The following is a 70,950-nucleotide window of genomic DNA, read 5'->3' on the forward strand; positions in this document are numbered from 1 at the left end:
CACATGCTAGATCTACTTAAAAAAATTCGTTTGGATCCAGAATTTTTTTTTTTTTTTAATATCCAGGTATCCCAACTTCCACTAGACTAAATCCTGGACCCCCAAGACCCTTGCCCCTAGAACCTTGAAGGGGGTAAATCGCGGGTTATACCTCAACTGGATCACAGGTTCCCCCACCGCCTGTACACTTCTGCGCACAAGAGATCCTTCTCCAAAGTAATTGCTCCATACCAAATAAATCTGGCCGCAGGTTCTCACCAAGATTCGAACCTCCACCCTGCCACTGAAAGCAAGACAAATGTTTATTAATCCACCAGTTGAGCTGTGCCCCGGAGGACATTTTTGGATCCAGTTATTTGCTAATGGGAAAGATGAACTACATACTAGGATTGGCAAATTTTCATATTAATTGTGCCAACCTATCACAACTCTCCTCTACCAAGACGAGTCCTCGAAAGGTGAGATTAAATGAGTCCATTGAAAAAGGAGTGTTTCTTAGTGCATTCATATCCATTCTGATAGGGAAAAAAAATAATGTTCGATTTTAATAACGTTCAAGGCATTTTTTTCTACCCTTTCTTACCCTTAAAAAGTTGGGCCTTAGCTCAATGATCTCCGTTTGCACTAGGATCTACTTAAACCATAACAAGATTTGAAAAATTGATACTTTATATTTGTTGACCATTTGCACATTTCAAATGTCCCAAATTGGTAGGTGACAACTTGTAGTTTACACACTCAAATGAAGGTTTGGAAGAAATTTCTTTTACCAAACATATCTCCACCACACATTTTGTGAGACTCAGATTGTGAACTACAAAAATCTATAACAAGCATACAATATGTCCATTTGCATGGTAAAGTAAAAGACAGTATGACTTAATCCAATTATCGTTCAACAATAATAGTTATTACTAGCCAAGTACTGAAATCTTGAAATTTTTCAATATTCTTCAAAGAAAAAATATCTTAAAGGGGCTCAACATATCCAAAAAAAAAATCATGATAGTCAAGAAGAATAACAACTATTACCATCAAATCATGCTAATATAATCCTCAAATACTACTATTAATATTAAAACAATCAAATAAGCCCATGATTTATTTATTGGAAATGCTTACCAATAAGAAGAAATTTCCATCCAATGGACCTCCACTAACCAAGAAAATCACAATGATTATTGTATTGGATGAACAAAAGAGTGTTTCCAGCTCCAGATATGAAAGGAATCTGATTAACAGGGGCACTTATTTGATCCTATTGCAAGCACAAAAGTTCAGAATATGTAGAATGAGAATGGGGGCTCAAGTGGATGAAATGGGCCTTTTAAAAACCTAAAAAAAATGTCCTCAAGATTAGAAAACAAGCCCCTAAAACTTGAAAAAAAATAATAATATATATATATATATGAAATGGGCCTTTTAAAAACCTAAAAAAAATGTCCTCAAGATTAGAAAACAAGCCCCTAAAACTTGAAAAAAAAAAATAATAATAATATATATATATATATATATGCAAAACGGCCCCCATCCTAAATGGGGGGTCGTCGCGCCGAAAAGGGCACTTCGGCTCCCAAAATATGTAATTGGGCAGCAAGTGGGCACCTCGACGCTACCCCACTTTTTCAATAATTTGCAGCTCAGGTCCTCCACTATTTGCACACTAGGTCACTCAACTATGATTTTGTACAATTTGATCATCAGATTTTGATTCTCTATCGATCAAGCCTTTCATAAAATCGCAACCTTAAGTCCTTGAACTTTTGGAGCTTGTGCACTTTGTTCCCTAACTCTAAAATTTCGTACGTTTTTAGTCTCTTTTCTCTTCCTTTTTGCTTGTTCTATTCCAATATGTGATTTTTAACCTATAAAAATATAATTTAAACAATTGTGAGTAAAAAATCGCCCATTTCGTCAATTTAAAGTTTATAGAAATGTCTAATAAATATGCAAAATCACACTTATCGATTTACATACACGTGATATTGTAACATATGATTGTGCCAGAATTTCTTCAACTAAATAAAAAAAAATTTCCCATTCTCTTCTTAACACAACATTTGTATGTAAATTATTATGTAACTACTTATATAAAAACATCATTATTGTTTAAACAAGGGTTGTGCTACAAACAATCCAAATAAATGAAATGGTGGTTATATTGACACTATAATTTTTATTTATCAAACCAAATTTTGATTGCATTTAAACTCATCAATACTTCCATTTTACCAATTATTTCTTTAAGGTTTTTTTCGTTGAATTCTTATCTTCAATCTTCCATTAATTAACACTTTTAATCCTTGATGATGATGATGATTTATATTAAAAAAAAAAAATCATGCTTTGAAATGAGGGAAAAATATTTTTTTGCACTTTTATTTATTTATTTTTAAAAATATGATGGGAATATAAGTTGTTTTACGTTATTTCAAAGGACTTTTGGACATAAAATTGTTATCAAATGTAAATTGTGTTAACTAGTGAAGAGTTTGAGGATCATAATGACCCAAAAAATCATTAGGAATATAAGTGTTTTAATAAGAAAAGATTAAGAACCTTAAATGCAATTAAAATGTGGTGCAAAAAAATAAAAATTGCGGTGTGAACATAATTATTCTAACTAAAACATGTAAGGGTTAGGTGGGGCATGCACGATTAAGTTTTCAACGAGTGCTATAAGATTATTGTAACACATTCTTAATACAGACTGCTTTGGTTTTTAAAGAAATCCATCCAATAGTACAGAGGGAATGCAATTAGTCATTTAAAGTGACCATTTTTTTTATCAATTCAAACACGATTGTATTGCATATGATCTTGATTGTCTATTAATTAATTGTGTGATGACATTTTTCAGCACATCTCAAATGCATCAAATCGCTTCTTGAATTCTCTCTACAAAACTGATCTCTCTACTCACGTATTGAAATCTCTTAAGAGAATTCAGGCTCTATTTTAAAAGTATTATCAAAGACATCGATAGTCGACCAATATGCAGTTCTTCACAATGATGATTAATCTCAAAGTTATGTAACTTGCAACAAATTAGAAGTACAAGAGAATCGAATTTATAGCAGTTTTCGGTTAGATGCATAAAAGGGGGTCTCGATGCAGTTTATGCCCGACCCAGCCTGAAACTTGGCTAGACAGGCAGGCCATTTGGACTTGTATTTCATTAATAGGCCCACCATCTGAACAAGACTCAAATGTGGGCTAGTCTTCTTGGGCTGCTAAGTGGACCATAGGCTACAAATGGATGGGGATACTTGAGGAAATTAAACAAGGCACACCGTAAATCTCTTAGTTGGCCATTTGGTGAAAATTGACTCATTTTGATAATTTACAATAGAGGAAAGTAGATCATGAAATAGTGTCTGGAAGTAGTAAGCTAGCTTCGTCTACTGAGAATAATGAGCGAGAAATGAAGGCCGAATTCAAAATGATGATGAGCAACACGAAATTCAAAGACTATATTATAAATCAAGAAATTGAAAGTACATTTGAAAAAGCTAGATTGATGGTTCAACCTCGTAAATTTATCGAGAATTATATTAGATACCAACACAGTGAACTAAACTTGAGAACACAAGATATTAACAATTAAACTCCGTCTGTTTTCTTCTTTACGATGCTGATCAAAAAGTTAAAGAAGTGACTTTATTTCAACTAACTTGGTTAATAAAAGTACTGGAGTGACTAACTTTTACGTAAAAGAACATGGCAGTGATCGAACAAACCTCGAATTTTATATTTCATGGAAACTGGTTCATGAATTTAACGAAGAAGAAGCGTTAACAAAAGAGATATAGAGACATCGAAAAAACCCAACTACGAAGACTGTTATATACAGAAACCCTTTATGCCCACCACTTAAAAGCTCATCCCCTAGTGAAATCCCTATAATTCTAAAAACTGTGTAGTTTGGGAGTATTGATCAATATGAACTACGTACACTCGTATTATTAATAAATCAAAATTAGTTTAATCTCCATTTTACTGTATTTCTTTTCTATCTTCTCTCATCATATAGCCCCTATTTGATACCCATGACCTAAAAATGAAAATGGGGGGAATAATATTTTTTTAGAAAAATGAGTAGTTGAAAAAGAAGAAAATTTTTTTGATTTACGTGTAATATTATTTTATGAAAAATTGTGTGGTTGAAAATAGAAAAGTGAAAAATGGAATGTAATGTAATTTAATTTATTGGGAATCAAACAGGGGCATAATATTAAAACACTGTACAACTATATCATTTTCATGAGGTGGATCTAACCATAGTAGACGGTGTTTCGAAAGGAAAATAAGCTAAAATCTTTTGATCTAACCATATCCCAGTCGTGTGTAGCAAGTAAATGCATGACATATATATAGTAAATTCCATAGGCATGAAGAGAAGGCATCACTTCAACTTCCTCTTTGATGGTCTAGATTAGACCACGTAAGCAAGTGATGTGGAGTGCGGGCTTGAGGTGACTCTTTAGCTGGTTTTTCCACATAGCCAGTGATTAGAGCCTCGTTGGATGAAGTGTAACACCGCATATAATACAATAACCAGAAAACTTAGCTACATATAATCAAGGCCGGCCCTGGCCCAAGGCAAACTAGGCCATTGCCTTGGGCCTCACCAAAAATAAAAAAATAAAAAAAATCCTCCAAAGTTGTCTCTAATTTTAGATTTTTTGATGACCCCTCCAAATAATATAGATTTCTGGCATCATTAAAATAAATTTTTGATTTTTGATTTGATACTAATATCGAAACTTTTTAAAAAACAAATTTAACCTTACCATAAGGAAAGCAGATTTGGCATCATTAAATTATTTTACTTTTTCATTTTTGTTAATTATGAAATAAACCACTTTGACAAAAAAAAAACGAAATTAAGAACAATTTCCTTTCAGCCACAAAATTGCAGCTATTATAATACTTTACGGTACACAAAATAGGAAGAGATAAAGATTATTATATATTCTCCATGCTAGTAAGAAATATTTAATTTAATATATGAATTTTACATTTGCATTCTTATATTTAATTCCTCAATGAACATTTAATAACTCAAATGTGTGTACCACTTCCTTTTGCATCTCGAAATGTGAGAATGTTGAATATTCTACTAGTCTAATCTCTCGAGTTGCGAGAGTGGATTTATTTTGCTACTCTATCTCTCGAATTGCATGAAATCTTCATTTTAATATAGAAATATTATTTGGTTAAATATTTAAGTACTATTAGGATTATAAAAAATATTATGTTTGAGGCCTCAAAAAAATTAATCGCCTAGAGCCTCCAAATTCTCGAGGCCGGCCCTGCATATAATGCATATCTCTTAGTTTCAAAGGCATTCAAAGATGCATACATTATGTCGAATAAAGTTCCACGAAACAAAGGTTTGAAATACTGGATAATTATAAACCTCCTCCAGCTTGATCATTCAGGTTTTTAAGCTTACAATGAATGCAAAAATAATAAAAATCAAAAGTTAAAGGTTATGAGATGAAAGTTATTACGACACTTGCTATCATCTCCTACATTTTGGCGCTTTAGAATCCAGTATGCAAGCGCCCCAGTGGTTAGGAGAACGGAAATTATTGGTGTTGGAACTTTCATGGTTGAAAGATAAGTTGCTGATGTAGAGTGGGGTGTAGAAGAATTTGCTTGAGTATAGTCACAATTTAAATAAGGGGAAATTTTCACTTTTCGTCCCTAACTATAGTAAAATGTAACAAATATATCCTCAATCTTTTCATTAGCATGATTCATTCCTGAAATTTTAACTATATAGCAAAACTCATCATTCTGTCTATTTTAGCTATTAAATGACTGTTTTTTCTATTCTCTTTAGATAAACAAAAATGCTGATGTCCGAACTCGCAAAACCAGTTCAAACCCACCTTAATTTAAGGAGAGCTTATGAAAAATTCAATAGCTACTTCAAAGAGGATAGACTAAAAAATCACCAAGAAAGCTCGACCCATTGATAGGTTAGTTAGCTAGCCCATGATCATCATTATCTAGAAACATCATTATTGAAATCCTTAATACATGTCTCCTAAGTGATGTCATCATGACTCAAACAATCACTTCCAAAGTGAAAAGTATAACCCATGACGCTAGCACTTTATTTTTAACCAATCAACAACAATTACTTAGATAATAGGTAATCATGACCTAGACCGTAGCTACTACTATGCCCTATGATGACCTGTTTGGCCGATCTCAGCAACCAATCAGAAGCCTTAAATCTAGGCGATGACACATACTACTAAGTCGACACTGTAGTTGTTCTGACATTGGACTATCAAATTGTTTGATTTAGTGGCTATAACTATGGGGAAATGGTCCCCTCCAAAGGACCGAGCTCAAAGTATTACCCAATTAGCCTTTCATTTTCAAAATTTCAACAATTATTCTTGTTGCTGGTCAAATATGAAATGTCAAGCGAATGCACCACAATAATACACGTGAAATGCATAGATGAGCTATAAATCAGTAATTCAGTTTGAGGCTCTCAAAGGAGTCAGCTGAGGTGCCTCCAAAGCTCAGCCGAGATGCTTACAAAGCCCAAGTCGAGGCTTTCCAAAAGGTAAGCCGATGTGTCTTCAAAAATGGCCAAAGTGCTAGTCGACATGCCTTTAAGGATGTCCACCAAGACCCTAAGTGGTTCAGTCGAGGCTCTCAAGAGGCCAGTCGAGGTGCTTCAAAGATGCTGCAGAAGCCCTAAGAAGTCCTTCCGAAGTGCTTGGGGGAGGTACCCATCACAATGCTTATAAAATCACATCATGTCGGGCTTGGACTTAGGCTCGTTAAAACACTTGGCCCATTTCATTTGTCTATATATATACGAGAATTCACTCCATTTCTAGGGGGATGATGTTCTAAACCTTAATCAAATTCCCCCTCTCCCAACTATTGCAGACGAGGCGAGGCATTTGTTGGCGCTATTTTTGGAGGTCAACAACTCTAAAAAAATTCTATTACAAAAAATAATAGAAAGCTGTAAAGCAACCAAAAAACGGTAAAAAAAAAAAAAAATTAATAAATAATAAAAATAAAAATAATAATTCACAAATTTAAAAAAATTTCAAAACATAATTTAGAAATTTTTCATTTTTTCGGACCAACACCACTCACCCCTCAGATTTTTTAATTCCGTGTATTTTCAGCACAATGTGTTTTGTTGTACTTGTACTCCGGCGGCCAAATTTGGTACCCTAGACCGACATCATAACTGTCAAATCCCGAAGCTATTAATTAGTAAAATCTGATCACATCTATAGATTTTGATGGGATCGATCGCTTTTGCGATGAATGTCGGTTTTGGAATCTTATGTATCATTCAATCACTTTTTGCTGAAAAAACACAAGATTCTTATCTGGGTTGAAATTCTCCAATAAACTTTGACTCCTTTAATTACTCGACACATGATCGATGGATCTTTAATATTTAAAATCCAAATGGATCTTGTAATCAATCAATTATAATAGGAAAAGCAAAAAGAAATGAAATCTTTTCGGTGTACAGTAGTACACTCTTACACACCTCGCAGTGAGAGACTCAATAGTTTTTTAATTCATGTGGGTATCCTATGAGGGGGCTATACAAATGATTTTGCCCAAAAGAAATACACGTTCCTTTGCCCACACTATCCCATTATTGTAGCGATGACTTAGCTATTCCTCTAATGTGATAAACATAATACTTGACAGGCTTAGGATTTTGTTTACTCTTTTTATAATTTTATTTTATATTTTTTAAGGAAACTATTTGTAGACTGCTTCCTCGAAAAATTGATCGTCACTTTTAGTAATCTAAACATGTTTAAAAATGGTCTTTGACTTTTTAAAAATCTTGTCAAACTGACCCTTAAATCATCTTTCTTTAAAAACTATTCTAATCATACAAATTACTTCAAGCAAATTATCCAAGTCTTCTTAAATTCAAAAGCAATTTCGACACTCTCCGCACCATGTTCTTAAAAGGCATTTCATTTTCCTTGTAGGGAAAGTGGCGCATAAAAAGAAGAAATAGTCTTTTTTGACCTTTTTCACCTCTTACCATCTTTTTCAGGCAGCTTGCCATGTAATTTCAAAAACATCTTTTGTGAATTTTGCTTTGTGCCCATGTCCATTTACTTTTTATCACACTTAAATCTATACCCTATATTATAAAGTCCCATCATGGTCCTGATGTAATACACAAAACAAAATGAATTCCAAACTCGGTGGTATACCTACCTATAAATAAACTATCGGAGGCTATCATTTGGAATGTCTTTGCTTTTTGTAAAAGTAACAAAATTCAGTTCTCTAAAGAAAACGAATCTTCTTTTGTTCACATAAAAATAAAGTCGAATTGAATAAGAACTTAGTACAAGTGAGGACCCAACTGGCATAATTTTTTTGGTCCAAGATTTGTACTTGTTCCTCCACTGACAAAGAACATTCAAAAATATTAAAGGATTTGGAGGTTCTGTAAATTCCCAAGATTCATGGGTACATGTCCACTAAATGAGTTGCTACCAAGCTCCAACGTAATAAGGTTCGAAATATTTGAAACAGAGCTAGGAATTTCACCACTTAATTGGTTACCAGCCAGAGTAATAGACTTAAGATTGAGAAGTCCATCAGCTATTGATGGAAGATTGCCAGATATATAATTGTATACTAGACTAAATCGCTGTAACTTGGTGAGGTTGAAGATCGATTCAAGTATTTCACCTTCGAGCTTGTTATAGCAAAAATCTAGCAATATTAAATTTGATAGACGTCCCAATTCTGATGGAATGTGACCCTGAATGTTGTTACTAGCAACTCCGAAAAACTCCAAATTTGATAAGTTGCCTATTGAAATTGGGATAGTACCTGCGATGTTTGTTCAGAAATTAAAATGACATATATTATTTAATGGGGAAAACAGAGTACAAACTAAGAGATAGCAAGGGAGTGAGGGTACTAAAGTTTATCTATCTACATCTACAATATATAAAGAGGAATGGAAAAGAAACTTTTGATTATCAATTTTACCCGTATATATTTATTTATTGGCCCAATATACCCTTATTTGGTTTACCATTTTGTCCTTTATTATTATTATTATTATTAATTTTTTGTCATCTATGTTGTTATTAAATATTCCTAATTTTTCATGCATTAAGTTGATTTTTCAACTTATACTATTAAACATGGTTCTCATCTTTTAGCCAGTTGATTTTCAAATGAAATATTGCCAGCTGAACTCAACATCCAGTCTTTGTCAGTGGAGGAACAGTTACAAATCTTGGACCAAATTACAGTATAAAACAATGTGCAGCTGAAGAAAATTGAGTCAATTTGTGGGGTCAAATTATGTGTGACAAATGTTGATCTGGTAAATGTAAGTACGGTAAAAACGAAGAGAGCAAAAGGGTGAGGTCTTCGTACAAAATTGTAAATATAAGAAGACTTTCTAAACTGTACTAACTACACAACCGAATGATAAATCTACTCTGAAAAAGATAAAATTTACGGGCTTGAAGGAATAAAATTATTATTTAGACTGTGATGGGAGGTAACAAAACAATAAGGGCATGTTTGATACAAGCCAATTCCATTGAAAATGGAAATAGTTGATGGACAACATTTTCCATGGAATTTAATTTCCACCCTACCCCCCCCCCCCCCCCCCCAACCCTCACCTCCAATTAGTAAAGAATATTAGCCCCTTTTGCATTTACTGGAGTAGAAATTTACTTAACAAGATTAAGTTTCTATTCCTCATTAATGGAAATAAAGTCCTCCTACATTGTATATTAACCTGAATGGTAAATTGCATACAAAGTCAAAAGTGATTTTTTGGTTTTTAAGGAAATTGTTTTCCTTTGGTTTAGGTGGGAAAGTGTTTTCCATCTTTTACTTATTTTATTTATTTATTTTTTTATTTTGCAATGGAAACAAATTCTATCCACAATTGTAACAAATTAGATCCTTATAATTGATAATTTTCATAAAAAATATAGCCAAACGAACACCAAAAGACTTTCTAAACTGTACTAACTACACAACTGAATGATAAAGCCCGTAAAAAAGATGGTTCAATTCGAATGCAATGTACATTAAACATTTATATCCGACACGGTCCATTAATCAGTCTATAGATAGAGGAAATTTCATTACAAAGGACCAAAGTGGTGACATTTTTCCTATTTTGAGTAATTAAAAAGTGATCGAAATTGTCTCTATCAATTTTCGCAGGATTGATTTTGGGGAAAAATGTATATTTGAATAGTGTATTGATGAAAAATGTGGTTATAAAATAAAATAATAATTAAATTTGCGTGTAATATTATTTTATTAAAAAATATATGGTTGAAATGATGTCAAAATTATATTTAAGAATGTATTTTTTTCTTTCGAAAGATGAAGCTCAAACAAGGTCCTATTGTCTACATCGAGGCTAAATTCTGCCTTATACCTATCACTTGTAGATCTCTTTTATGCCAAATATGATGTCCGCAATTATCATAAACAGGTACCTCATTGATTGATGTGGGTTGAAAATTTACCTACCTATAACTACTCATAATCATAAAAAAAAAAAAATTTAGGACCCTTTTGATGAGTTTAACGTTTGATCAATGCTACACAAACACGTTTAAAAAACATGTTCAAAAATAGGGTGCACGCGTGTCAACACATAATTAGATTGTTTGAAAAATAAAAATAATAAACACCTAATCATTTGCTGTCAAATCAAAATTTTTTTTTTACCCGTCTTTGAGTGTGGACAAACATTCTTTTGCTTTTGACAAAAGAGATTTTTAAGAAAATTATCTTTACATAAATTTTCTCTAAAAACTGTTTCTTACAAGATAAAACACTTTCAATAAATTATTAAAATATGTTCAAAAGCAATATGTAACTGTTCAAAAGCTCTGCCAAATAGATTCTTAGGTCAATCTTCATTAAAAGCTTTTTTAGTTAAAAAATATTTTTTTAAAAATTATTTAAACATGTTCAAAAGCAGCTTATTAATGTCATAAGCAACTTTTAACTATCTACCAAACATGACATTTATGCATTTCATTTTTCTTCTTAGGGAAGATGCACATTAAAAGGGAACAAACCATCTCTTTTAGACCACTAACCATGTAAAACTATTTCGCTTTTTCCCATATATTTTTCTCGTCTTTTGAGAATTTTGACCGTGAAAATCTCTGTGGTTACCACTCAATAGGATTCGCTTGGACCCGCAAATGCACTCTTTTATCATCGGACGCCGGAGTTTGGATTGTATTTTGCTTTTTGTAAAAAATAACATTTATCAGTTCTCTAAAGAAAACGAATCTATAAATACCACTCAATAGGATTCGATTGTTGCTTTGCTGACGGTTGAATTCGAAGGCAAGGTGCACAGTCAATTAATCACGTGACTTTGGAGTGCAACGGGGCACTATTATAGACAATATTGATTGTCAACATAAATCATGAAAAGAAAGAATATAAACAAGTTTAAAGTAGATACATAATTGTAGATTTGAGATCCTAGTGTCTTTCGTTATTTAATTAAATTCTAGTACTTCGTTACTTTTTTCCAATTGCTTATTTTGGTAGATTTAGTTCAAGATCAAATCAAAGTCATTAATTATGTGTTCTAATTAGAGCTAGTTTAATTGAAGTTAATTGATATATATCGCCATTCATGCGTTCAATAATATCCTCATCATTATATTACAATATACGATATTGTTTACTTGGGAAAACTGAAACGTAATAACTTGTGCTATCTCCCCCAAATAGGAGCCTGTATGATCGGAATCTCCCAAACCATTGGTGGATTCTGTCGGAATATTCCACCTGAACTCACTAAGTATACAATATACTTCTCTCCTTTTCGCTTCCAGAGAAAAACTCATCTCCGCCACAACTCCACTCAGTCGTCAACATGGGAACCACTTTCTTCTTACCATCATCCATAGTAACCCTCGCAGCTATATATTTTGTTACGCCACTCACCACCAAACCACTTCGGCACATCACAACAACTCCTAACCGAGGTGCCACGTGTCCCTCCGAAGTGGTTCCGAAGCGATAGGCACTTCGACCAAGTTCGTCAGTTGACGCGCTGCAGGGCACAAGTAAATCTACCAAGTTTTTCCGAAGCGTATGATACTTTGAGGTGGTACTCAACAGATCCCTCTACCGCCATTTTCAAAGATCTTTGTCAAGATCCCTCCATCTCCAAAGATTAATTGACGTGACATCTCCCTAGGTTGATTGATATGACGTCTCAACTTTATGTCAATTTAACTTAGAGGAATTAATTACCCGCATGCTCTAGAAGCGACTGATTGACGCTTATGAGCGGACGCCTCAAACCATCAAATGCATACACGTGTCCCACATCGAACGGTGCTCCTCGTCCATACATATCTAAGGTTTGACAAGAGCCGAAGGTAATGAAACTCACACTAAACTTAGCTATCCACACACAAATATAGTTTTTCTCCTCCCCACTCTTGCACAATTTCGGCACCGTTCCGATCACCGCCCACTAACTTGATCGTCGGAGTGTATGCGGCCGCCACCACCCCTGCTGGTTCCGGTCATGTGCTTTTGACCATGTATTATTGTGTGCAAAGAGAAACACGTGGAGTGGCTCTCAGTTGGTTATGTGGAAGTCCAATTCGCGAGGTCAACATATATAAATACCAATACGTGCATGAAAATATAGGGACCTATCTGATACAACTTCTAAGCCCCAAAAAACTCAATTTTCCTACTGTTTTTCTGGAAATGGCGGTAAAAAATGATGGCTTTTGCTCCAGACAAGTCCAGAATCATGCATGAAAATAGGATTTTTCTTGTTTTACAGTCTGACTTAAGCCCCCTCACTGAGGTAGGGCCCGCGCCATTTTTTATTGGCGCGGCCCCCCATGTGAGGGGGCTGTGAGCTATTCTGTGTGTCGAGCTCTGCACACAGCACAGCTCATAAAAATATATAAACACAGTGGTTAAGGAAAGCATTGATGGAATCTTGTGAAAAAAAAAATGGTTTTGTGGAGCCAATTTATTTATCAATAATCCTTGATTCTGTTTCTCCATCAGTTCCTCAAAACCATCAGCAACCATTCAGTTTTGAATTCTTCTATCAAGCTAAAACCAGTTGGTGAAGTTTGTGAATGCAGATGAAAGTTTTCACATTTTATCCTTAGGCGTTGCAAAATTTAGCAAATTTATCCATCCCAACCTTTCAATTATATAAATAGAAGGGTATATTTATCATTTTACAGGTTTTAATTGAGAAAATAGATGAAAATAACGATTTTCGCAATGTAAGGGTGAAAATGCAAAAATAAAATAAAAATAAATAATAAATAATAAAATAAAATAAAAGATATGAACATTTTGCACAATAATATGGAAGTATACCGACCTCTTGTGTTAATTAACCTTTTAATAATTTATCCGGGACTCGTTTGCAGTTTTTGAAAAAGTTTGGGAGTGTAATTGTTTTATTTAAATAAGAGGATATATTTGATATTTTACATTATTTTATTGAAAAAATGAGGTAAAACTAGGGGTGAAAATGTCAAAAAATAAAAAATAAGAATGTTTTGCATAGTGACATTGAAACGCATTATACTAATTACACTTAAATAAAAGATAATAATTAAGAGCAGTAAAAAACATAAAAATAACAACTAGACCAAATTAACTGTAAATGGCTTTTATTTATTAGTGATTCTAGCATTTAAGTCAGAAAATGCCTAGCCTGTCATGCATTGCGAAGAGCTTTTCATTTGATTTTATATGATAAAAGTACATTTTGTGTTCTTTTTTAAGTAAAGAAAAGAACAGCAGAGTATTTGAAAACAAAAGGAGCAGCTTTTTATTTCAAACAGTGAAGGCTAAAATGTGACTCGAAGGTAATCCTATAATTGTTCATGATTTCTCATGAATAAGCGTGACATAGGGATGTCAATGAGTCGAGTCGAGTCTGCACAGCCCTTTAACCCACAAGCTTGGCTTGTTGCTCAGGGGTGAGCTCAGCTTGGCCCAATAGCTCGTGAACTCACGAGCCACGAGCTTGGGGGCCGGGCCGAACCGAGCCGAGCCCACGAACCATTCGCGAGCTCGTGATTTGTATAATTTTTTTTCCTTTTTGGTAAATTTGCACTTTTTTTAGTTTTTTTTGGTAAATTCGCCTATTTTTTGACTGGGCTCGTAAAAAATGGCTCGTGGACGTTCGTGGGATTGAGACCTAAATGAAGAGCCGACGAGCTGCTTGGCCCGTTTGACGTCCCTAGCGTGACATGAGCTAATTAAATTCACATACAACTACAAAACTGAAAAGGTGTGGACTAATTAAATTCACATACAATTACAACCAATTTAATGCATTCTGGTTATATGAATTCCGTCTAGGAATAGCTAAATAACGATTTCACATGTTACGACATATTTATCTTAATTGTTGCATGGCAGCCATGCTTCACACCTCCCAGTTGTTAAAACGGCACCCAAAATTTATCACAACACTCGCTATCAGAATCCAGCATGCAAGCGCCCCAGTGGCAATAATTGGCACTGCCAACACTTCAACGTAGAGGGGAACTTTCGTGGTTTTCAAAGAGAGGTAGGGTGGGGTGTGAAAGAATTGGGAGTAACGGCACAATTTAAAAGGAAATCTCCCTTTTTTAGCATTATTAAATCCCCAATTTTTTAATGGAGTCTCGCTATAATAATAATAAACTAAAACAACAAAAGGAAAATAATTGTAAATGGAGTCTCGCTATTTTTCAATGAAACAATGCTATTCGTAATCGCTCGTTACGGCAATCCTCCTGTCTAATATACATATGATAAGTGATTATTTGATATATTAATGTGATAGTTTTTAATTGACTCATTTATCAAATAGACACATGCCACGTGGTGGTAAAAACAAATTTCACTAAATATTATTATTAAAATATTAAATTCCCTTATGTGGAGGTTGACTCTGACTTTTCCAAGACTATATGATTTACATGAGTTGTGTCACCCATCAGAATTCTTAAAAAGGTACAAACAAATTCCACTGCAAATGGTAAACAAATATATCCCTTCTCTGGATGTTGACACACTTTTTCCAAGACTATGATTTGAAAATTAAAAGTTTTTGTCACCCAGATAAACACGTGTACGAGTTTTCTTCTTATCCGACAACAAAAGAAATCTAGAGAGTATCATCTAACGTTACCCACTAATCATAACTCTTTGGAAGAAGTCTCCCTCACAGATATCCATAATGGAGTCGGCCCCATATATATATTTTTCTTGTACAACCTGAATTGACAATGTACTCACAGGAGGGGATCCACGATTTTTATATTTTTTAGCGTGGGCCCCTCCCATGTGTCTAACTATCAACCTGGGTTGTCAACTCCAGTTGTACATGTAGCACAACAATTTTCTGTCACATTAGTTTAATTCGAACTTTTTCACCTTATAGGCTCCAATATATTTTCATGCCTTAATTTTGTGAATTTTTTATCGGTCTCTTAATCTATAAAAAAATAGATCCAATAAAGAGATAGAATCAGCAACAACAGTCAAATATTACAATAAAACTAAAGGGGAAGGCCAAATCCAGAGGGGCGTCGTCCAAACAGCACCTTTCCAAATATAAAGATGGATATTGCAGTATGAGAGCGTTCCCACACCCCCACTGCCACCCCCACTTTATTCTTGCTCTTGTTTTTGTCTGTTTTCAAGTTCTGGTAAAATAATTTTTTTAGTTATCAACGGTACCAATACCAACGCCCCCCTGGATTTGGACCTGTCCAAACAGCACCTTTCCAAATATAAAGATGGATATTGCAGTATGAAAGCGTTCCCACACCCCCACTCCCACCCCCACTTTATTCTTGCTCTTGTTTTTGTCTGTTTTCGAGTTCTGGTAAAATAAATTTTTTTAGTTATCAACGGTACCAATACCAAATTAACTGGTCTTTAAGAAAGGCACTTTCCGCAGCAAAATGGAAAATTTAGTCGATGATCCAGAGGCATTAACGAAGAAGATGCATTAACGAAAGAGATGCAGAGGCATCTATATTTATGAAGAAACCCTTTACACGGCAAGACGCTTACAAAGATGCGTAAAGTATGACGAATACATTTCCTTGATGCGTAAAGTATGACGAATACATTTCCTTGATGATCATAAGCTAAAATATAAATGTAAATACTTACGTTTAAGCATCCAACCGTAGCAAGAGTAAAAATCAAACGTTGATGCCTATGATCTGAACGTTATGACAACAGGGGGTGTCATTACCACCATCTCGACGACGCCTTAGAATCATCCAGTATCCAACTGCCCCAATAGCTACGAGACAGAAAGCTATTGGGACTGCAACTTCCAGGTACATTGTGATCTTCATGATTTTGAAAGAGGACTTGCCAAGGTGCTCTCAATGGATGAAGATTAAAGACCATTTATAGAGTAGATGAAAGAAAGTTTTGCCCTCGGTCTTTGTCCTCAGTTTTCGCTTTTTGTCCTCAGTCTTTGCAAAATATAACAAATTCACTCTCAATATTTTTTTAACCATCCCAACCTTTCATTCTCTTCATTTTTGGTCACTAAATGATAGTAAATTTGATACAAACAATCAATTCAAGTAATCAAAAGGAAAAACATATAATCAATAGTTAAGACTGATAATAAATCAATAAACACAATTCGTTAAATATAAGTTAAATTGGATAGAATTAGTTCATATACATTTTATACACACAAATAGAATAGGAGAAAACGTAAATTTAGATTCTAATTAATTGAAAATTTTGATTGGAATGTGAAAATTTGTAGTATATGTGACAATCTATAGAGAATTTATAGAAAAATTTTAAAAAACTATAAGGATTAAAGGTCTGATAAAAGACGCAAAGGAAAGAGTAAGATAAAATAAGAGAAAAGATGGAAAAATTCAAATTTATTGTGGTTTTTGGTGGGGATTAAAATCAAAATTTTAATAAATTTTCGTACAAGTTAAACAGTTAAGGATTCCATGAAATATGTCATTAAAATTAATTATTAACTTTGATTTGGATTAAAATTTAGATTTCAATCGATGACAAAAGGATTTTATAAAAGCAAAAAAAATAAAAAAAAAGTAAGTTGGAATCACCAGGACCACCGGGTCAATAAATAGCTTAATAAATAACATTGACGAACAAGGGGAAACGCAGACCATGCATTCATTTTGTGTAATTTGAAAATTAAAGGCCAATATTTTCACATTAATTTGTTGGCCCTGTATCTGATCGTCGGATTCAAATGAAAACTATACAGTCTATTAATCACTGGAGTTTGAAGCGCAACATGAAACTATTATATTCAAGAGTCATGCTTTATGTATAGAAGAAGTTTTCACAGAATTCTGTCAGAATACACACATAAGGGTGGGTAGGGTATTTTTTGGCAATTTTTTTTCATGGTGAGCCCCACATCATGAGACTATTCTAGCAATATTTTGTAAGAAGTTATTCTGTACATATGAATTTATTCTATATTCAATAGATTTACGAGATGTAATTAAACTCCAAGACTTTATTACTTATTTTTAGATAATCAGATTTTTAGTAGCTTTTAATAAAAATTTCACAAATTTTTCATAGCTGCACCAGTTTTGTACAAGGAAGGTTTTCACCTCATGCACTATCTAGGAAGCAAGTTTATCTGACGTATCAAAGTATGTCATCATTTAATTCGATTTGGGTTGAAAATTGGTCATACTTTATCTCCTTTGCCTTTATTTTACAAAGATGGCGTAACCAATACACTTTAATGCATGTGAATGTTCAAGTGACAATACATGTAATATTGGTGATTACTTGTTCTTTATTTGTTCTTCAATAATATCCTCATTTTTTTTATTTTTTTGGTTAAAATGCACTTTGAATGTGTTTTTATTTCAAAGTCAAGTTTATGCGTACATTAATCATGCTATGGCTCTATTTGAGTTTTCTTTTTTCCTCATCAAAATGAAAAATATAACTGCTATCCATCACATTAAGTGACCATATTTAATTTTTTATTTCTTGTGTGGGACTCATAACGACTACGTTTTTCATTCTCATTTTTATAATAATGTGACTCAAAATGTATTTATGTTCTTTTTTACACTCTACCAAATGGCTTAATATACACCATTATTTTGAATTTGAAAATTTCATCACGATACTGCCGCCTCCACATTGGGGGATTTAAAGTTGGATGTAAATCAAAGTGTATATTTAGCTTTATTTTGCATACATTATGGATAGCTGACAAGTTTACAATCGTTACAAAAAATAAAAAAAATCAAAATTTAATGCTAATGAGCATGTTCGAAACCAAATTTATTCAATTGATATCTAGAAAATGAGGAAAAAACAATGAGAAACTATTTAACAGTAATGAATAAAATGGATAAAGACGAATGTGTGATTAGTTTAATGCCAAATTTTTTTTTAAACTAGATAGTAACTTAAATAGTCACTGAACTTTGCAAAAGGTTTTCACGGGGTCATTGAATTTTAAAAATCACGCGAGTTATTACTAAACTTTACAAAAAAAATTTCCCGGGATCATTGAACTTTAAATATCACTCCATTCATCACTAAGCATTGCAAAAAAATTTTACGGGATCATTAAACTTTGCAAAAGTTTTCCCATGGATCACTAAAATTAGTGACCCCCTTGTTAACGGCGCGTAAAATGGCCAACAGTAGCAAATGTTACATCTCGTCACGTCAAAGTAGACCATTCCAAACTAGTATTTCGAGAATTTCGATAACATGCTAACTTTAGAAATTCTTTGATGATCGTATGCTAGCCGAATCCACAAATCGCTTATGTCCTCTCGAAGCTCATTTTGAGAACTACTTCGTAGGCATGTCGAATGATCTAAACAGATATTGAAAATAATTAAAAATTTAAACATGCATCTTAAAAAGATAATAATTTTATAATCAATATTTATTCCAGACAATCATTTTCCTCAGACATGACATTTCATAACAAACGACAAAACTGATCTACGGTGATCGACAAATGAAAACTCTCTGGACTGCAATTTCCTTTTTCAGTACACATTATCATATGCAAAAGATTCTATGCAAGAAACAAAGTTTCACATTTTTCTGTAGGAGAAAAAAAGGAAAAATTATTAAATACGAAGGGCTTTTTCTCATTTTCTTGTTCTTTAGCCCGCATGTGATGTGTCTATCTATCAGAGATTTTCTACTGATTCCCATTTCTCAAACACACTACTAGTCATCCCAGTCATTATCCCACCCATCTTTCTTAGAAGACCTTGAAGTGAGGCCATTTGCAGAGATACTCCTAATATTGTGCCCCCCCAGGTGATTTTACTGCACTGTCGTCGTCCCAATCATCATCATCCCAATCCTGATCCCAACCTTCTGATGTCTCACCGTTGACAGCTGAAGTGGATTCTGGCAAGCCCATTTCAAGTTCCTCATATGGAATTCCATCATGCCTGCTCCTCTTCTTTAACTTGCAGCAAGCCCATGTCCCTCCACAAAGCAAAGCCAATAGAAAGAAGAAGTACGCAACATAGATAGGGGTCACCTGTCTAGAACAGAAAGAGAACTGCTGGAGAAAGTTCTCTACAGAAACAGAACTATCCATGTCAAGCACACAATTCCCGTTTCCAGACCTTAATATTATTTTGCTGCTTTTGCCTCGGGTGGAAGAGATATCAATCTACGAGCAAACAGGCAAAGAGGAAGTGGTGAATTGAAAAGTAGGAAACACAGCGTAGAACTCATATTATGATCTAATGTCATCTGGCAACATCAAATAATACGAATATGAGTCATTTCAGGGCAAAGATTGTTAAAATAACAGTTCCAATGAACAGTTCAAGAAAATAATTCACTGATTGAAAAGATTTTATAGAATCAAATGGCAAAACTCACATGAGTGATGTTTTCCCCCCTCATTTCTTCATTTTCTAAATGTATGTATATTTATAAAAAGAGTAATGATGTTCATCACTAGTGTTGATGATCATGACCCAATGTGGCAGTGGGGCCACTGCAACATTGCCTATTTGAGGAAAATGTGAGGGTGACCCTAGCGTCATATTGAGTTATGATAATCAGCAATGCTAATAATTAGCATTATTATTATGAAAAATATGACTATTAATGATGGAAACAAGGAACCGATATGACTATTAAATTGCCTCGAATATGTGAAGAGAACAAAAAACAGCCGAGAAACTAAAATAGGTATAGAGTTGTGGTCTACCCCATGGAATGTCTATCAAAGTATTGACATTGTGTCTTCAGCCTTGGTTCAAAAATCAATACAGCAGACCCACTTTATCCTAAATGCAAGCAGTTGGTCAAGTGATGTTCATTAGAAACTAAGCACTCTTCTCAATCCAAATGAACCACATAATAGCCATAACAGCAAATTTCCATGAGTTTTTTTTTACCATCTTAACCTCTGAAACCACCAAAATTAATGGGGACCTAATTTGAAATTCTGGAAGTAGACAAATAATATGGTTCAATCATTTTCTAGATGTACGTATAAAACCTAGGTGTCAGAATCCTTGCAAGCAAGATCAATCAGCAATGACCAAAACTTCGGCTCTGATAGCTAGTTCGCCATGCAATTTTAGTGCTAGGTGATAATATTTAATGCATTCCTTACTGGCGTCATTGTTCCAGTAGCCAGGAAGGCATTTCTTTATTGCTTTAACAAACCAAATAGCTCAATAACATGTGAACTTCAATGGCCAGCAAAGCCAATATGACACCTCTTTATATCATGTAGACACATTGACCCAGAATTTCTTGAGTTTCTAATTTTTCTCCAACTTCGGTCCAATCCCCAAGATTATAAATGTTAGCATAAATATTCCAATTAATGCTTTTGCTTCAAGAAAATTTTTACTTTAGACAGTGGGTGTGCCAAGATCTAGCAACAGATTAACATAAAGAAAAAAAAAAAAAAGAAAGAAAAAGAAAGCAGTTTTGTCCTTCCAATAGTTCACCCTTGACCATGATATATTATTACAAGTTCTTTTCCACTCTAAATTTTCTCATTTTTTCCATTCAATTCATTTATAAGCTCTCATGCCATGTTAATTTTGGTCTGCATCTCACCTCTCTGTTCTCTCTTCTTTACCATAATGATTGCATAATCATGTGACCGAGAGTTTCTTTAGGTCAATGCAATTATCAATTTTAAAGTAGTCTTTCACTTAATTTATTCTTGATTTGTTGCCCTTCTCAAAATATACTCAATTCATAACCTCCCCGCCTATGTATATCCTCGTTTCGATTAATGTTCAATATATAGACATCTTGTTTTTTAAGGAACCATATTGAGACCATAAAGTGTAGCTAGTCTATAAATGCAAATATTTTTTGCAAGAAAATGGAATTTCTTAGAAGGAGCAATTTCAGTCTATAGTTCCACACTGGAAGAGAAATAATTAGAATTGCAGTTCCTTAATTACGGGTGAAGGCAACAAGTACACTTTTATGAATGTTCAAAATAAATTTCCCACGCCACGTGATATTGGGGGATGTATAATACATAAAAGAAGTTGCACAACAGCAAATATATTTATCCACACCTTTTCAGTTTGGTGTTTAGGAACTTCAAAAGCCGGCAATCCAATTTCCATAGAATTAGGAAAATTGATGTTAACTTTCAAATTCCTTTCCCCTTCATTTTGCACCGAATTGAACAGTTCTTTGGACCCTGCCAAAACAAATCAAGGATTTATTTCTTCTAATGACAACAAATGTGAGTTTGAGTAGAGTAATTAACCCCACATGTACACTGTTTTCCCTTAAATTCAACTCTTTACATTATACTTATAGAAGTGGAAGGAAAATAAAGTACATTTCCATTTTTTTTTCTTCACAGGGAACTGAGTGGAAGAACCTCCCCTTCCTTTGTTAGGTAATGTAGCAAGAAGGAAAGGAGAGGTTAAGAAGAGTACTCCTTGTTCTTAAACGTGAGATTTTGTGTCTAATAGCAGTAACCTGTGTAGTCAAAAAAGTAGGCTCAAATCAAACTCTGAAATTACACATACTTTGAGATACCAATAACTATAACCTTACTTCATTCAACCAATCCCGTCCTTTAAGTTGTCCCAAAAATTTAATCATATTACATGGAAAGGTGGCATTTCCTGATCGGAAAAGCAAAGGTGTAATATAAAACTTAATGATGAAATTAATGTAGCGTTATCTCCTAGCAAACATTTCTCAGAAGTTCTAAGCACAGTTTTTATAGTCAAGAAAGGTGGTAGAGCTTGCACATCACAAGCAACACATAATTTAATTGCATATTTCTCCAGCAACTAAAATATTTAAAGAGGCAATTGAACATATTTCAATAAGCAGCTGTGCAGTAATATCTTAACAGCTTCAGTTGACTTCTGATATATTTCAAGTAGATGTAAATAAGCCCTAACAGAAACAAATCCACGATTTATTACATCTTTGGTAGTACTAAGGTAAGAACTAAGGTAGTACTCTAGAACATAATATAATACCTCAGTATTAAAATAGAGACTGAAACCTCACATGGAAATTGACGAATATGACAGATGACAATAATATGCAAAATGTTTGATCCAAGTACACATCAATGAGGAGAGAAAGCATCAGTGGCTCGTGTTTGTATGTGCATAATGAAGAAAGTATTTGACTAGGCCAACTGAGCCTATGCTTGAGATTAGTTCTGAATTTTCCGTAATGGACCTATCCATAAATGTAGTCAGCACAAATTCTGACAGTCTCATGTCCTTGAAAGTGTACAGGTCTATATTATAGCTTGTCTTAAGCTATGAATCCATATTATTGATTAAAATGTATGTATGATTTTGTAAATTTTAGCACCCAGTGGAATGCAATTGCAAGCCTCAAGCTACCCTTTTCAAGAAGTAACAGTATCACCAAAAGAATTGCAAAATTTGAAATCCTTATTAGTACAATATAGTTTTATATTTCAAGTTATAATCGTTCCAATCATATTCCAGAATCCAGGCACAAAAAATAAATCATGCTAATCAATTTAAAATAATAGGAACCGCAATTTAGTTCTTTCAAGGTTCTAATTAAAGCATTAAGTCAAAGTACTGGCTTGTAAATCAATTGAGAGAATAACTATCGTCTGAATAGAAAACAAGGTTTACCATATTTGGAGGCTATAGCGCAGGCAATCATCCCCTTGCCTCTGCATTTCCTCGTTGATCTCTCACAACTGTCATTACCACCTAACCGTGTTTTCATGGCATTGTCCACCTTTCCCTTCCCTTTATCGTCCAACTCACCTTTCTTCGTGCACCATCTGGTTGGTTTTTATTATTATCAATATCATTGCCATTTTTCTTGAAGCCCTTCGAATCAACAATTGATGAATTAGTGTTCTTATTGCTAACCCCGGATTCCTTGTGCTTATCTTTTTCACACTTCCCGGCATTTACAGGACCAATGACAGGACTTACAACGGGCGGAACCTAGATCCAACTCGTTCCCAATCAATTATTTAATTTTCTCAAAATAAGAACTTATAAAAATAAAGATAATCACAGAGAGAGAGACGCAAAGAGATTTTTACCTGTAAATTTGTGGAAGTGTCGTTTGTGGCGCTGGTGATTAATCTCCGGAGATTAATTATTAAAGATGCGTTACTAGTGCTTGAAACAATTAATAAAATGAAAATAGTGGCAATAAATCCATGTTAATCCATTGCACAACTTCTTCTGACTTTTATAAGCTACTACTTCGATTATTTCTATCAAAACGAAGCTAAAGAACTCATTTTTCAGCAGACATTTGGCTTTATTTGCTTAATTCATCTTTTGACTAAAAAGCTTGGACTCTAAGAGAAAAAAATTATAAATCATAATACAAATCAATTTGGGAATTTGGCAAATGATTTGAGCATCTAACTATAATAGGGTTTATGCGCTGTGGATCTGACAGGGAAGAATATGTAAATTTGAGATGATAGTGAAGGTTTTTGCTGACTTTTTACTTAAATTTTAGGGAAAATTGTAGCTGCGGTCCTGAACTTTTATATTTTTTTGCATACTTTTCCCTAATCTTCAATTTGTGTCACTCACAATCCCAAACCTTTCAAAAATATGCACCTGAGTTCCAAATGAGTAGAAACCGTCCAATACTCCAATTGACCAATTTTTTTATTTTTTTATTATTATTTGAGGAAATTTTACAAAATGTCCATTTTTACCTAGTCATTCGCAAAAATGTTCACTATTGCAAAAATGTCTAATTTGAAAGAATTTAGACCAAAATACTCTTATTAACAATTTATAATTCCACAGACAAAAAAATGGTCATTTTTGCAATATTATTATTGGCCAATATTATTTTGTAAAATCAAATGCTTAGGCCACTTTCACATAATGGAGTTCTAATATCACATGATTTGCATTTGTTGTTGGAAAGATCTTCTCACAATACCTTAACAAACCACATGATTTGTATTTGGAAGATGGTTTGTTATTAATTCATCAATTGATTATCCCTGATTTCAAATAATATGATTGATATTCCTTTTGATTTATTTCTTCATTTTGCTAATGTTGTGTTAGTCATTACAATTATCACTTGCTCTCTAAAAATTGAATGACCTTATTAAGAATAGGCATCAAATGGCCAAGAAAACTCAGAAAAGAAAAGAAGAGAAGTTTGTGAAAATTGTTAATATTTTGTTTAGTTGCTTATGCTCATTTTTTTCTTACTCTAATGTTCGGCAAGCTGCTTTTATCTTAGGTTACAGATGAAGAGAAATTCTAAAAGACGGTTAAGTTTTCATTTTCCAAATTTCTTTTGGGTTCAATTCAATTTTCTGGTTGTTGACAAATTAAAGAAAAAGAGTACAAAAAAGGTTGCATGATTTTTCGATCTAAGCATATTGATTAGTCAATTATACCTTGAGTGATCCTTACCCAACTAATTAGTCTCATTACTTAACTGAAAAAATAGCTTTCGCGAGATTGAAATTTTAATTTTTTTAATTATGTTATTTTTTTTAACCATGGGGATTTATGCGTTCAAATCTATTTTCTAGGTTTTATTTATTTTAGTTAATTTTAATGATTTATTTATGTATGGTGATTACGGATTGCAACAAGAAGCAACTTTCTTCTTTAACATGAGATATATTGAGAAAATGGTGAAATAGGGGAATGAGAAGAAGTGAAAAGTTACTTATTGATTAGACTGTTATCTCTTCTACTGATGCCAAACATAGAGCCAGAGACTTGCAAGTATAGCATGTAAGAACATCACTATAAGGATACAACGGGGTTTGTGGAATTTTATTTTTTTGGGGACATGTATTGAATTTTTAAGTATATCAGAATTTTGGATCTCGATTTTGTATGAATATTATTACATTTTGGAGTATTAATAATGATTATTGGAGTTATTTGATATTAATATCTTTTATCTTGTTTTGTGGTTGATTTGTATAAATCGCTCTACAAACCAAAAAATATAATATTTAAAAAAATGTAAAATAACTACGGCAACTGTCAACAAAATGTTGGCAAAAATAAAGATAATTATAGACAACGGGCAAAAAATGTTACAAAAAGGTTATTTGCAAAACTGAAAAAATATTGCAAAAAGGTTATTCGTAACGTTCAAAAAATATTGCAAAAAGATTATTCACAATACTTAAAAACGTTGCAAAAGGTTATTCACAACGTTCAAAAAATGTTGTTGTATCCTTTTACTCTATGGCAATATCGAGATTTGCAACATACGTTCGAATGTTGCAAAAGACCTTTGGCAATGTTTCTTAAATGTTGTAAAAGGCTTTTTTTATTGTAGTAAAATTGCTGGTCTTATAAGATGCATCACGTTAAGTTCAACGTGGGGGATTTTATGTAGGTTGTTTTGATTGAAGACCGTTTCCAACATGGAATAAACCATATGTACCGAAGGGGGGGTTACCGAAGCGTGTCCCCCCCCCCCCTCCCTCACAAACACGCAGGCCTCGCATGTATTTAATAAATGTCGGCCGTGGTCCCTACTTTGATGATGTGAGTGGGATGTAAACAATTGTGTAAATGATTATGTACGTATAGCACGGTCCTTCCAACATATATCTTCCCTTATGATTGGACTAGTTGAGATTATTTAAAAGATCAACCCAAATGCCTATATCGTTTGAAATTACCTAGGCACATTCATATTGTTGATGTCTTTAATGTTAAGCATTTAGTGCCTCTTGTAGTTGATTATTCTGATGAGACATATCTGGATTGCAGGATAAATTGCTTTGACCTTGGGAGGTCACGGAGTGTGTAGGATATTATAGATGCATTGATGGTTTGTTGGGGGAAGAATTACGCCTAAAACTGCAAGGGGCTCGTCCTGAGCCCAAAGGATCTGGTCCATCATCTAGGTCGGTCCAGCCTTAGGCTCAGGCGGTATTTTATTTTTATTTTTTATTTTTTAATTTTGAGGGCTTTTCTTTCATTTGATGATTCACTAGGTTTGTCGGATTTGTTTTATTATTCTACGGCTTGGTTGGTTTGGAAAACATACTTGTGTTCTTGTTTGGTATTGCAATCAAAATTTTGAGTTTTCGTGGGAATTTTTGTATTCTTGTATTGATTGTCATTTGTGTAGGTGCAATCAACATCACGGTGGAAGTGACGGTGGCAGAATCGGGAGTAGGAGGAAAATGAGGTTTTTCCCTTTTTAATTCTCTTTTGTTTAATACTTTTTTATTTATTTATCTTCTTTTAATTATTCTATTTTAATTGTGAAAATATGCAGGGACCATTTTGCTCATAAGAAAGAAAAATTTACCATCTTTGGGATCTATGTTGCTCTTTTCTCTATTTGATTCTATACATAAGACATAAGATGAAATTCATTTTATTTAATTTGCCTAGTTAACCCTTCATTCTATGATACATAAATGGAAAAAAATTCGGATCAATCCAGTATTTTTCTTACTTAATCTTAGGAGAGTTGCTAATAATGATCATTCCCAATTTTTCGTCAATTGATGACCTTTGGACATATTTATATCATCTAGTTTAACAAATATTTGGGATTGGGGGTACCAAAAACGCCTTTAGAGGATCTATTTGAACGTCCTTATATTACCTTTTTTTACAAACACTTAGGACAGTTGTGTCAAATACAAAAGGTTTGACACCTTGCAAAACATTTTTGAAAGGTTTGAAACCCCGTACATAATTTACCCTAGTTTTAATGAAGCAATAAAGTATAGATTCCTAGTAAACTCCTATTTAATTAAAAATTATCAAAAATTATACATGAAATATGTTCAAACTTTTTATCTAATATTTATATTACTCAAGATCGAAAATATTAATATTTGATACATGAAATTATAATATTTTATTGGGATAATTGCAGCTGAAGTTTTAAACTTTTTAAATACCAGCGGACTTTTTGCAATCTTTCATTTATTGCAGTCGTTACCCCAAACTTTTCTAAACGTTGCATTTGTGGCTTTTTTGGATGGTTTTCATTCAAAATATTGTCAGTTGACCAGTAAAATAAAGCACATTTATGAATCATAGTAAATAGATTTCCTGCATCCAGAAAATAATATCTGATACAAAGTACAATTAAATCCTAATTAATGCTAATTGACATATAGAAACCGAATAAATGAAGATTTATAGTATCTATATTTGGATTTGATGTACTGGATTGTTTGAATTATTAATTTCTTCAAATGCATTTATGTTATAAATGAAATGGTTTATTACTTCTTGAAATTAAAGGGGGGAAATTGTAATTTTAGTCCCAAACTTTTGGTCAAAGTAGTGATGTTGTCCTTAATATTTTTTGTCTAATTTTTGTCAACAATCTTTGAAAAAATATCTTATTAAGGACCTATTTAAGGGGGAAAAAATGTTCCAACCATAATGGCAAAAAAGGGAAAGGCCAATTTTACAGTTGACTCTTTATTAAATGACCAAACAAAAGGAGAATAAAAATAAAATAAATAAATAAATAAACAAGATTAAAATCTGAAAGGAAAATTTTCTTCCACGAACATCCTCCTCCTAACTTGTAAGGGGGGAGGGCGGTTTGGATTTTCCATTTCACTACCACATGTGGTGGCATGCGTAAAATCAAGGGGTTTTCCTTCCTAGTTTTCGCCACCACATTAGGGAGAAAGAAAAAACTTGGGGAGTTTTATGCTAAGATATTTTCCTTCGAGTTACTTTTGATGTTGGAAATCAAATATTTCTCTGTAGTTTTTCCAAAAATTTAGTCGAGAGGGAGGGTAGTTGGGGTAGCGGTGGGTTTATATCTTTTTTATTTTTTAATAAAATAATTTAAGATTTTTGTTTATTGTTTTTATAAAAAAACAGGAGGCAAATAATGAGTAGACTAATTTGTCCTTTCATTTAAAGTCATGGTGTTAGTTGACTTGACTTGATGCCTATTTTTTATGGAATCCGTTAACATGTCATTAACCTGTTAGTTTTTGACGGTTGGAGATAAAAATAAGATGAAGGAAAGACAAGGGACAAGATTGCTAATTTTGACCAAAGGTTAGAGACTATTGTGTAATATAGCCTAATTTAAACGATATTAATAAATGTAACCACCTACCTAAATGTCAAAGTGATTCACCACATAAATAGTTGTGCTATATTTATTATTCGTCAGCATAAAACCGCTATATATAGTGCGTCTCTCATTGTCAAAATCATTGTGCAATTAGAATAGATTCGGTATTTTTGAGTCACTCATCCTTCAAGATTGCGACCCTTGAGCCCATTATCTGTTTCAATCACGTTGTCTTTTTGTAGTGATAAAGAATTTGCTCTTAGAGATGACAACAATTGATGAAATTGAGGAAATTCTGAAAAGGTTTGGGGATGAAGAAAGCACATTGCTGGATCGATATGAGAGGAAGTCATTCAAGGTGCAGCTAAAGCAAGCCATGATAGGGAGGAGCTTGTCGGAGCCAAGCTACCAAGCGCAATCAAATTTGGTGTCAAAGTCAATTCAACAAAGGCGGTGTGGGGGCTGGAGCCGAGTTTGGGGTATTCATATGGCGCCAAAGAAATTTCTAAAGCCTAATCAGAGAGTAACAAAAGATTTCCTCACTGTAAAAGGGAAATATCATGACATAAATCCCTCTGAAATTTAGGGTGTGAGTACTTGATTTTGATTGTCATGTACTTTCGCTAAATAAACATTTTCTTTTGCCAATTAGTGGTTTTAATTCCATATTAGACTACATGCATTTACAATGTCAAATATAAGGATCGAATAGGAATTTATCTCATGCGGACAACTTTGCATACCAACGTGATGTTATTGAAAAATTAAGTTGAAAATCAAAAGTTTTAAGTGAGAGACCAAATATGATAAGAAGAAAGTATAACAAAAAAAGCTGTGGATAAATTCCAGAGAGCGGGCAGACGACAAACCGTGCCATTTGTGCTATTCATACTCAATTTTGGTGACTTGCTACTGCAATAAGAATGAGATAAAACAAAGCGAAAACTGTTTTGAATTGTATGCTGGAAAATATGTTCGAACCCATTCACTACATTGATCAATTCATTCTGTCAAAATGGAAGATTGCTTGATTTCTATGAGGTGTCTAATATAATGACTAAAACAGGATGTGAGCCAACAATCAATACATATAATTGCTTGGTGAAGGGGCTATGCTACGTGGGAGAGTGGAGGAAGCCTATGAATTGCTATGAATATCAAGAAATCTTTGATCAAACCAGATATTTATGGTTAATACTGTGATGATGGATGATTTTTGCAGAGTGAACAGATTAAATGGGGCATTGGAATTTCTTGCCGAAGTTTTAGAAATGGGATTGACACCAAATGTAGTCACTTACAACACTCTGTTTAATCGTTACTTTAAGAAGGGAAAGCCTTTGGATGCTATTGGTTTGTCGAAGCAAATGTAGGAGAGGAATTTGCAAGCCGGATTTCACAAGTTATAGTATATTGTTACATGGAATGCTGCAATGGGATAAAACTAATGCAGATGTGGGGATCTATAAAGAGATGATCGGGATTGATTTTCAAGTCGATGAGAGAGTGACAAAACACTTTGTTGAGAGGGTTGTGCTGGAGTTCACAAAAAGACGATGCACTGTTGTATGATGTGTATGAAGCGTTTGTGAAAATGTAGCACAAGGATTGTGCCATCTACTCTTGTACATATGATCTAGTGATTGAAGCCTTTTGCAATGGAAAAGAGAATGATAAGGCGTCTGAGATTTTAGACTAGAGATGACAGCAGGATTCCATTCAACATTTTAATTCATGGGGTTGAACAGATAAGGAAGGTCATTAGAAGCTTGTAGTGTATATGGTTTAGCGGTGAAAAGAGGGTGGTGCCACAGATAGAGACTACAAATGTTAGCCTCAACAAGCATTCAAATCAGTAATACTCATATGATTAGATATTGAGGATATGATTCCTGTCTGATCTCTGTAAAACTTCTAGTGTAGCTAGAACGCGTATGCACGACTAATAGAAGAAGTGCATATTCAGTACATAAGACAATATAATATTTTATATTTGTTCTCGAAAAGATGCATCTTCAATCTGTTTACTAATAAAGCCAGAAGCCCGTCTACAATGAACAGCCATAGAACATTTTCTTGAATCCACATGGGAAAAAGGGTCTTTGGATGTCCAAAATAGTTAAAGATGGCAAAATCTTCTACTCAGTACAAAAATAATATACATCTAAATAGTCTATGCCCGACTCATGTATTGCCCGGTTCTAGTATCCACCATTATTTCTTGGCTTCTTTTTATGAATAATGGGACAGTCACCACAGCACCCGTATCAACAGTTGCTGGCTTAGATCCACCTACAAACGATTGACAACCACAAATGATGATTAAAAGGAACAAGAAGCCAAATAGGTAGAAGCATGTTACAATTGCTAAACATAGGTTAACGATCTTTCATCAGGCACATATGGCGCTGATTCATATCTTGTTCACGCCCTTTTATTTTTCTTCAACTTGTATTTCCATCCGTCACAAATAAAAAGGGCATAGAAACCAAGAGACACATTAAAGTACCTTGTGCTGTGTCGCCTTTTACACCTAGATCAACTTCAACTACAGTCAACTTTACAGTTATAGGGAGTTCAAAATCAACAACCTACAACAAAAAATCAGATGGTCATTTTGAGATTGTATTCAAAAGGATTTTGCTTCCTTAGGTAACAACTGACAAATTTTAGAAGGCAAGCGCCAAAATAATTATTATAAAGCTTGTGATTCAATCAGAAAAAGAGGTGCGAGAGTCGAAGAATACTTTTCCCTTCCAGAATAGCAAATTGCAGTCCATGTCTTCTTTCAGCCACTTCGATTTGTCCCCAACATCCTTCTCGTTGAGACGGAATTCTTCAAATGAACTCTGGAATATATCATACAGAACCCATTAAAATTAGGAATATGACTAGCCTTCCAGTACCACTGCATGTTAATTACTAAAGAAAAGCACTTTCTCTAGGATGAAACCAGTTTCCTCAAGTATATTCCAGAGTGAAAATAAATAAAACAGGAGGAGGAAAGCTACTAATCTCCACTGTGATAGTGTATACGAAGAGAAGAATTAGATCTATTAAGTACCATTAAAGTACCAAATATATGAAAGAACTATTTGCCTCCTAATTATCATAATATTTAGTCTGAGAGCAGAAAATGGTTTCAAATGGACATGCAACAAACGTATAATTTGAACTCGCAATCTCTGTCTGAGATTAAACACCACAATGCATGTGCCCTTATGTTGGTCCAAGTGCTTATAAGTTGCGGGTCCTATAGAATATTTAGATAATAAGTGGACAGTAAGTTATGGGTCCTACGAAATGAGTAGATAAAAACAACTTAAATTAGAGTTTAAGAAAAGCCAAACATAGCTAAATGTCATCAAACTGCTTCTAATGTAAAGATATCCTACTTCAATGGTGTTTTACTCCTTCCAACAATTGAACAGCATGAAATTATCTGGCAGTGGAATCTACCATCTTGCTCTCTGCAGGCTAATAATATCAAGAGAATTTGAAAATGTTAATAGGGCAGAGGTGTAGCTTAGCATATGAGTGAGCTTTTTCACCACTTTTTTTCTCTATTCTGTGTGTTGATAATGCTTTGACAGTAACCTTAATATTCTCAAAGTGGATTAAATTTACCTGAAAAGTGTGCCTACAATTGACGCCATCATATAAAAATTAAGACAGAAAATAGCATACCAAGTCCATAAAGGCGTACTGGGAACCATCTTTGTAAGTATTGTTTGGTTTCTTTGAATGTATCTGCCTCGTCAATCTGTCAAAAGAACAGAGAACAGAGAACAGAGAACAGAGAACAAAATTAAATATAGGAATGGCCGATTGTACATACAATTGGATCATCGTATAAGATTCGTGACAAAATAATACTCATCCAAGATTGGACACATGAAAAAAAATTACATTTTATGATATTACAGTTTCCTCAGTGAAGCATCTTACCTGTGTAGCATAAAGAAATATATATAAGAGACTAAACATGGATAAAACGAAAAGAAAAAGACTTTCCAGTTTAGCAGAAACGACACTTTTAGAACCCAACTGAGGAACGATTGACTGCCCCATGCTGTGCTTATCTCTTTTTCAGACCAAACTCCCGTAGTTATCGTCCCCTCCTCCCCTTAATATCTCATGAAGTGTTAGGCATTGGGTGATCACTGTATTAAATATATTATATACGGCTTTATGAATTCATATTACATGATGACCTGAATTCACCAAATTTCAAAGTTCTTATATACACCATGTTCATATACCATTAATCAATTACCAAACATATTCACCATCTAAACAAAAGCATCCATTACCGACTGGTGCCTTGTTTTGAAACCATGGCTGTCAACCATCTAATTTATACTGAATCACAAGAGATTGTAATTGGATAGATAGAGTTCAAGATGGAGGCAAGCCACCCAATACAATCTTTAGATGTCTGTAGTTATGTGAAGCAGTGACCAATCTAGTTTGCACCATGCATTTAAACTTTCCACCAGTAAGTATGTCAAGAGCCTTACGTGTCACTTCAATCTGCCCACAAAAAACAATCTGGTTACCTAATGAATGACATTCTTGTATTGTAAATATTATGCTAGACGAACTGCCGAATCGGAAAAATTGGGTGCTATCTACGGTTCCATTGCGTGACACCCTCTAAATAAGTAGGAAGAAACAAAAGCACAAAATTCAGCAGCTCCAGAGTGTTACCTTACTTCCAGCGCTGAAAGTTTTCTCGACTTGATTTCCTGTCAAGTAATTGCGTAGCGTGGTCCTCACATTTGCTGCCCCTTTCCCAGGTTTCACATGGAGGAACTCTATAGACTGCTCAAGGCATCATCAAGAACATTGAGACTGACAAGTCTCTCTTCATGTATCTCTACTTATTCATTTTGTTGATTTAGTGGCATCGCTATCCTCATGGCTACTTGTCCAATTGGCTGTATTAAAATGTTTTGATCGTCAACCATATGATATTTCTGTTTTTGTTGGTGTCCTTTGAATTTGTATCTGATGGTACGTTCTACTTTCGGATCAAACAATTCTAGATTGTCGACTTGGGAACAAAGCAGAAAAGAACACCCTTTTATTTGAAAAAAAAAAAGTCAAATAATAATAAAAAAAATAATATAAATTAAGACTAAATGTAAATAGTCCTTGACAATAGCATAAAAAACTTGTTGCTTTATTTTATCGCAAGTGTATGATATCGTAACAGATAATATAGTGGACTTTGAATTCGAATTATTGTTCCTGCGAGGACTATAATTTAAAATCTAATTTAATATTTCAAACTTTTATTTGATGAAGAAAATAAAGAATTGTGATTTGGTGATTTTTGATCTAACTAATTGAGAATATCAAAATTGCTCACAAAGATCGAATTGATGTTTCAAATATGGAATGGATATTAGAGCATAACAATTCATCTATTGATCACATTTAGGCCTTAATTCAAGATAGTCTTTGATCGAATTCTTCTATTGTACTCAATTTATCATACTTGAGTTCTCATTAAATCTATTTAACTAATTCAATCACGTATCTTTATGCGAAACAATCTTAGTTAAACCCACTAATTGTTCTAAAAACCCATATAATGACATCAATAATCATATAAGTATCTCTATATGTTATACTAAATTATCGAATTTTACTATATGGTATAAATCTAAAACTCACATTTCGATTTGTAAAAGATTACAAAAACATTGAATTATTGATCAAGTAATTCAAAGCATTAAATACATAAATAAAATCAAAATATAAACTTTTAAAGAACTAGAACTTTGAATAAAATAAAGGGTAATTAGTACAAAACGTTCCTATCTTTCATGATTTTTGTGGAAAACGTCCCTGCCTTTTATTTTTGGCGCATTGCATCTCTATCTTTACCTTTTCTTGTGAAAAACATCATTTTCATCATTTTTCTCAATAAAAAGTTATAAAATGACTAATATATCATTCTATTTAAATAAAAAAAATAAAGAACTAATTGCAATCATAGTTTCAATTTTTAAAAAAGTTCAAAAGAGGAGGTGGAGGTAGAGAATTTTTTTATTTTTTTATTTGGAAATACAATTGCATTTAGTTCTTTATTTTTCTTATTTAAATAGAATGATATATTAGTCATTTTATAGCTTTTATTGAGAAAAATGATAAAAATGATGTTTTGCACAAGAAAAGGTAAAGGTAGGGATGAAATGCGCCAAAAAACGAAAGGTATGGACCTTTTCCACAAAAATCATGAAAGGTAGGGACATTTTGTGCTAATTACCCTAAAATAAATAAAGAGTCTCAAATAAATACATTGTTTGCCCTAATATAGAATTTAACTATTCATAATGTATAACGAAAATAAAATATTTTTATTGAGTACATCATTGAATTTGTAGAAAAAGGGATGAATCTTGCTCCTAGATTTTCTTCTTCCAATCTTAAACCCTTGGTTTCTTGATGTTTTTCTCATTTTACTCGCTCTCTTGAATTTCAAGTTGTGTTCTTTGTATTTTAATGTGTGGAATCCTTCAAAGGTGCCTTCATTCCTCTATTTATACTTCCCCTAATGTTTTTGTTGGATGTGAAGTTTATACGGGCTTTAAAAATGGCAAAAACTAAAACTCGCACTAGATGACAAGAGGAGCGCCTCGACGCCTAATGTAAGACATCGCATCATTTTCTTGGGTGGTGCTTGGAATAAAATGAGAAAAACGCCAAGAAATCAATGTTTGGGATATGTCCATCAACAGAACGACACAAGTGTCGTTAAACGTCATGTGTGTCGTTATATCCATAAATACAAGTATGAGTAGTCACGACTCGTCCGAGACCCGATATTCGATATGTTGAACACATTTATGTTGCAAGATAGACGTGTCATTTAAAAAATTTGAGAGATGTACTGATTAATTATATTTTTTAACAAATGTCAATCATGATTTGTGATATCACCCCACTCGATATCGTATAATATATGTTAATCCTATCGATATTTGTCATATAACTAACATTTATGACTTTCTTAAATTAGGGGGTACAATGCTCGAAGTCGTTACAGTGGAAAAGAAATAAAAATATTAGAGAAGTCAACAGAACGACACAAGTGCCGTTAAACGTCACGTGTGCCGTTCTGTCTATAAATATGAGTATGAGCACTCAAAACCCTTCAAAGCCCGATGTTCGATAAGTTGAACTTATTTAAGTTGTAAGATGGAGATGCCATTTGCAAAATTTGAGAAATATATTCATTACTTAATCAAAATGAAAAAGAGAACAGCGCAAATGTCATTACTGTTATGAAATCGATATAAGTGTCGTTACGTATATAAACATGATATTAATAATTGATGCAGTGTATATTTTGAAATTAGTCACTATTAAATAAATAATATTTAATTTTTGAACATCATTTTTATATTTTACATAGAATATAACGACTGTAGTGTCGTTTTACACCAATCGATGTCATCGTTAAATAGTTGCTGACAGTGCAAAATACATCAAATGCGAAAATAAAATTAATTAAAATATTATTTCATACTATATTTAATAATAAAAGTACCAATGTACATGAGATTTCTAAAAATACATTTTTTTTTCTTCAAATTTAGTAAAGATTTCAATGTACATAATACATAAACCAAAATTCTTTTTCAAATGTCCAAAATATTGGAGAAGATAGGTGAAGAATATAATGAATAATAAGATTTTAGGGTAACAAGCATGGAGAGAGAACATGATGCATTTTGGAGACAAATTGAGGAATTTGATTGAATTGAAAGGGGTGTTTGAGTATTTCCCAATGTGAGGGTGTTTAGTACATTTAATATTATTTGTTTATTGTATTTTATAATTAAGGGTCATTTGACCAACAAACATTGAAACAAAGTTATTTAATCAAATACACTGATTGACTAGCTATTTAACAAACTCTCCCAATAGTTAATAATGTGGTCAAAATTATTTTTTTGTCAACTAACGAAAAAGAGGATGGACTCCAACTGTTAATTTTTTCAAATGTTTGAGATTTTCGCTAGTACAAATTGAAATTTATGGTAAAGTCTACTAAAAATTCAAAGATTTAGGATCCTACTAAAAATTCAAAGATTTAGGATCACTGCTGCAATTTCCCCTATTATTTTTCATCAAATGTTTAATCAAACCTATTTTCTAATGCCAAGTGCCACTTGAGTGCACATGATTTCGTTCATTTTTCATGGAAATAAAAGAAACAATTTTTCAAATTTTTTTTCACGTAATTCCATTTTAATTATTTTTATGTTTGCGTTCTTTGGTAATTATAGGAAAATTAGGATTGAACTCTCTCATTTTTCATAAAGTGTGAAATCAAATCTCCAATCTTTAGAATTGAAGTTTTAACTCCCCAACCTATTCAATCTTGTGAGTTTGGATCACCACCAGATGAAAATTGTTATTTTGAACATTATTTTTTTTAGGGAAAAAAAAACAAAAATTTAACTCTTATGACCTTACTATAAATTAAATATGAAAAGACTAAAAAACAAAAACCAAAAATTAAAATTAAAATTAAAATTTTAAAACATACATCCGTTGAACAAACAAAAAGGAAAGGAAAAAAAAAATTCATTTTGATTTTGGTTTTTGGTTTTTTTTTTTTTTTTTTATTTTTTTTTTTTAAAAAAAAAAAAAAAAAAAAAGTTAGCTTTCTTTATAAACTTTTAAACACTTTTTATAAAATTATTTAAACATATTAAATATATCAGAATAAAAGATTTCGTCAGATGGAAACTGAATCTCACAGTATCAAACAAGATGGAGAGTCAAAACCTTCCTTTTAATAGTTGAGGGACCAATTTACACTTCATAATATAAAATGTTTGGGAGTCCAACCTAATGTCTCCCAACATACAATGTAAATCTGATTATTTATTTATTTATTTCAAGACTGTACGCCTTTGCTTCTTTATTTATTTATTTAGTTCATTCTGAATAACTTTTACTATCACAACATTCACAAAATAGAGTTCATCAACAAGATCTAAATCTTGCAAATACAATTTCTCAAATTTTTAATGAAATATAATAACCAATTTGGAAAAAAAAGGGACAGAAACTGCTAAACTCCCGAACCAAATCAACCGATTCTTAGTTCAAGAATCAAGATAACCAACTTACCGATTAAAAAAAAAGAAAAAAAAAGGATCAAGATAACCACCCTTTTTTTCCCACTTCCTCAGACAACTGGACTAAACCAGTTGACAAGTTCCATTTCGTTTCAATGAAGTTTGACGTGCCTAATTAGAGAGTCCAAACAATATAAGTACATTACAAAACTTGCTGGATTATCTATTTAGTTCAGCGTAACAAACATGTCATCAGAGTCCATTTTCAATGTCTAACTTACCAAATGTGCCATTAGTGTCTATTACGTATTTTAACTAAGAATCAATCAGAATAGGTCTTATTGACTTCCCTAATTAGAGAGTCCAAACAACATAAGTACATTACAAAACTTGCTGGATTATCTATTTAGTTCAGCGTAACAAACATGTCATTAGAGTCCATTTTCAATGTCTAACTCACCAAATGTGCCAATAGTGTCTATTACGTATTTTAACGAAGAATCAAGCAGAATAGGTCTTGTTGATCTCATGAAACAATCTATGGAGATTATAATAGACAATGAAACAAATGAGAAATATCATTCAATTCTATAAGTAATCACATCATCACACACAACAGAAGTGAAAATACAGTGTTACAAGACCAGAGAGAATGATCAATTCTCCCTGCCATTCACTGGTCAGGTTGTAGGAAAAATAACTGCATCAAAACCACATTGGTACATCACCCTTTAACGAAGTAGTTAATACACGCATGCACAGAGAAGGTAGAACTTGTCATGTTAGAGATCCAGCATACACAATGTCAACATTTGCTAAGCAGCACAGCCTCCACAGACAATTCCCCTGCTGTACAAAGAAATTGAAACCAGAATTTAGAAAGAAACATGCGAAGTTTTGAAATCATTGTAGAAGTAGCAAAAGTTGGAGTAAATTTTGAAAAAAAGTGCAAGAGTATGTTATTAGAATGTCGTTTTGTGTAAGAAAATTTGTTTAGTTTCTTGCCTGAGCTAAGGTAATAACAACAGTTGGGCCCGCTTGGCTAGAATGAAATGCCCCTATTTCAACTTAAAAACTCTTAACCGCAAACTAGTACAGATACGGTCTACTGTCAATCAACCAAACTCCTTTCGACCCCAACAAAACAAAAAAAAAAAAAAAGAAAGGAAAAGAAAAGAAAAGAATAAAAAGAAATTTCATGTGTAAGTTCCCATTCATGAGATTTCACCCAAGAGATTTAATCTCAGTGGCCCTTTCTTTACAAATAAATAAATAAATAAATACATTGAGAAAAAGATCACTAGCGAGCAAATATCCTAGTTGCCAATCTATCTTGAAGACAACATAACATACGAAAGCAATGATGTGCAACTTTCAGATGCAGTTAAAAATTTATGTAAACATAATGCCATTAACTCATCTCATCGAGTTATTTTTCTTGAATGGAATATGCCCATAATCTATCTCTTTATACTAATCATAGCATCAGTTTCTCAATTTGGAAATTATGTTACTATTTCAAGTGCCATGCTGTCAACTGTCAAGCAAACCATGGGTCAATTTAGGATTAGTGATAGTCGGAGCAAACTTTGGTAAATGATGCTTCCTTAAGATTTCTGAGTTAGTACCTCAATTCACATTCATAAATATCTACAATTCTTCGGCAGTGTATCAGAAACAAGCGCAAATTATATAGAATGCAAATAGATTAGCAGCACTCACACAATCGAGCAACCGGTGCTCCTATCTCTCTTCTTCCTTGGAATCTCCTTCCTCCTTGGAGGTTGAATCACAATCTTTATTGCAGTATCGAAAATAGCTTTCACATTCTAGCAACAAGTTGAGTAAAATTAGCTTTGGTAGGATAAAATCTTGTTAATATATAATTTTCTGAAAATTATTCCGAATGCAGGTTTCGATATAGGCAATCATCAAAACTCATATATAACCCCCACCTGCTGAGTCTTCGAGCTGCATTCTATATAAGCTGCCGCACCAATTTGTTTCCTCAGCTCCTCCCCCTATAAATGAATCCAGATTAGCTGATACCATATATCAAGCTCAATTACTTGATACAGGGAAAAGAAAACATCAAAAAACACTTCTCACCTGGGCAGTTGTAATGATGTTAGATCCCATATGATCAGCTAGATATCCTCTGTCTTCACGAAGATCTGTAGTTAAAAGCAGATAAAAAGTTCGAAGGTATAATCAGGAAAATATCCGACTGCTTGAAACCCAAACAATCATTATGAAACATTAGATTGTAATTGAAACAGTTCATAGCATACCTAACTTTGTTCCAACAAGCACAACTGGAACATTAGGCGCGAAGCGACGAAGTTCAGGCATCCACTGAAATGAAAATCAAACCGAATTTCATATGTAATTTTTAGGCCAACTCATTAGGAAATGCTAGCAGCAAACTTGTTCACCATAATATGTAGTAGTTGATAATATTAAATGAAAAACGATTTAACATTTTGTCATTCCCACTGTTTAGTCTTGTCCAATACTTGATGGTGGCCGACATGCTCTAAAGGCTGAAGGAACCATCTTTTAAGATTTTAGTGAATGAAAGTATCCCACCTTCTTGAGGACATTTTCATAGCTGGCCCTACTGATTAAAGAGAAAGCCAATACAAATATGTCAGCACCTCTGTAACTCAATGGCCTCAACCTGCTATAATCTTCCTGACCTTTAAATTACACAGATTAAAACAATTAGGAAATAACTAAAGCCTCTCAAGAAACCCTAAATTGAGAACAATATACATATAAAATAATACCTGCAGTATCCCATAGTCCTAAGTTGACAATACTGCCATCTACAGCCACATTAGCACTAAAATTGTCAAACACTGTTGGAATATAATCCTGCCACACGTAAGAGACAAGAATGAGAAAAAAAAAAAAAAATGGGCAGATGTAAATAGATTAAGAATCCGTGACTGACTAAGCCCTAATCCCTTCTCTACACTAGCAATGATAAACATGATGACAATCGAAAACCAGCATACACAGAGTTAGCTATCAAGATTGCCAAATTTTCAAAAAACATAAAAAGAAAAAAATTAAAAAGATTCAAGAATACAAAAATTAATGCTGCAAAAACCTACAAAATTATGAACTGATTATCTTGAAGGATTTGGATAAGAACCCACAAAAATGAGTGCCTGGGCCTGGGGAAATTGATAGCCAAACTTAAAAAACAGAGATTTGAACTCTTAAACTCACAGTTGGGAACTTGTTACTGGTGTAACAAATGAGCATGCAGGTTTTGCCCACAGCACCGTCTCCCACAGTCACACATTTTATGAACTTTGAAGCACTCATCCTTCTTAATATTTCAGATTCTACAGCAACCTTTCTGCTACAGCGCACTCTTATTTAAGTGCACAAAAGGTTTTCTTGGTTTCAAGCTATTCAAGAAAAGTATAAAAGAAAGAAAGAAAGGGTAAAAACGAAGCGAAAAAGAGGAGGTGAGGAACAAGAAGAAGGGTATCCAAAAATGGTGAAGGAATCAAGAAGAAAGAGTTGCATATAGAAAATGAGGCCCCTAGTTTCAAGAAGAACTACATTAGAAAACAAAACTACAGACAGGTTTCTGTAAGAGAAAGTCAAAACACCGTCACATTTCATCCCTCTCAATAAATTTCAAATCAACAGAAAATTTTATTTTTTGAAATGCAGAAAGCTTTGGTGGGACCCTATTTCTCAAACCGCTCGAAAATGGGACCCGATTCTCAAACGGCTCCAACCCAATTTTTGTATCTTGGATCCATTCGTCAACTGTTACCACTGTTTGCATAATTGCATTTGGCACATATTTCGCTCATTGCATATGTTTAGGTATTCTTGATTAGGCAAATTAATGAATTGAAAATAAACGCTTCTGTTGATGTATTTTAGTCCACACCAGCATAGTGGGGGTGTGGTAACACTCTGTATTCTAGCCCACAACAAGTCCTTTGGGCAACAACATAGGTCTGACTTTCGGTATTACCAAACCTTCATATAGGATCATATAATCAGTAATACCAAATTTTCTGATGCAGAGGATCCTCAAAGAGGCAATTGCAGAGCATACTTTTGATACTACTTAGATCTTACTCTTACTTATTCATTCTGAAATTTTCACAGTTATCAAGACTATGGAAGAACAAAGAAAAGATTTTAGAAAAACATTGTTAAGAGGAACAAACTTTTTACTAGGAAGAGCTGAGCTCGAGATGATCCTCAATGAAAGATAAGAGCTCCTTATATAGAGGAGGAGCCTCATCATACAACCGATACAACCGATACAAAACTAATAATACTACCAATGACTCATCACTTTTAGTACAATACTTATTACACAAGGTCATGACTCACAACTTAAAAGGACATAACTCATCATTTTACTAGCATGACTCACTACTTTTAGTACAATAATTTTACAACCATCTTTTAAAAAGTAAATAAACTACTTTTTAAAAGGGATTTTATTGCAAACGACAAAATGATTATTTTACACGAGCTGTTGAGTCATCAAGGTGTTCCAAGATTTGCTTCTCGTCCAGGTTCATTTGAATCATCTGAATCAGAGGGGAGTCCATGTTGCTTCCACCAAGGCCAAGTTGTAGTGTCAAATTTTTCTTCAAACAATTTTTCTTCCAATTTTTCAAGAGTGTCTGGGTCTGTTGGATCAAAATCATACGACTGTGTTCCATAATCATATGGATCTTGAGAGTTCTGGAAAACACTGTCATTATAATTTATTTCCGTGTTCAAATATCTTGAGTTTTGTTTGTCTGGATTGCTTGATCCTGGTTTGTCCACGTCCATTTTATCAATTTTCATTTTTTCTTGAAATTCATTCCAGAGATTATTACGCAATTTTTGTCCTTCTGGTGTGGTTTCTGGATATTTAGATATTTCTCCAAGGCATTGATGTGGCCTTCCCAAGTAAAGCTGGTTCCAATGGGTTTTGTCACTTTCCCAAGTAGCAGATGGATAGTGTCCAAATACTTGTCCAAAAATTTGGCATTGTCCTTCTCTGTGTTTCTGAGTGTCTTGCTGAATCTTGGTTGCATAGTCTAGAGGTAGAATTTCCCATGGAGCATCATCTTCTATGTCTGGTTGATTTCAGCCATTTTTCTTTGAAATTCTCGAAACTCCTTTAGATACCTTTCCCAATCTTGATGGAGATTGAAAGGTTGGACTGCATACTCCTTGACATAAGAGAAGTGTTCATAAGAACCTGTTTCTGTAAAATATCCTTGCCGTTGGAAAATCAGAATTACAAAAACATTGTTTTGAAAAGTTCTCAAATCTCTAAATTTTAAAGAAAATGCTTCAAACATTTTTATCCAATGAGAAATAGGATAAAACCATTCGAAGAATTTCTTTGCCTCAAGATGTGCTTCTTGAAATGGATCATTTTTGTTAAAGCTTCGAAAAGTGATTTCTTTGAACCATTCAAGAGATTCACAAACATTAAAAGAAACTCCAATTTGGAAAAGTTCCAATAAGTACCACAGAAAACAAAGTAAGTCCTTTGAAAATCTTGATACTGCTTGGTGTGGGATTATATGGAACAAATTAAAAAATGGATAATCCGAATGAAATCCAAGACCAACAAGAGTTTCAATTCCTGTTTGCCTGATAATAATGGACTGGTATTTTAACATGAACTCTTTGGCTCGGGAATGGAGGGTTTTGTCTCTGACGAGAGTATTAAGTTCTGGGGGAATTTGTTCATTTTGAGAAAGCAAATGAAAGGGAAGGTTTATCATACAGATTACAGGGATAGGTTGGGAGTAAAAAGCTTTTGGTCTGGTGAGTAGGTCTGGAAGGAGGTTGGTTTTTCCCTTTATATGTTTGACATCAAAGTCAAAGTTTGAAAACCATCCTGCCCATCTGAGTAGTTGAGAATTTGGAATTTGTTTTTGTTTGAATGAAAGCATTTTAGGGAATGCTGACATGTCCATTTCAATAAGAAATTTGTGTCCAATGAGATGAAACTGAAATTTCTCAATACCACATTTTACCGCCAAGATTTCTTTGAAAGTGGAATGATAATGTTTTTCTACTTCTGAGAATACTCCACTTTTGTATCCACAAATGTTTCTTTTTCCATTTTTCTCCTCCAATAGAACTGCTGTCCAATATAGATCACTTGCATCAGTTTGTAAGATCATTTTTTCGTTAGTAGGGATGGATAGAGCTGGAAGTTCTTGCACCTTTTATTTGATTTTTCGGACTGCTTTTGTTTGTTTTGAAGACCACGGTGGTGCATCTTTTTTCAACATGTTTTGCAATGGTCTGATAATAGGAGTTAAATGATCAACAAAATCGGCCATGTAATTTACAATCCCAAGGAACTGTTGGACTTCTCGTTTAGAGAGATCTGTGTCTGCAAACTTTAACAATTCCTGACCAACATGTGGTTGTAAAGAATATTGACCATCTTTAATATGCATGCCCAAGAAATCAATTTCAGAGACTCCAATAACCATCTTTTTCTGAGAAAGCATTACTCCAAATTGTTTTGTCAGATCAGCGAATTGAGACAACAGTTGAGAATGAGACTCGGCATCTTTTGAGAACAAGAGAATATCATCAATATAGATTAATGCTGACTCTAATATTGGACGATAAATTCTTGTGATAGCCTTTTGGAACAATGAGGGGGCCGTCTTAAGACCGAATGGCATAACCGTCCATTGATAGTGGTAGTTTGGGATACAGAAACTTGTCTTATGCCTTTCATCTTTCATAATTCCCAATTGCCAAAATCTCGCTTTTAGATCAAACTTTGAAAATATCTGCGCCCTGGACAGACTGACAAATAAAGTTCTTTTGTTTGGAAGAGGGAACTTGTCATCAGCAAGGAAGTGATTCAATGGTTTATAATCAATCACAAGTCTCATTTTTCCACGAACTTGTTCACTTCTTTTGTTGACATAAAATGCTTGGCATGCCCATTGAGAAGTGGTAGGTTCAATGAGACCTTTATCTTGCAATTGGCTTAACTCTTTGGTTGCTAACTGGAGGTGTTCAAGACTCATTCCAATATGGCTGGCTTTAGTAGGGTTAACGTCTTCATTTCTTTTGAAAGGTAAGGATATGAAAAAATCTGGATTTTTCCATAAAGGGTGAGTGCATTTGGTGAGAAATTCTGTGCGAGAATCTGCACAACATTCTTGGATTAATAGGCTTGTTATATCATCAAGGCTGGTTATGGAAAAATATGTGGTTGGCTGTATGTATGACAAAAAGTAGGACTTGTATCTAAGGCCATTTGGAAGAGGAATAACACGTTTTGCCCACAATTGTCGAATGATGTCAAAACCGATTACAATATCCTTTCCTGGTAAAGATGATCCAAGTAACTTGTGTGAGACATTACATTCAGGAAAGAACTGAAGTGTCACTGGCTTACTTATCAACTCTGTTGAAAAATACTCATTATTGGCTGCCTGGAATATTTGCTGATGTGTTTTCCACATGTCTTTGGGGAGAATGGCTGGATTTAAGATTGAACAAGCTGCTCCAGTGTCGAGCAGACCTGCAACTATGATTGGTCTTTCATATTTTCCTGGAAATATTTTGACTTCAACCATCGGAACTGGAAGACTAAGATTGATCACTTGCATTCCATAGCATTCCTCTATACTATCATAACCATTAGTGCTCTCATCATCGGAGTCAAATTCCAGTACGAAGATAGTTTTAGGAGACTGCTCATCTTCTTCAGAAAATACCGATTCAAGGTCCGCTTCTTCTTCCACTTTTGTTGCTGCATAGATTTGGTGTAAAATTTTCTCCTTCTTTTTGTTGGTACAATTTTTTGCAAAATGGCCCTTATTTCCACAGATAAAACACCTGTCTCCCTTTTTCTTTGTGAATTTCCTTTTAAAATATCTTCTTCTTCGAGGAAAAGATTTGGAAAATCTTTTGTTCTGAAATTTGAACCTCATTCTGTGGAATTTCTTCTTTCCTGGACAATCACAACTCTTGTTCTCATGTCGGCGCTTAATCTTCAAATCTGGCTGATCACATGCCTTTTCAAGCTTCTGTCCTGTTGTACTAATATCCTTTAAAAACTCTCTTTGATTGCAGAGTTTTTTCAAGGTTCTTTTGACCCAGTTGTGAAGCTCTCCAAATGAAGTGGTTCCCAATGATTGTCCTTTTATTTCAATCATTCTGAGTGTCTCTTGACCAAGAGGCTGTGGGATGGATTCTAAGTAAGCCTGCTTTATATTTGTATCGTCCATTCCACTAATGAGATAGAATCGCCTAGCAGCATTGTGGAAATGTTTATCTAGATCTTTAGGATTGTAAGAACAACATTTCAATTTGAAGAATTCCTCTCTTGCAGTATCCTTCAAATGATCCGTCTTTCCATAGAATTCCCAATCTAATAATTCTATGAAAGCATCTATTGTTGGGGAATTAGAATATTGGGTCTGGCGATATTCTGCAAGAGCTCATACCAATCTTTTAAGAACCCAGTGATTCTTGCCAGAAAAGATTTTATGACTACAGAATGAGTCATATTTGGCCTTTGTAATTCTGCTAAACACCATGCTTTCATTTCTTGAAATCTTGCTTTCCACAAAGCTGGAGGAATATCATCAAAAGGAAATTTGGTTGCTGAAGTACTATTTTGTGAATAATAATTGTTCACAACATGAGGATTAGCAATTTCTTCATCAATTATTTCTGGCTCATCAACAACAGGAATTCCTTGTTGAGTTTGACTTGATTGTGTTCTGTCAGCCATATAAAAAGGAGGATGATCTTCTAGAGATTCATCTGAGGACTCTTCAAGTTCAGAACTAGTTTCATTTGGGATGGTTAAAATAGGAGTTATAGAGGAACGATTTTGAGTTTTTTGTAGGAAAGTGGTTATGGGGTTTTTTTATCATCATTTGTGGTCTTTTTTCTGGGTTTGGTGGAGGTAAAGTTTGTAGATTTTGTGAGGCTAATGGTTTGGTTTTCTTTATATCGGGATAAGAAAGAGGTGTCAATTTCTTTTCCCATTCTTCAGGAGTGAAGAGTGAAGATGTGGATTCATAAGCTCCTGTTGAATACATGGGTCCTGAAGTTTGTGATATATGGGTATATGAGATAGGGTGATATGGAGTAGAAGGTGGGATCATGGAATTGTTTTCAAGAGAAATGAGTTATTTTTTTAGATTTCTTATTTCTCTTTCTTGATCTGTTATGGGTAAACGGTTTTGTAAAAGGGTCATGATTTCAGCATGGAGGGTTTCAATCTTTTGTTTACAGGCTTGAAGAGGGGTTAATAGTGTTTGTGCTTGTTGCTATAGAGTCCTTTCAATTCTTTGCTGACTTTGGTCAATTTTTCTCAACAGGGAATTTTGTTGGACTGCATTTTCTGACTGTCAGTTTAAAACTGCTTTTGCTGCTGAAAGCTGGTCAACTGAACCATCCGATTTTCTGGATGTGGGATTCTTGATCTTCCAGGCATGAGTTGACTGCTCTTTGTCAAAAGAGGACAATGGAGGAAACTCTTCTTGTTGAGGAGGGTGGAACATAGCTATAGGCATAGCTATCTGAGGAGATGGAGGTGGACTATTATCCCAGTCCCATTTTTTTATGTAGTTGGTCGCAATCCCATGGATCATCATCATCCCAATCAGTAGGAATAATAGATTCATCACTTGTAGGAGGTGGAGTGTACTTGACATAATAGTCAAATTTTCTAGAGGGTTCTCCTAACAAATCAACTCTTGCAAATTTGTTTTCATATGCTTCACGCAACTTTTGTTGGCTATTCTTCTTTTTCTTTTTCTTCCTGGAAGGATGATCGTTAAATAGATCTTCTTCATCTTCTATGCATCTCGCGCAGAAACATACATCCCAATAAATATGTCCTGAGTTATCAGATTTGCAATAAATTGGCCTGCCATTTGCATCAAATCCATAAATGGGAATTTCTCCATTGGAAAAAGCAAACTGTGTTGGAAAACAAGGAGGCTTTTTATTTGCAGGTTTTTTTGAAACATGATCTCAACTTCGCCATTTGACTTTCTCCTGAAATGATGAGTTGCTGATTGTATGGGCAGAGAGTCTTTTGATGCCTGGTGATGTTGCTCATAACTAGTAACCCAGGTTTGAGGGATCAATTTAATGAGCTCAGATCTAGGAATCTGTCTGGGGACATATGTACAGCTTGGCTGATCTGTTCCCATCTGAATTATTAAAGCATCATCCGTCCCATTAGGAGTGACAAAATCAAGAGAGTGATTTTGAATTCTGTAAGCCATCTGGTAATGAAGTGTTGCTCCATATGCGACTGCTGTTGGAACTGCTCCAACAATTTGGACCTGAATTTTTAAAGCTAATAACAATAATGGATTTGCAATTGGCATATTAAAATTTGGAAACATAGTAACAAGTACTGTTCCCGCATTGAGTGTAGTTTCCACAGTGCCAATACACGCATGTTGATAATCAGCAAATCGTGTATTTAGAAGAGCAATTCTAGAAACAGCAGGAAGACCTTTTCTTCCATGGAGGGTAAGTGCAATTCTTACAGCTCCAAAATGAAGATGGGTAAAACCTTCAGATAACCATACTTTTGGAAGATGAGATGGTAAATCTAAGGTGACAAACTGCTCCTTTTCAGTAGCAGGTAGAAGATGCTGATCAAACTTTGATGCCTGAACATATTCTTTGATTTGGGATTTTGATGGTGAAATGATATTTTTAACAGTTTTGGTGAAGGAATTTCGGGGTTTGTTATATGGAAGGTAAGGATTGACAAGAGGTATATCTGTAACTGGGGTTTTTTCAGATTCAGGTAGGTAAGATATTTCATAAAGGGAGTCGATTTTAGAAGCATTAGATTTTCGAAAGAAGGTGGAGGGTGCTAATATAGATGAACTAGAAGATTCAGACATAATTTTAAATCTGTTCTTCCTAGTTTCTTTCAAACTGGATAATTCCAATCAGAATAGTAAGATCAAGATAACAATCTTTCTTATTAACAACAAACAATATTTTAATCTTACTTATTAAAGAGTATCAAATCGAAAATGAAGTTCAAGAATTATCAATTCACACGAATCTCGATTACAAAGAATAGTATTTAAACAACCACGTGAACAATACTAATTTATGTCTTGCTTAGCCTCCATTTGAGCTTCATTATTTAAAAAATTATTTTTCTTCAAACTCATTTTCAACCACACAATTTTTCAATAAATAATTTATCCGTAAACTAAAAATTTTTCTCTACTTTTCAACCTCACATTTTTCAAAAAATTCACTATTACAAACTTATTTTTTTCCGAAAGAGGGCAAACCCTTAATAAAGGAATAAGTTAAAATATTAAAGAAACAGGCGATAAAATTCGATGACAAGGCGGCAATTACAAATTCAACCGTGTTTCTTGAACATGGCTGATGAATGCACCTCAACCTCTGTTTAATCCACCTTTCACCAGCCCTTCAAGTAACATTATACTTACAAATTGGTGAATTGAAAGAACAACGTTGGAGCTGTATGGTTGACCATGTTATTAACACCACTAAATAACTTACTATTAAACAAAAATCTCATTACTTTTCAAGAAATAATCAATTTTCTTATTTTTAAATAAATTGATTCCAAATCTTGAATATAAGAAAATTGGACTTATTCAATGGCAACTTTGCTGCATATTTGGAATAATAATATGAAAATTTTAATTTTCTAAACTTAATATGATATAAATGTTACAAATATACAAAAATAAAAAGGGAAATGTAATGTGTATAAAGCAAAATAACCATATCAACAGTAAAAAATATCATTTTTTTTTAATAAACTAAGCCCTTTAGAAAATTGATTTTTTGAGAAGTGATTTTTTTGGAACTTGTGAAAAAATAGAAAAATGTAATGGAGAAACGAGTGTGAGAAAAAATGTGATTTTGTAAAATTGACTTCAAATGAGGGCTAAATTTAACATTTTGAAAGAGAAAAAGGAGAGCAACAAGAAATAATCTACTTAGTAGCATTATGCAATAAGATTACAAATGACACAGATCGATACAAATTATTGACGTCAAAAATTGCTAAGCACAATTTTTTTGCCAACTTTCCTAGGCAAATCATTGCGTCACTGGATCGTGGTTCAATTGGTAGGTCATTCCTGAATTGTAATTTTAATTAAAATATTTTTTTAAGACGAAGGACAACAATCTTCCTAAATATAGAGTATATATGTATTAGTTCACTATTGTTATACAAGGTCGCATGTTGCCATAATGGTTATGGATGTGATATTTCACTTCAAATGCCAATGTTCGAATCTCTGCCGTTGCATATTGAAGAAAAAATTTGCACTTGACTTTGTCATAAATCGGTTTAGCCTTGAACTAGTTCCAAGTTCATCTAAAACCATACAATTCGACCATTATAGTGGGCGGTTCAACCGAACTTTGACCGGTTCACTTGCTAAATGTACCAATTATAGCAACCGAACTGGATCACAATCTAGTTTGCTGATTTTTGAGTTGCATTGACAGATCTGGTCCAATTTTAATAACTATACTTTTTATCGATAATGGAGGTTACAAGTATGTTTCTTTGTGGAAGTGAATGGCTTCCATGGTCCCTCCCTTTTGGAGGGGACCATCCTTTTCTATTTATAGAGTGAATTAAGTCTAATTCTCTTAGAATTATGTCTCGTCAATTGGATCATTCATAATACCGAGCTTGGTTTGTGTGTCGCAAATCTTTTTTTTTATTGGCTAGAGAGGTCGGCTCCCATCAAATCATAATAATACCCTCCTTTTGTCAGGAAATCATGACTTACTTTAAGATAAGTAGTTATAGTAGATAATTGGTGGGTTTGGACGATGCTGAAGTCACTTCTTCTAAGTTTCTTTGATTGATTGGACGATTTGACAAGGTGTAAGGGATGTGTAATCATTGTGCCTCTTAAAATTACGGCGGTAGCAAGATCGAGTTGAGGTTACAAACTCAACCTGGGGTGTATACGAGATAGGTGCTCACCTCAGCTTAAATGAAGTCGGAGAATGGTGGTAAACACAAATTATTAAAACTTGGCCTTTCAATCTAATATATTTGTCTTCCTTTTCTTTTTCCTTTATTAAGCCCCTGTTTGGCTCAAATTCTAATTTGAGTCAAAATCAAACAATCAATATTCACTAAATCTTTTACAGATCCTACAACTTTTCAATCACACATTTCAAATATTTCTATCAAAATCTACTAAAAATCTAATTTTAATCTCCACCAAACAACCTCTAAATTTTTATGACATATATGTGTTAATTTGTTAATTTTTGCCAACAAAAAATTCATTCTTGGTGTATTTAAAAGGAGAAATTGCACAATTCAACCCCTCAACCTATTGTTTACATTAGTTTTTAATGACAAAAATCGTCCAAATCCACGCGTGAACTAATACCAGTTTAAACAATGAGTTAAAAGTTGTGTTTATATCAATATTTACCAAGTGGATCATTCTTGTTTTGTTTTGTTCTTAAAGTAAATATTATCTTATATAGTTTATTTATTGTTTTTAGCCTCTCCTGGGATATAATTTACAATTGATTCATAAATTTAAATAAAGGTAAATATTAATTTCAATTGTACATTCATGGTGAAATCCACTATTATTCTTTTACATAAATTAATTTATAAATTTGTCAAGCGGACAACTTAATATCCTCAACAATATACAGTGCTAATTAAATGAACTTGTTACTAATTAACCCTAACGATTATCACTTATAGAGATTTCTTGATTTTCTTAGATAGTCAAAAGCAGCGAGACGCTGTATTTTCAATATTGAATTTTATATTGGATTAAACCTCATATTTCTTAGTAATAGACCTAATACAAGAATAAATGGAATATGATTGCCATATGCTTATTTAATTATTCACCAATAAAAAGTAATGGATAGTGGATACCACCTTGATTCTTAAACATGTATTCAGAATTTGGTGTTGCGAAATGTTTAAATTTTTAAACTACAATTTCAAAAAAAAAAAAAAAAAAAAAAAAAAAAAAAAAATTAAAAAAGTAGAATTGAAATGAAAAAAGAAAAAGTAATCGGTGGGTTCCAATCCTGTCATCCCTATCCATTCTTCTACTCTGGATAGTAACGATGTGTCCATTGAGAGTGATTCAAATTGGATATACATATTTTCATCCTATAACGAGATCTTCTTATATCAACTAGTTCCTTCCTATATTTGTGATTGTTTTCCCTAAAATATATTTGACTTGATTGCATCGACAGGGATCAGAATCCATGATCTACTTCATCGGCTGTATGCTTTACACCTAATCCTTCCAAACTCAGAGCTTTTGGGCATCAGGATCAGAGTCTCACCTATGACTAGGTTTTGGAACAAGCAAGAGGAAGATGCGGTAACGGATAGTTCTCTACAAAAGATACACAAGCAATCGCCATGAGAAGAGCGATTCCTAGGGGTTATATTCCCGCTCAGGGCCAGACCCACCTTAGGCTCAGCTAAGCTTTGGGCCCTAGGATATTGAGACCCAATAATTTTTATTTTATCCTCAAAATCTCATCCCTACCAACGATTCAAATTTTGTCTGCAACTCATTTTCTTTCATCTCCTTGAGCATAGCAATGACTTCATCAGTTCTAGCAACCATAAATAAGAAGATACTTTAAGTAGTGTAGATAACATTATCAAGTTTCAGATCGGCAGTTTCATCTCATCAACAGTTTTCCTGGCTTCCTTCAGTCTTCCCTCCTTGCAGAATCCATTCGTTGTCGCCGAGTAATTTATTAAATTAGGATTACATCCATTCTTCTTCATGAATTCGACCACCTCCTTATCTCTATCAGTTATTCCTCCATAAGAAAACCCATTCATTAACTGTTAGTTAAGGCATCAGACACTCTGATGTTTTGTGAGCATTTCCTCAAAATTGTAACTCTGCGCTTAAATAGATTGATATAACCAAATTAACTGTTAAATGTTGTATAAAGAAGTATTCGGGGGTGAAATTATGGATAATTTTTTTTTTTTTTTTTATTAAGACCGTGAATGTCCGACCAGTTTACGCACACATCGACTAATTCCACGAGACTCTAAAGTTTACAGTCGAGTACTCACCTCAATAGCCATGAGAGGACTCGAACAAATATAGATAAATATAATCAAAATACCATTACGGATTGTATAAATAAGTATCAAGGGTGTTGATACTTCTTCAACTTAAAAGAATGCTTAACTTCTTAAATCTTAAAAGACAATTATATTTTAAATTTTCTTGAATTTTAATAAGGATTAAAACATGTATTATATACTACAATTCTGCACAAGAGATCAAAGTCAGGTTAAGAAAATATTTACATTGTCTAATTGATTCTAGTGGAGTCAAAAATTGACATGTGAATCAAAAGGGATTTGATTCTAGTGGTGGAGATTCCTTTATAGAGAGCCACGTTTTCTGTCAAGTTAGTGGGAGCTTGCTTTGGACATTCCATTATTTCAACAAGGCCGTTGAAGTGATGTGGTTGTGGTGAGAAATAATTTGATTTCGACTTTCATTTCAAATTTTATATGAAATAAATAAATAAATGATTGGTAAGAAATGAGAAGAAGAAGAAGAAAAAAAAAGAATTATAGTTAAATATTGCAACTATAAACCTTCTCTTATTGCAGGGGAGGATAAAATAGTTCACATCAGTCAATTTATTGATGGACCATACACCTAAAAAATCTCGTTCAAAGTTCATTTAGAATTTAGTCCCTATCTGCCTATCATTCTCGAAAAATTCTCTCCTTCTAAAAAATTAATAATAATAAATTATTTTCAATCACATACGAATTAAGCCCCTATCTGATGATCCTTTTTGTGTAAAAAATAATATTTTGACTAGTGATCTTTTGAGAATTTGTGATAAATAAGTGAAAAATATTTTTTAAATTTATGTGCAAAATATTTTATTGTGTGAATATGAGAAATAAATTATTTCGTTTTAAAGAGAGTCAAACAGTGACTAAAATATTTTACACATAACCCTAAAACTTTTTCTATTTTATAACTGCACATTTTTTCAAAAATCATTGTTTTGATATTCATTTTCCTAAAAAACCTCTTTTTAATAAGCATCAAACAACGATTTAGTAGTCGAGATCAGCTCACAATTAGGAGTGGCAAATGGGCCCAAGTCTCTCGCCTGCTCGGCTCAAATCCGTCCATGGCCTGCTCGGGATCGTATTGAGACGAGCTCAAAATTTAATTTTTTTTCACGAACCGTTAACGCTTAAAAAGAGAGTCAATTCGTGCTTGGTTCAAACGAGCTGAAGGGTCGGGCCGAGCATTGTTTGTACACACCAGTCACCAGAAGAGCTCCAGCTAGGCGCTGAGGCGTTTAAGCGAGCTTGACCCAATGCCTCCCCTATTCTCAATCATAGGCTAAGGCTATGTTTGAGCCAAATTTTTTCAAAAATATACATGATTTGATATTATTTCAACCACACATTCTTCAATAAAATAATATTACATGCAAATTTAAAAATTTTCTTTATTTTTTAACCATACATTTCCCATCAATACACCATTCAAAAATGCATTCTTAGGAATATAATGTGGCCCAAACAAGGACTAAAGAACCAAATTCAAAATGTAAACTTTGGAAAGAAGCAACAGATGTTTCACACATAACCAAATATCACTTCGATTGAAAAAGCTCAAATACTTTACACGAGTAAACGAGACATACGAGGATATTATAAAGTAAAACGGAAGTTCAACGACAGAATAAAGAACCCGTAGGGGGAACGGACAAATTACAGAGCTTTTAAGATATCTTCGGCGCTGGAAACTGTGAACTCTCCACCTTCCTCAATATTAGCAACTTTCACCTTCAAGTCCTCAACCAAAAGAGCAAACCTCCTGGACCGAGTGCCAAGCCCTTTCTCCGAGAGGTCGAGCTCAAGACCAAGTGCCTTAGTGTAACTTGCAGAGCCATCGGCTAGAAACTTAACATGCTTATTGTCAGGGTAAGTTTTTGCCCATGCCTTCATCACAAATGGGTCATTGACTGCAAACAAGAAACAAATAAAAGGTCAAGACTTTATAAAGAATCGTCCTAGCTAAAATCATTGGGTGTCAAATTTTCTCTGCTATGTAGAGAAAACAAATTGGTAATTCGACTGATATGTTACAACTATAGAGATGCATTTTCAAAGATCAGAAATAACTTCAGAAGTCAAGCCTCTTCACTGTAATTATCACAAGACAGTGAAGGACATCACCTTAAATGAGGGCCTTCACAAATATAATCCAAAGACGGGTTTGGCATCAAATTTTAATCACCGTTTCAAACAAATATCCAAACCATCTGCCCACCCAGCTCCTATTTTTTCGATCAAACAGTGGTCTATACTGGAATTCACAGAGCTCTTTAGGAGCTTACAATTTGTTACAGTATTAATCTAGTTCCCGTTTGTTTCCCATTTTATGTAAAAAATGAGAATGAAAAATATATTTGTTACAGCCCCATATAAGAAATAGAAATTCAAATATGGTAACTTGATGTGATGGATAACGGTCATATTTTTCATTTTAATGGGAAAAGAATGTGAAACAAACGACAAGTATGAGATTAACAAACTTTTTCATGTACTCATAAACCGACTCTGAATCGTAGCTTGTTTTCGATTTGGATATCATGTTGACATCACTTGATGAAAATGAATACCATCATCAAAAAATGTGGAATCCTTACGCAGAATAACTACAAACACATTCTAAATTTAAGAGTACAAGATAATTTCAAACTCCAATTAGAACATTACCAATTCATTTACATTTTCTACATGGCTAGTTAACAAAGATTATTTCACTTTTTCCAATTGCTAATTTTGCCATGATAAACAAATTTCCTAATATATAACTTGTAGATGATTTAGACATATAATCAACTTCAAGAGAACAATTACTTATTACTTCAACAAAATTTTTTTCAGAAGAAATGCATAATAATGACCCACACAGTTTAATAGAAGACAAGCTTCTCCCAAATTACATGCAAGTTAATGTAGATATTTAATCCAGAATCATTAGAAAATAGACCCATAAAAATATAATGGATATCAATATCATACCACTGATGCACAAGATTTCATCAACACCCTTTGACTTCAACTCGTCAGCCTTCTCGATGAACCCAGGAACATGCTTCATGCTGCAAAACCCACCCACACCATATTAAAAAATGCACAAAAACAAAACCCAGGCACTTGAATAATCCGCCCAAAATTGACCCAATAAAAAACAAATACTTCAAAAATAAATTAACAAAATTGCTGATCGATTTGGCCAGCGAAATGCCGATTATCACAGATCGGAAATAACCTGCAAGTGGGAGTGAAAGCACCGGGAACGGCAAAAAGTATGATCTTTTTGCCGGCGGCAAGGGAGTGAATTGAAACGCTCTGGAGTTGATCATTCTCGTCGAAATAAGCTAGGGTTCCATCTGGAATTGAGTCACCAACTGCAATCGGAGCCATTGATTCGTTCAATACAGTTACTGCACAGTAATATTCGGACAACAGTGATAATTTCCAATAAGTAAGGCTGGAACACCGTCCGCATATATAGAGTTTCAATGGTGGACGTGAAATGAGCTATGAACTCCAGTTAAAGAAACAATTTGGGGTCCGCCAATTACAATAATCACGGGGTAATTGATGACACGTGGCAAGCCTGTGCTCCTTATGGCACGGCACGGCTGCAAGCCGGCTGATTCCATGTTTGATTGCTATTATTTTAAATTTTAATTTTATATCAAATAAATTTTGTAATCATACATTTCTAAAATAAAATATTTTAAACGTAAACTTAAAATTATTTCTTAAGCACTTTTTTTATTTTTGATGTTGTTGTTAATAAGTTAATGACAAATTGACCAATTCTCAGTCACCATTTTTTAATACCATAAATAATTTCCTATTACTATAGCGGTTAAATAATTAACAAATAGAATAGAGTATAATCAAGAAACTCTCTAAGGCGTTGTTTGTTTCTCATTTTTTGGTAAAAAAATAAAATAAAAAATAAGATCGTTATTCATCACGTCAACCTATATTTGACTTCCTCTCTCTTGTGTGAATCTCGTAACAACTATATTTTTCATTCACATTCTTATACGAATGAAAATCAAACGAGGGACAAATATGAAATGTTCTTTATTTTAAAAAGTCAATCATTAAAATCATGCTTGAAGAAGCTTTTTAAATTAACATTTTAATTTAGAGATGGATTTGATTCTCTAAATTTGAATAGACAAACTCACTCTATATAATAAAATATATTCAAAGTGTTTTGATTTCATTGTAGGAAAATAATAAAATAATTTAGAGAAAAATTAATTAAAATAAAAGTTAGACAAAAATAATAAATATTTTTTGGAAGTGTTAAATATAAAGAGTTTGTAGGATTATTTCAAAATTTTTACTTTCTAAATTTATAGATACTATTTAAATAATAGAATATACTTTTCAAAAATAGAGAATATCTTGGAGATATTCCTTAAAAAATAAAAATAGAAAAAAATATTACTATACTTAATCAAGAATGAAATATTAAATCGAAAAAGTTAAAGGGGTTGTTTGACAAAATTTACGGTAAAAGCTTTAACAAATCTTGATAAAAAATTGATAAAATTGTGAACCTCATGAAAAATATAATTAAAATTAATATTTAACTTTAACTTCAATTTTTAATCCCCCACCCCACCCCCCCAACCAATCCAAACCAGCCATATTTCCTCGAGAATAGAAGGAACAACTTTCAAGACCACCGATTTTAGGAGAAACGGAATTTCGCCAATGGCAAGGGGGAAATCACATCATGTTTGAATTTTATTTTATTTTTAAATTTAATTTTAACAACATATTTTATAGGATCTACAACTTTTATCAATTTTTCACTTAAAAATTTCATCAATATTTTTCAAAATCTACTAAAAATATAATTTTTAACAAAATTAAATTTTTACGCTTCCTTGAAAGGTTAAGAACACTGTTCGATCTATTTCTTTATTTTCGATAACGATGGTGTTGATGAAATATTCTCCAACTCCATGAATTTTCAATCAGTTTCATTAAATTATTCTAGAATATTTATTAAATATTTTAATTATTTGAGTCAATATATTAATTATTTTTTGGGACAGCAACGAGCAAGTCAAGGTCGATTCGGTCCTCCCTGTGACTGTCTCCACCTCATTTGGAGATTTCCAAAGAGGTGAAATTGGGACGGAAAGGGGATTAGAAGATATCTATTTTCCGTATAGATAATTTAAATCAAAAGTATGAAAAGAAAGAAAGAAATATACTTTCAAAAAGAAGGAAAAAAATATAATTTAATGAAAATGAATTAACAATTTCAAATAATATAAATGTATAAATATTTATTTTTTATTTTTTTTGCAGATAGGAGAATCTATTCTAAAAAGTCAACCTCACGAAATATTTTTGCAATTTTCAAAATCTCTGAAATTGTTATAAACGTTAGAAAATGTCAATGTAGATTACAAATAATATTATAGAAAATATTTTACTCATAAAATATATTAGCAATGGTAAATATATTATTATAGTTGAATTATATTCATTTATAAGCAACGTGTTTGACTGAAAGAATTATTCAAGTCGACGTGTATAATGAGATATCAATATTTGACATGGTATTTTAGCAATAACTCAAAAAGAATAGAAATAACAAATAAAAAATATCATATATTAGAATTAAATAAAAGGAAAATACTTTTTTTACATAATTATTTACGTAATGATGAGATGTCAAAATATAAGTGAGAAAGTGATTTGATTTATGAAATTTTGATCCAATTAAATCTCGTCACATTATTTGTTAGTAGCACAACTCTAAAAAAAATATGATATTAAGTTTGAACAATTATAAAGAGTAACAGTTCAATCAATATTTTATTATTCACGTTCTTGAAGGAATTGAGATTCAATTGTTGAAATACTTTACTATATTAATTGAATTATGACTTCGTCACTAGACAAACAAGACTAATTTAATCCTTTGATTGATTCTCGATCTTTTACAATTTCATTTATTCAAAGTTCATTTTTAACTATATTTTCTTCAATAAAATAATATTACACGCAAATTTAATTTTTTTTTAATCACACATTTTTCATCATTCTACTATTTAAAATACATTATTTCCCAAAATGGGGATCAAACAAGGGCTAACTGTGAAGATAATGTAACGTAAAGGGAGAGATCTTTGTTTATTAAATTTTTGCATTTTTGTCTTTAAATTTTTTATATTTTTGGTGTCAAAAGTCAAAAGTTCTATGAATAGAACTAGTCAAAGTAAATAAATTAATAAAAAGTAAAAACATCTTAGAAACGGTCAAAGTAAAATGAACTTAAAAACATCTTAGAAATGGTCAAAGCAAAATGAACTTATCAATTTGTTAAAAAATTCCTTTAACGAATAAATGGCGTACTCCTCATCAATGTTCTAACGAACTAAAGGTCGATAGACATTTTTTAAATTAATTTTTGTTTTTTTTGCCGACGTTTTTTCATACAGATCGACCAACCCTAATCTAGCTCGTGTGGCTTGGCCATAAATAATAGATAAAAGGGTTTTCGATGTTCTGTCGATTCTAGAAGATTATCGCATTTTATTTTTTTTTTATTTTTAAGAATACTAGAAATTCGGGCATCAAGAACTTATTAATTTGTGCACGATTATATATAATTTGGACTTCGGCTCGTTGATTTTAAATATTAAACATCAAGAATCTAAGAGATTGAAAAAGTTCAAATTTCATAATATTATTTTTCCCAAAACAACTTTGTGCTATGATGGTTTACAACCCTTACTTAAAGAAATAACTAGAATCTCGATAATTACAAAAATCTTGATAATAATAAAAATCAAGATATTTATTAAATTCTAAATAATTATTAAAATTGAAAAACAATGATTAAAATTAAAAGCCCTAATATTCAGAATGAATTCGAAATAAACGGAATTAATATTCAAATTTATTTAATAAAGAAGTACCAACTAAAAGATAATTAAAAACTTGATTTTCCTCGTTCTACTTCGATTGATGAAGAATGTTCCCGAATCTTGCATTGTGTCCTTCATCCAACTCCTCATGACAAGGACAATTCATCCGATAAGATAATTACTTCATAATCAAGAACTTTGAAATAATCCTCGGGAGTCCCCTTAGTTACCAAATTATTCTCGCCAAGCAATCAACAAAGTAATTGATATAATTTAGCCCTTGTTTGGGCTCCATTTTTAATGAGGTTTTGGACCCAAAAAAAAAAAAAAAAAGATATTTTTGGAATAGTAGTTTTTTAAAGAATGTATGGTTAAAAAGTAAGAAAAATTTTGAATTTATGTATAATATTATTTTACTGAAGAATATACGACTGAAAATGAGTTTGAAAAATTGTATTTTAGTTTAATGGAGCCTAAACAAGGGTTTAATATCCAGCTATTAGGGGTCCTCAAACCATAACGAATATAGCCAAGCTTCATGTATAGATGTTTTGTACAGAACTATTACAGAATACACATATGGCAGGATGGGTGGGTTATTTTTTATGATATTTTAATTCACTACCTTGTGACACATCTATAAAGCTTTTGTAAATTTTTTTCTGTACAACCAACTTTTTTGTAATGAATATCCTTCACTATCGTGGCCCCTCAACATCATATTAGTGGGTTACATATGCGTTGTCAACATGGGCCTTAAATGGATGCTTGCTATAATCAAATACATAGACATGCACTAACTGTTTTTGTGACAATGACAAATGGGTTTAGGGGCATATATCAAGCCCCGTTGACCTCTCCATTATAATTGATTTGTTGAATAATTTGCACTTGAAATTCTTTAAAGATTGTGAAATCTGTTCCAAGGCAGAAAGAGAAAACTGTTCCCAAACCTAGAGAGAGAACATGGATGAAATAGAATTGTCTACTTGTGTACTAAAAAATGAACGAATGGTTTATATACACCCATCCGTGCAATAATCGCCTTAACAACTTGTTGTATAAGTAGATGATAGCTCAGCAACTGTTAAACTCCACTAACAGAACTCAGGCTAAGTACATAAATACCCTTGCTGACGTCTTCCACTCGGTAACACTTCCCCTCAAGATGATTGGTAGATGTTCATGACACCCATCTTGGTTAACAACATTTGAAATCTGGCTCTCCCTAAGGCCTTTGTCAATAAGTTTGCTAGTTGATTTCGTGTAGACAGATGGATAGTCTTTATCTCATTAGATTGCACTGTCTCCCACAACATGGTAATCTAATCCTATATGCTTTGTCCTTCCATGAAAGACTGGATAACAAAAGAGCAGCTTTAGGATGATCTTCCCCCATTTCTGTCAATATCTTCTTAAGCCAAATTATCTCACAACTGTTCCAGCCATGGCTCTATAATTTGCTTCAGTCGATGACCTTGAGATGGTGTGTTGTTTCTTTGAACGCCAAGATACCAAAGAACTCCCAAGGAAGATGCAAAAGCCCATAACTAACCTCCTTGTATTTGCACATGATGCCCAATTGCAGTATAAAACCCTTTAAGTTCGAGACTAGAACTTGCGTAGCAAAAGAATAAGCACTGCCCTAGTGTTTCTTTTACATATCTGAGCACGTGTTGTGCCGCCTCTAATTGAGGCTTTTTAGGAGAATTTAGATATTGACTTAGGACCTGCATTGAGAATGACAGATCTAGTCTTAGATAGTTAAGTATAACAACCTTCCAATTAGCCTCTTGTATTAGAGGCGACCCACCCTGAGGCACATAGATGGTGCGATTGCACAAGTCTTCAGCATTATAGGGGCACCAAAAATTTTTATTATATATAATTTTTATTATTATATTAGGTTAAATGGCACAATATTTATGAAAAAAAAGAAGTAGAAATAGAAAAATAATGACTCTTATCTAACATTATTGTCCTAATTGTGTATCATACAAAGATATTTTCTCAGAGCAAGGGAAAGAATTCACATGGTTTAGGCTTATTCGTAGCTAATTTCAATACATTGTGCTTAACCATTTTTCTTTGCGAATTATTTCTTTATTAATTGTAGGCATTTGACTTGGTATGATATGCAATCATCTTTTAATTAAACTCATTGGATGATGCTAATTTGAAAGTATGTTATAATCATATTGACATTGTTATAAGACATGTAAATTTTTGCGAACTTGATGGCGAATATTTGTTTCAAGAGTTAAAAATTTTGAGATCGCGATTTTTTTTTACCAAAAGAAATAAAAATAGCTTTTGATATATTGACTTATTTGAAGACATTGGACTGTTTTCCGAATACATTTATTGCTTTTAGAATACTATTGACAATTTCTGTTACTGTTGCGTATGTTGAAATGAGTTTTTTCAAAACTAAAGTTATTAAAATCTTATTTGCGATCAACTATGCTACAAAAACAATTGAATGAAGTAGTTTTGATATCTGTTGAATAAGACTTGCTAAAACATATGGATTATGAAAGTTTAATTAGTGAGTTTGCTTCTAAAAATGCAAGAAGAAATATTTTTACATAATTTGTTGCATCTCAAGGTTTACACATTGTATTTGCTGTATTTGATTTCAATGTTTGCTCATATGAAATTTCACGAAGAGCTTAGTGGCTTGGATGGTTTTTTGTTATTGGTATATGAATTTTGATGAAGAACGAGATGCTTTTGAACTTGTATTTTCCTTATTCACGATATATAAAAAAGTAAACAAATATTTAAATGTCATATTTTTTAATGAAATAATATTATTGAAATATTTTTTAATATATTTTTTAATTACACGAATGGGGGCCCATTTTAAAATATCACACAGGGTACCCAAAATCTCAAGATTGGTCCTATCCTCTACATACTAGGCCATCAAGTACTTCATCCTTCGTCAACTTTAGATTCTACAACATAGGACATTTGGCAATCTTTAATCCTATGTCACCATCATATTCAAGGACTTCTAAGGCATAATTTGAAAGCCCAAGAATGACTAACTAAGAGGGGATTGAATTGATTTTTAAAACTTTTTCGAAATATAAATTTAAATTAAGCAAGCAAAGAATATGTTGATTAATTAATAATCATAAGCAATTACAAGCAAGTAGATCAATCAAATAATAAACATAAATGAGATAACTATAAGTAAAAGGGTAGAGATGTTGCAAATGTTATAATCGTGGAGGTTCGATCCAAAGCAATGATCTACGTCCTCCGTTATCATGCTCTTCAACACGAGCAATGTCTTTTCATTGTATTGATTGATTTGTGGTGCAATTTAACCCTTTACAATGCTTTCAATAATTTACAAATAAGGAGCATCGATCCTTATACAGTATTGAGCTTAACGGGAACCTCAATATGACCCACACTATTGAGCTTTATCGGACCTCAATATGACCCACACGTTGACTTACAACAAGAAGCACTGATCCTTATACTATGAAATTTCTCTCTTAATAAAATGATACAAATGAATTAAGTACTAAGAGAGACTAATACTTCAATTAATAGTAATAAATGATAACTCAAGTGTTATATGAGAAAACTTTGATGCATAGGATGATTTCAAAGTTTAATTCAATTAATCAAAGTTTTTTAATGAGAAGATAAATAAGAAATAAACGCAATGTTAATTAAAAAATCTTCTCAAAATATCACTCTTTTAATGAATAATGATAATAAATTAAGCACCAAAAAGATAGATGTAAAACTTTGATAAATATTATGATTTTACAAGTTTGATTCAATAAATCAAAATTTTGATATTTAGAAATAGTAGCAATAAAACAATGTAAGTTCAAAACTTTTCTTCAAAATATTTCTCTATTCTATGAATGATTGAAATAAGTTAAGTACAAAAAGAGAGATGAAAAACTTCGATAAAGATGATGGTTAAACAGTTTAAATTAATAAAAGTTTTTTATCTGAATAAATAAATAAAATGAATGCAAAGGAAAGCTTAAAGAATTCTTAAAATATAATTATCTCATTTTGATACTCTTGAAAATCTTTGAAGAACGGAAAAAGTGAAGAAATTTATAGAATTCAAAAACGTAAAAAAAATTTCTAAGTTCGGAAAACATGCTCGGTCGATCGCCTCATGTCGGGATGACCAATATAGCCGTTTGTACAATAAAAATCAGAGGTCAAAACGGTCAAATTTTGGGCCGTTGGAAAGGTCTGGACTATCACCTCTTATGGCGATCGATCGCCTCTCTCGCCGATTGACTGTCCCGCAGTGCGGTCTTTTTACGTTTTTAACCTCGTTTGCTCCGATTTGAGAGTTTTGAAATTCATGGACTTTTGAAAAGTATTTTTAACTAACTTTTCAAGATAAAAAATATTTTTAAAGTCCAAATATTATCTTTAAAAGTCATTTTTATATTTAATCAACACGTTGCATTGGAATAACTTTTAATGCACAAAAATTGTTTCTAATGTATAGAAAAACTTTGAGCTTAAACATTCATTGCCAAATATTAAAGTGTTAGTACATTTGTATTTTATCTAAGAAATCAAGTCTTCACTCCAAAGTTTGTCTCTTAGAGTTCTCGTCTTGATCTTTCTTTGATGCCATCTCTCATACTCTTGATCTTTCTTGGCGTTTATCTTTTAAGTGTGCATTTCGAATTATTTGACTTAAATGCTTAACTTCCACTTTGATCTTTCTTTCGAGTCCGATTTATAATGATTTATTGATTTTAATATTGAACTATCATCACTTAAAATCAATTGTTAGAAACAATATTAATCTTTCTTGTTACGATCAAAACATTGAGGATGAAGTCAACCATAGGTCAATATATTTGCATTGACATACATCAGTATCTATTGAAGACTTTGCCACCTGAGGCCCCAAAAAATATTTTAGGACCTATAAGTCCTTCAACTTGAACTGGTTGTCGAGACTCTTTTTGAACTTGTCAATATATGCCAAATCATTCTCCCCTATGATAATGTCATCGACATAAATGAGAAGTATATGAGTAGCTAGTCCTCTTGCTGAAAAGAGAATAATAAGATTTGGATTGGATAAATCCTTAAGAAATGATAATGGAAGACATTTTTGTATTCCACTACCGTGAGGCTTATTTGAATCCATAGATAGATTTGTTGAGCTTACACACCAATGTCAGGCCATGCTCCCTCTACTGCTCATATCATGGAGGCATTCTCATGTATCTCTTTTTCAAGGTTCCCATAAAGAAAGACATTATTAATGTCCACCTGATGAAAATGCCAGTGTCTGCTAGCTGCTATTGCCATCGAAGCTTTGATTGAAGCTAATTTAGCCATAAGGGAAAAATGTTTCTGGTAGTCAAGCCCGACCTATTGAGGAAAGCCCTTGGCTACAAGCTGAGCTTTCTTCATCTCCTTTGTCCATCTTGCTTAAGCTTAAACTTGTAGACCCACTTGCAATCTACAAGCTTCTTATCAGCAGGGAGATGAGCGATAGTGCAAGTGTTGTTGGCAATTGGAACCTGGAATTCATTGTCCATAGCTTGACACCAAGCTGGGGATTGAGACGCTTCTAGAAAATTCCTAGACTTAACATTAATGGAGAGAAACATCACATAAGCTTATGTTCTGGTGAAAGAGAACTATGGCCCAAAGTGGTGAATATGTCATAAGGCTCGTCAGATTTAGGCATAGAAATAGGTAGTGCAAAATCTATCTAGGAACCAGGTTGCAGTGAAATTGTTGTAAATAGCTGGGAGGCCTCCTAGATCTAGTAAATTTGTTGAGAAGATTAGTAAGTAATTGTGGAAGTAAAGATGGATATATGGAAGAAGGAGGTGATACGATAAATTTTGAGGTGAAAGCTATGACGTTAAATAAGAAATAGGAGGCAATGAATATTATATGAAAGGAGAGGAAGAGAGGGACATGTGAAGAATGAGCAAAATCTATACTAGTATGACCAAGAGAAGCTAGAAATGCAGAGTCACGAAACGAAAACAAATTGTCATGCAAAATATCTCTAAACATGAAAGTAGTACTATTTGTAGATTATATGGTGTATATCCCTTCTGAGATGGTGGATATCTAATGAAAATACAAGGGAAAGCATAAGGATAAAATTTTGATCTATGCCTTTGAAAGGTAAAAGCATACATAGTGACCCAAACACCCTCAAATGAGAATATATATGTTTTACTGAAAACCGAATCTCATAAGGTGGCCTATCCGACAAAGATGAACTAGGAATGCAATTGATAAGATAGATGACTATAAGAATGTACTTTTCCCAAAACTGATTTGGCTTGAAATTTGATGCTCAACCAAACAAATGTTGGTGCTTACGTTCTACAATACTATTTTGCTGTGGTCTCTCAACAAGGCTAAGTTGGTGTACAATACCTTTGGAAGCATAAAAATCTGTCATGGCAAATTCGGCACCATTTTCAAGGCTTAGGACCTTGATTTTGGTATTGAGTTGAATCTCAATCATATGGTAAAATGCTTGGAAAAGCTGTCTAGTTTGGGAGTTGTTTTTCATTAGAAATGTGTAAGTGGACCTACTATAGACATCTATTATAGTAAAAAAATTACTAGGAACCATCAAGAGATGGGGTTTGATAAGGATGCCAAATGTCACAATGAATGAGCTTGAAAATAGATTGAGAAACATGTACAGTGTTAGGGAAAGGCAACGATGTTGCTTTGCCAGAATCTAATACAATTTTAGGTATAAATTTATATAAAATTGACTCTAGAATGAGGAACATGTCCCAGTCTATAATTCAAAAGGTAAACTAGTGACAACAGTATAGCCAGGTACATAGTCATTACTCATGACTTTATTACATCCAATATGTACAAGCATAGAAGTATCCAAATGGGACTAATAAGGTCCTAATGTTGCAGAGTAAGCAGTGCGTGAGAGACCATTGCTTGAAGGAGTACTCCGCTAGAAGTGGTACAAGCCATCTTCAAGTTTCTCACTCTAATCATTGTCTATGTAGAGAGGTCTTGGATGAAGCAGCAATTGAAGATAAATGTTAAGTAGTAATAACAAGAAAAAATGAGTTTCCTAGCAGAAATCAAATTACATTTGAAAGAAGGAACACATAAGCACATTCGTTAAGGTAAGGGTTTTAGATAACTTCACCATTCATATATGAGTCACAAGAGCAATATCTCCATTATGAAGTTTAACAATGGTATTTACTACAGTAGTAATGGTGAGTAATAGAACAGATCATGTGATCTGTGGCACCTGTGTCAATGATCCACTTTTCCTCTCTGTCTGGAACAGCCAAACAAAAATGGTTACCTGAAAAACCTAGGGTATCTAGCATGGTTGGTACTTGTGGTGAAGAAAATTGCAAGCTAACAAGTAGACTAACTCCTAGATCGACGTGACTCTGTGATGCAGGATAAAGAAGAGGGCAACAAGAAGGGGGGGGGGACCAGAGAGAATAGGGGGAAGAAATCAGAGAAGAATTATAAATTTAGGGGAAAGGGGAATAAAGAGAAAAGAGACGCCACAACCAATCTCAATAATTCATATTCATCCAAAACTAATGAAATTAAATGGAAAATTAGGTCTAAATAGTAAAGATAAAACCCTACCTAGAACGAGCTTGAGCCAACGCACACCCAATTACATAAATAGAATCTAAAACATAAATAAAGTCCAACTAGAAAATAAATAAAAATGATGTCCTCATCAACTCTCTCGGGATGGGAGAAAAACTCGACCCCGTCGAGTTGATAGATCACTATAGGCTGCACTCAATATGATACTCCAAATGCTTTAAGTCAAGCCGTGGGGGACGATCTTTTTGACGAACCAAATACCGAAATTCCATGATTGATAGTACTGAAAACTGTAGCTTATTTCCAAGAATACGATCTGGCCAGGGGGCGGCCTTTCCTTCTAACCAAGTATTGATACTGGACTCCAAATAAACAATACTCATGCACCTCATTTTCAAGATTTTCACATGATTGTATATAATGAGGAGCATAAGAAGCACATCGATCTACTCAACAAACAAGAAAGTAATGAATCTTGCCATCATTAGTCAATACAACACGTTTATCTAAAATAACATCAATTTTATCTTTGTGTATTGTGATATATGGTGTTGAAGTAGAAGTATCAACATAGTTAAGTTGGGGGGTCCACAAAGCTAAGTAGAAATGAATCATCAAAGGAAGTAACACGGTGTTTGTAAGTAATGAAGTCTTCAATATTTAAAGCAAAGCGGTAGCCAAAATGTGATAAAAGAGCAATGACATGTATATTTGAACCAACATGTTTTAAAATTTTTAAATGACCAGCACTGCAAACTTATAATATAACATAATCCCCAATATTAAATTCAAAATATTGTTTATACGAATCAACTTGAAGTTTATATAATGCATTACTTGCGTCATGTTGTTTATTGATCTCAATATGCAAGTTATAAAGATGATGTACAAATGTTTCAGCCGACAACGACACACTAGCATGCGGGGACATGGGAATAAGATCTGACGGCCGCCTAGACTTATAATTATGAACAACTTCAAATGGATTTAGACCTACAGACCGATTTACAAAATTGTTATATGCAATTTGAACAGTTGGAAGGATCAAATTCCAATTTCCCAGAGTTTCCTTACAAAGAGCATGATTACACAAATCATCAATACTTTTGAGTGGTATAAGAGTAGGACACACAACATTTGACTGAGAGGTATCAAGAAAAGGGGTACGATACCTAGACTCATAGAAAAGTCCAAATGCTATCGAAGGGGGTGTCCTCACTGTCATCCAATTCATCAAATTCTTCAAGTTTAGGTTCATAGATTTGATTTTCTAATCATTCATCTCTCATATTCTTTTGTTCTTAAATGAATAAGGCTTGATTAGAACATTCAGAAGAAATGTGGCCAAAGTCCTTATAGTTGAAGCACTGTAAATGAGAAGAAGTTATTGAAGTTTCAAAATCTTGACATTTATTGTCCAATAGAATAGAAGCATTAGATGGGAGAGGACTTAGAAAGGACTTATTAGGAGAAGGTAGTGTTAATGAGACGAAACGGAGAATGTCAATATGCCTTCAATATGAAGAAGAAGGTCTTGGGATATCATGACCTTTACACTTATTTTCCCAAATGGGAGGAACATTAGATGAGGAAGGCTCTATGATAGACTTATGATGAGGTGGCGCTAATGACATGAGAAAACGATGGTGATCACGCTTTTCATATAACGTACTAATAGTCAACTCATAATCTTTGGCTAAAGAATAAGCGTGATCAAGAGTAGTGACACCTCGAAAGAAAAGTTCACGCCTAAGATCGTCTCTTAGACCTTGGCTAAACCTACTCAAAGTCGTGGTCTCATCCTCAACGACATAATATTTGGTTCGAAATTCCTCAAATTGTGCAATATGGCCAGTGACTAACCGATTTCCTTGTTTAAGAGCAGTCCATTGAGTAAAAAATTCAAAATCTAAGCAACTATCAAAAGTAGAAGTGTGTTATTTAGTGTCCCTAAAGAAACTCTCCTTATGATGAGGAAGAGAATGAGTACCGTGACAGTCATAGGCTCGTTCTCGTCGACAAATTTGTTCCCTATCACTACGATCTTATCCAAAATATTTTCGATCTCCTCGTCGATGACGATAATGTCTATAATGGGATACTTCAGAATTATCAACGTTGATTGAATGAGGGTTTTGCTTAAAATTATTCAAATTAGTAGAGAAGGCCTTACTCTCTTCAAGAGTAGCAGTCATTTGGATTTGGATAGCCGCTATTTGTTGGGTGAGTACATTAAATTGTGAATGGTCCATGTTTAGGTACAAAAACTAGAAGTGAAAAGACGACCAGTAAACCACTATGAATGCACTATATTAGTAGCTAAGTGACGTGCAATAGAAAGATCAATGAACAATAAGTGCAAGCAATGGAAAATAACTTGAACAATTTTTTTATTATTATTATTTTTTAAATTTTAAATTTGGAGGATTAAGCAAATCCAAATATTGCAAACTAATAGTGTTGATATATGTAAAATAGCAAAGCAAGGGTTAAACACTTGTCAAAAGACCAAATCACTTGAAATAGATTAAGGGGTTAAAAGCAAGCTACAAATGATGAATCAAAACCTCACACGGGTTAAGTGGGGAACCAATGGGAGTTAAGTCATTCAATGATTCTGATAAAGTGTGATTAAGGCTAATATTGTCAAGGTAACAGTAGCACAAGATTTTAATTGATGCAATTTTAAAATGAAGCAGTAGTATAAACCAATACTAAATAGAGATCAAAGACTCCTTGTTTAGTTGCTTGAATTTTTGAAATGTGGACCCCAGTTATGCTTGTGTCCTATCCTTCTTTGCAGATGTCTTCCACTCCAGAAATCACTCCCTATTGATTGTGATTTATAATGCTTATTGCTATTACTCTGTTGTGCGTTGGAGCTATAATTGGTGGGCAAGTGGAATTGATCCTTGTTGTCGTTTATGTATTAAATGGGATGTGATAATACGTGTTAAGTGGGTTGGTTTATTTCAATTCAAGTAATGGGTTGGGTTATTTTTGAGATGTTCGAATTTGACTAGAAGTAAGTGGTTGGATGATTATGATGGGAAGTGGGCTGTGTATGGAAGGGGTAATGGGTTGAGTTAATTGGGTTTTGGGAGTTTTTGGGCTGCGTGTGTTTGGCTAGGGATAAAAGGAATATTTGGGTTAGGTTGGTAGGATTAAAAATTTGTGAAACAGCACTTAATAGCAACAAACGCCTAAAATACTAAAATTGATTTTTTTTTTGGCTAAAAATGATAAAAAAATACTAAAAGTGAATTTTTTTCTCCGGGTGAACAGTAAATTTTTTTTTTTGAACTGAAAATAGTAAAATTGAATTTTTCGAGTGTGAATAGTACCTGGGAACAGTAACATGATTTTTTTATTTTTACAAAGACATAGAACTAAAAAAATGAAAAAAAGCGCAGCTTTTACGCTAATTTTTTTTTTCAATTGTGCTGTTCCAACAAATTTTGAGAAGAAAATAAGAAGAAATTTTGGATTGTATGAGAGAAAATACTCAAAATTCGGCTCCAATACCAAATTTGATACAAGATAAAGAAGAGGGTAGCAAGAAAGGGGAAGAAATCGGAGAGAATTGGGGGGGGGGGGGGGGGAA

The 70,950-nt window shown here is 33.2% G+C and overlaps 5 protein-coding genes across 6 annotated transcripts; all 5 read right to left on the reverse strand.

Annotated features, from left to right (window-relative positions):
* Positions 1-19,007: 19,007 nt before the first annotated feature.
* Positions 19,008-23,996, reverse strand: LOC111411052. 2 transcript variants are annotated; one of them, XM_023041627.1, is made up of 4 exons: positions 23,630-23,996; positions 23,205-23,528; positions 21,633-21,760; positions 19,008-19,741 (listed from the first exon to the last, which is right to left on the reverse strand). In XM_023041627.1, exons 2-4 carry the CDS (start codon positions 23,299-23,301, stop codon positions 19,358-19,360), a joined length of 609 nt encoding a protein of 202 aa, XP_022897395.1. In that variant the 5' UTR covers positions 23,302-23,528; positions 23,630-23,996; the 3' UTR covers positions 19,008-19,357. The 2 variants fall into 2 exon arrangements, with proteins under 2 accessions (XP_022897395.1, XP_022897402.1); XM_023041634.1 differs by having other exon boundaries at positions 23,205-23,996.
* Positions 23,997-30,703: 6,707 nt separating this feature from the next.
* LOC111375819 (elongation factor P-like) lies at positions 30,704-32,363 on the reverse strand. The gene is made up of 4 exons (XM_022998725.1): positions 32,010-32,363; positions 31,362-31,463; positions 31,124-31,205; positions 30,704-30,906 (listed from the first exon to the last, which is right to left on the reverse strand). Exons 2-4 carry the CDS (start codon positions 31,392-31,394, stop codon positions 30,788-30,790), a joined length of 234 nt encoding a protein of 77 aa, XP_022854493.1. The 5' UTR covers positions 31,395-31,463; positions 32,010-32,363; the 3' UTR covers positions 30,704-30,787.
* Positions 31,403-38,011, reverse strand: LOC111372430 (elongation factor P-like). Its single transcript, XM_022994790.1, has 6 exons — positions 38,000-38,011; positions 33,325-33,438; positions 33,040-33,147; positions 32,302-32,377; positions 32,242-32,254; positions 31,403-31,463 (listed from the first exon to the last, which is right to left on the reverse strand). The coding sequence occupies exons 1-6, from the start codon at positions 38,009-38,011 to the stop codon at positions 31,403-31,405; spliced, it is 384 nt and encodes a 127-aa protein (XP_022850558.1).
* A 236-nt stretch (positions 38,012-38,247) lies between these two features.
* On the reverse strand, positions 38,248-41,373 carry LOC111411069 (rac-like GTP-binding protein ARAC7). Its single transcript, XM_023041643.1, has 8 exons — positions 40,956-41,373; positions 40,508-40,595; positions 40,308-40,417; positions 40,010-40,073; positions 39,828-39,892; positions 39,674-39,739; positions 39,441-39,547; positions 38,248-38,567 (listed from the first exon to the last, which is right to left on the reverse strand). Exons 1-8 carry the CDS (start codon positions 41,052-41,054, stop codon positions 38,534-38,536), a joined length of 633 nt encoding a protein of 210 aa, XP_022897411.1. The 5' UTR covers positions 41,055-41,373; the 3' UTR covers positions 38,248-38,533.
* Positions 41,374-54,341: 12,968 nt separating this feature from the next.
* Positions 54,342-56,352, reverse strand: LOC111411079 (peroxiredoxin-2). Its single transcript, XM_023041650.1, has 3 exons — positions 56,096-56,352; positions 55,846-55,925; positions 54,342-54,779 (listed from the first exon to the last, which is right to left on the reverse strand). Exons 1-3 carry the CDS (start codon positions 56,248-56,250, stop codon positions 54,526-54,528), a joined length of 489 nt encoding a protein of 162 aa, XP_022897418.1. The 5' UTR covers positions 56,251-56,352; the 3' UTR covers positions 54,342-54,525.
* Positions 56,353-70,950: the final 14,598 nt, after the last annotated feature.

The sequence above is a fragment of the Olea europaea genome, chromosome 2, assembly GCF_002742605.1.
Source record: "Olea europaea var. sylvestris chromosome 2, O_europaea_v1, whole genome shotgun sequence".
NCBI lineage: Eukaryota > Viridiplantae > Streptophyta > Magnoliopsida > Lamiales > Oleaceae > Olea > Olea europaea.

Coding starts and splice junctions, on each gene's coding strand:
- LOC111411069 (XM_023041643.1), bottom strand. CDS start 41,054: ATGAGTGCTTCAAAGTTCATAAAATGTGTGACTGTGGGAGACGGTGCT. Junction 39,893..40,009: donor GCTTGTTGGAACAAAGTTAG/GTATGCTATGAA, acceptor TTTTAACTACAG/ATCTTCGTGAAGACAGAGGA. Junction 39,548..39,673: donor GCAGCTCGAAGACTCAGCAG/GTGGGGGTTATA, acceptor ACTTGTTGCTAG/AATGTGAAAGCTATTTTCGA.
- LOC111411052 (XM_023041627.1), bottom strand. CDS start 23,301: ATGAAAACACGGTTAGGTGGTAATGACAGTTGTGAGAGATCAACGAGG. Junction 21,761..23,204: donor CGCTATAGCCTCCAAATATG/GTAAACCTTGTT, acceptor TTGTTTTGGCAG/GGTCCAAAGAACTGTTCAAT. Junction 19,742..21,632: donor CTAAACACCAAACTGAAAAG/GTGTGGATAAAT, acceptor GTTTGCTCGTAG/ATTGATATCTCTTCCACCCG.
- LOC111411079 (XM_023041650.1), bottom strand. CDS start 56,250: ATGGCTCCGATTGCAGTTGGTGACTCAATTCCAGATGGAACCCTAGCT. Junction 55,926..56,095: donor GCTTTCACTCCCACTTGCAG/GTTATTTCCGAT, acceptor TGGGTTTTGCAG/CATGAAGCATGTTCCTGGGT. Junction 54,780..55,845: donor TGAAATCTTGTGCATCAGTG/GTATGATATTGA, acceptor TCTTGTTTGCAG/TCAATGACCCATTTGTGATG.
- LOC111372430 (XM_022994790.1), bottom strand. Junction 33,148..33,324: donor CTTTCAGCGCTGGAAGTAAG/GTAACACTCTGG, acceptor TTTTGTGGGCAG/ATTGAAGTGACACGTAAGGC. Junction 32,378..33,039: donor ACTACAGACATCTAAAGATT/GTATTGGGTGGC, acceptor TTCTTTTGACAG/ATTGACGAGGCAGATACATT.
- LOC111375819 (XM_022998725.1), bottom strand. CDS start 31,394: ATGGACTGCAATTTGCTATTCTGGAAGGGAAAA. Junction 31,206..31,361: donor TGCTATTCTGGAAGGGAAAA/GTATTCTTCGAC, acceptor TTTTTGTTGTAG/GTTGTTGATTTTGAACTCCC. Junction 30,907..31,123: donor AAAAGGCGACACAGCACAAG/GTACTTTAATGT, acceptor AATCGTTTGTAG/GTGGATCTAAGCCAGCAACT.